The sequence below is a fragment of the Mauremys reevesii genome, linkage group 4 (assembly GCF_016161935.1).
Source record: "Mauremys reevesii isolate NIE-2019 linkage group 4, ASM1616193v1, whole genome shotgun sequence".
NCBI classification, from domain to species: Eukaryota; Metazoa; Chordata; order Testudines; family Geoemydidae; genus Mauremys; species Mauremys reevesii.
The window spans coordinates 80,868,320-80,940,408 of record NC_052626.1 but is presented as its reverse complement, the minus strand read 5'-3'; the positions used below and the strand labels follow the sequence as shown (position 1 = coordinate 80,940,408).

Below are 72,089 nucleotides of genomic sequence, written 5' to 3'. Positions count from 1 at the left end.
AGTCCATTGTCATGGGCATACATGCATTAGTGTACCCTTAGAGCTTATTAGGCACTGGTACCATGTTTCATCAGCAGTAAGCCTGGCTGAGTGCCTTCGCCATCAAACCAAGTCTGGCCTTTCTGAGCAGTACTACTGAGATCTGCTGAGCCGGCTATCTTCATGGCCGATGCACTATATGGAGAGAGTGTGCACACGCCAACTGACAACACTGCCCAAAACAAAACCCATGGCAGCAAGTCTCAGAGCCCAGGTCTAGAGTCTTAGGCTTGTGGGGCTCATACTACAGCACTAAAAATAGCAGTGTAGATAATAATCCTGCCTGGGCTCTGAAGCCCACCCCTATTGCCAGGTTTCAGAGCCCAATCTCCAGCCCGAATGGGAACCTCTATGCTGCTCTTTTCAGCACCACAGCGCAAGCCCGAGTCTGTAGAGACTTGCTGCCTCAGGGTTTTTTAGTACTCCCTCCCCTCCCAGCATAGACATGCCCCTATAAGTCAGGGAAGAATAGAGGCTACAAAAAACAGATGTTGGCATCGCACTAGAGCCTAGAGGTAGAGTTCACAATGGGACTTAAACCACAAAACTCAACATTTAGGCACCTATGGCATTGACAATAACCACACTCAGCTGCTGCATAACCCCATAAGTGCCTAAAGTCTATAGATGCATAATTTTCTGCCATTAAAGTCCCCATGGCTCCTAAATTTAAGTGGCAGGCATGCACACAGCTGCCTATGTCCTGTCACCACCCAGAAGCTCAGTGTCTAACGGATGCCTATGACCCAGCAGGATTCACAAACAAGACATTCACCTGCCTCTCTTGTCTTTGGAACCTAATACAGGAGATGTGTTCTGAGCACATCTAAACCCACACAAAACAACCAGAGGAGGTGGTGCCCTCCTGGAACCTTTAGTGCAGTGGTTAGAGCAGTCACCCAGGAAATGAGAGAGCTGGGTTCAGTATCCTCCGCCTGATGTGGAGGAAAGATTTGAATTTGGGTCTCTGTTTTTGAAGCTCTTCCACTTTTTACAAATAATTAAATATTCAGTAGAGCAGGAGGACTGGCACCTAGGCCAGAATCCTTTGTTCCTGTGAAGCTGGGCCGGGTTTGTCCCATACCAGCCCTGATGAGGTGTGAATTGCCTCTCTGTTCTTGGAGAGTTTTTGCTTGGTCTTATTTTAAGCCATGAGGATACATTTTCAGCCTCATAACTATATACATGAAATTATAACCTATAACGTTACTGTAACAATTACTATAACATCACTATAACAACCATACTCAGTGCATCATGAGCCTTCCGAAGACACCCAACATGACAACCATTGATTGGATACCACACAGTCATTCTATAAAGATGAATATGGGGGTGTAAGGTGTTCCCCTGAGGTACAGTGCATCCACAGAGGGCATCAATACTGGGATGTTAGTTGGTCGGTGATATGGTGTCTTCCACTTCATGCATAAGTGACAGGAAACCAATATGTGACCTGCAATTACAGCTTTCAGTCTTCAAGGACCCAAAAGCCTTAAGAGCAGTGGACACACACATATACTGCATACTCCAGTGCCCTCTTACACAGTAAAACTCAAAAGAATGCATTCATTAGACCTATGTACCTTCACCCCTCAGTTTACTTAAGGTAAGTGTAATCTAATGTAAAGGTTGAAGTCCTCCTGGACTATGATTTTTGTTTACTGGAGAGAATCACTAATTAAAGGAGCCAAAATTGCAGATTCATGGCTCAACCTAACAATATGCTGCACACCCTTAACTCATTCAGATCAGTAAAAGTTGGTTGTGAACTGCACCATCCTTTTGTACAGAAATCTAAAAATCTTAAACATTGTCAAATTGATTTTTTAATTGACTGATTTCAAAGACATTCCAGTATCTGAGTTCCTTTGAAATAGCATGTTCCAATTTATTTATTTACTTATGTATTTTAATTTAAGGGGTTTTCTGTTCCCTTGTGTAAGTATGTATATGCATAAAGGCCTTTTCATCCAGAGAAAAGACTGCCTGATGACATGACTGTCATGGTGAAATTGTGGGGGAAGAGTGTGCTGTCAAAGTACACTTTGGTCTAGGTGAAGGTGCTCTGGGCCCAAAGCTCCGGTATTCTGGGTCTGATCTCACCTCTTCTACTAAATGCTTTTTAATATTTCTGTACACTTCATAGTTATTATCTCTATTCCAGAAGCAACTATCATCCCCCTATTTTCCAAAGAAGGTAACTAAGAGGCTGCACGAGGTCACTTCAGATAGAGCTGGAAATAGATCCTGGTCTTTAATGGGGCAGATTGAAATGTGAACTACAATGCTTTTCAGAGTGACTGCCAAATCTATGGCTATCACACTCTGCTCCCTGACTGAGGAGCAGAATCCAGAAACCCTTCTAACCACCGTTCTCACAAATAGTCGTATAACCCACTGGCAAAGTGTGTGTCATGTCCCCTTCTAGTGGCTGGCCACATAGGACAGAAGACAGCCTTCTTCTCTCAATTGCTTCTTTAGCTCAAGTAGAAGAGGTCTGATTAACTTTTCATATATATAGTTTGAAAAAAAACCCACCAACCATTTTGCTTAGGCTCATTTGACAGTTCAAAGATAAGAAGCACCTTTCAGCAACAACGGTTTATCATTTCTAAGTTTCATGGCACAGAACACTTGAATGATAACTTGTTGGATCTGTTATTGCATGTTGATTCTCTCTATAGAAGTCCAAAAATCTATGTAATTGGAATGGGTCTTGTAGTGATCTTCCTATTTGAAATAGGAATCAGTCTTGAATGTTAGTGGAGATTAGCCTTGATTCTGGAAGCAACTTTTCCTATAGCTTCAAGAACTATTCTGTGTATTCAGGGTAACTTTCACTGTATTACATTGCTTAGCTAATCGTCATCATATAGGAGTTACATTGTTACTTCCACTGGTGCAACTCTTGTTTTTTTGTTTTAAATTAGAAGCTGGTAGCTTTGACCCTGGAGCTGGGAATTCAGTAGGAGATAAGCTTAACATCATGACAGTAGGGCTATGGGGCCCTTTTCTTATTAAGATGTAGTTTTCACTGATGATATGGTTCACTTGGATCAAGAGAGGATTTCCAAGAGAGTTGTGCATGCCAAAGGAACTTGTGGATTTCAAAGGAAGGATAGTTATATTTATAAAAAGCAGCTAGGGAAAGCCAAAGAATCAAGAGCAATCAAGTCCGTGTGATAAGTAATGAGGCAACATTGTAAAAAATGATAGAAAAGGGTAAGAAGAATGAGAAATATACAATGTAAGACCCAACCCATTTGCAATAGCAACATTTAGGGGAACCTGTAGCAACACGGCAAAGTCTGTACAGTTCACGTGGTTTGGCAGTGTTGTAAAGTTGAGTTAAAGCCTTGAGCTTTATCCCAGTTACAACACAGATCTCAGCCACATGACAAGTTTCTACCATATTGTAACTGGGTAACATAATGTGGGTGTATGTGAAATGTAGATAAGCCCTTCGGATGTATGTTGAAAATTATTTTGCTGAAATTCTGCACTGATACCCATGCAGTTAGTTTTCTAGTACAAAGCAACAACAAAAATAAAACTACTACACACTGGAGATCATAAAAGACTCTAGTGGCAGTTGGCTCAAGCAGGCCTGCTACACAGTAAAGGAGACTATTTATCAATCCATAAATTACAGCATGATCCATTTCACTAGTTGGTACAACTTCACTTTGTACCTTGAGAGAAAGGAACTAACAGACATAGCTTGACCTTGAAATTGTACATAAGCATTCCTTAGATGAGCTAACACACAGTATCTCGGTACTTAGTTAATATCCATCTGCCTTTGGTTATGACGACCCTTTACATTATTATAAAAGGTGTGGCATTGGTCATTTTAGATCATCCCTGGAATCTAATGACATATAGACGTGATTTTGGGTTCTCCTTTTCAGGAGCCTTTGGCAATTTTGAAATGGTTCATATCAGCAAATATTGTAATGCAAAGGTATTCAAGTACATTGAAAAAGAACCCCAATTGCTATTTGATACTCCACTATTGGTAAGGCTGTGTAATTAGCGTGGGGGTAGCAGATGACATTTTAGATAGAGATAGAATTTATGTGATAAATTGCTAAGTTATAATATACATTTATCATGCACCCATTGACTGCTATACCTGTCCTCTGCCCACTGCTTTCCCCTGGATTTATTCTAACATTTCAAAACTCAGTTTAAGCAGATATAAAACAAATCAACCTTTCAGATAAATGTCTCAGGGCTATGTCATGGGATTGAAAGCTAAGAACATTTTTTTCTCTGCAGATTGATTCAGCATTAGCCTTAGGAGCTGCTTGTGCCTATTTTCATATACAGGCAACTTAGGTCCACCTTATCTTTATTTTCTAGAAATTCCCTGAGTGGCAATGACAGGGCTATCCATTCAGGGATTACAATATTTTACCTACCAATTCTCTGAGTTTGCTGAAGTCTTCCTTCTTGTCATCCACTGTCTTTATTCTGCTGTTTTCCTTCCTACTATTTCTTACCATTTCATGATCACTTTCACCCAAGCTGCCTTCCACCTTCAAGTTCTCAACTAGTTCCTCCCTGTTTGTCATAAACAAATCCAGAATAGCCTCTCCCCATGTCACTTAAATATTTTGCTGGATTAAGAAGGGAGAGCTCACCACCTTGTAGAAGCCCACTGATAGAACCAACCAAGCATATGAGAGGGCTATGGCTGCCTTCCCTCCACTGCAGGTTTACCATCCTTTCAAACAGATTGCATGAGAAGCATGTTTGTGGGGAAGTGGGTAAAGAGTAAGGGGATATAAAACAGTATTTATTTCTCCATGATACTTTTTTCATTTTTCTCATAGTTCCAACCTCTCATCCTCCAATCTAGCTCTTTCTCAGCCATTCCCCTCCCATCCAGCTGACTCACTAATTCACCCATATCCCCATTCACCAATTGGCTCCATTCAACCCTGCACTCATTTCTGCCAATCCAACCATTCCCCTCCTTGCTCAGATCCTCTCTAACACTGCAGTTCTCTCCAACTCAGTAACAATCTCCCCCAACCCATTTCCCCAGACTGAGAACCCCTCCTCTTGCTTTTTTAATTTTTGCACAACTAGAAGGCAAACATTCAGTTCTGAACCCTCTCCTACTTGAGAACCCCAGCTCAGACCACCCCATATGCCTCCCTCCCAACAAAAAACTCTCCAACTCTCTCTAGCTCAGAAAATCCATCTGCTGGCTCAGAATCCTTCCCCCTTCTACTTGACACCCCTTCCAGGCTCAGGATCCCCCCCACAGCTCTGAAAGCTCTTCCTCTCACCCAAACTGAGAAAAAAAACTTACCTATTGCTGGGGGGCCTGGTATTCCCAGAGCAGGGCAATAGGGAGAGACTTTTGCTGCAGGCAGTTAACAAACATGCAGAAACCACCACAGTTTGTCTCTAGGGGGCTAATTTGAATTAACTCATTTAAATCTGCTGTGCTCTGCTCCTTCTTCTGCTGCCTGCAGTCTATTGCTGAAGAAAGGACTTCTGGTTTGCTAAAGTCTGCCTTCTTGTAGTCAACTGTCTGTATTCTGTTGTTTTCCCTCCTACCATTCCTTAGATCATGAACACTACCATTTCATGATCATTTTCAACCAAACTGCCTTCCACCCTCAAGTTCTCAACTAGTTCTTCCCTGTTTGTCAGAAACAAATCCAGAATAGCCTCTCCTTTAGTAGAAGCAGCAAAGAGTCCTGTGGCACCTTATAGACTAACAGACGTATTGGAGCATGAGCTTTTGTGGGTGAATACCCACTTTGTCAGATGTATCCGTCACATGCATCCGACGAAGTGGGTATTCACCCACAACAGCTCATGCTCCTATACGTCTGTTAGTCTATAAGGTGCCACAGTACTCTTTGCTGCTTTTACAGATCCAGACTAACACGGCTACCCCTCTGATACTCTCCTTTAGTGAGAGCTACAAGTTCCCCCAGGTAGAAACTCCCCAAACTAGTGCAAGTTCCAACCCCTCTAGCAGTCTCCTATTGGCAGCAAATAGTAATGCACCCCACAGTGCCTCAATACACAGTCTTCACAAGTGTCTATAACATAGCTTTCAGCTGTGGCATTATTAATGGTCTTAGACAATGATTGGCCTAAGCCAATTTACACAAAATGGGGGGCTCTGGCCCATACGTATAATCTCAGCTCACTTATCCCTGTGTGCTGATTGTTGAGACATGGCTGTCATGACAGGTTCCATGTTGGCTTCAAGTACTTATCAACACCCTCTCCTCTAGATCTTTTTTTTTTTTTTTGGATCCCTGCACTTGTAGCTGTTTCCCCGCTTTGCTTTCTGCATATATATAGAAACACAGCTGATTGCAGCAAATCCCTTCCTTCCTGTTCCCCACTGCTGCTCTCCCTCTAACAAGAAGTTATAATACAAAAGGGTGTAGCTTACATGTTCTTTACTGGATGTACACATGCAATAGGGTGTGGAGACATATATTTAAAAATTACAAAATGAAAGGAAGCCCTAGAAATTTCATGAATGAAAATGCAAATGTAAATATCTTTAAAAAGCATCAGCCAATATTTTTGTCAAAATTGTAGTATCTATTGGTTTTTTTTTTCATTTAAAGGGCTGGGTTTCTGTTATGCTGCTCAGAATGTATTTATTTCCCTATCAATATTCAGATTTTCAAAGTGGCATATATAAGGTAGAATTTGGCACACAATCTGATAGTTCCTAAGTTTGCTGTTCTGATTTCTATGATACTTCCTAGCCAATTTTGCTTTATTATAAATTGTAACTTACATCACGTCTTTGTTATATTGCTTTCAAACTGATGAGGACATCAAAAACCCTTGTGTCAAAGAAGCAGGAATATCAGTCCTTTATAATCCTTATTACAGATTGTGAGACCTTTACAATGTTATCACCAGTGAAAACTATCCATCTTGGAGTCTCTACTACAGGTCACAATATCTGAGACAGCAGAAAAATTACTATTTAATCCCTTTGATTTAACAAAGGTAACACTGACACAAATGTATATAGTATATTGCATTTTAATACAATTCTGCAAATAACTGAAGCTATTTCATTACAAGCAATAAAATCATAGAATCATAGAATATCAGGATTGGAAGGGACCTCAGGAGGACATCTAGTCCAACCCCCTGCTCAAAGCAAGACCAATTCCCAACTAAATCATCCCAGCCAGGGCTTTGTCAAGCCTGACCTTAAAAACCTCTAAGGAAAGAGATTCCACCACCTCCCTAGGTAATCCATTCCAGTTCTTCACCACCCTACTAGTGAAAAAGTTTTTCCTAATATCCAACCTAAACCTCCCCGACTGCAACTTGAGACCATTGCTCCTTGTTCTGTCATCTGGTACCACTGAGAACAGTCTAGATCCATCCTCTTTGGAACCCCCTTTCAGGTAGTTGAAAGCAGCTATCAAATCCCCCCTCATTCTTCTCTTCTGCTGACTAAACAATCCCAGTTCCCTCAGCCTCTCCTCATAAGTCATGTGCTCCAGCCACCTAATCATTTTTGTTGCCCTCCGCTGGACTGTCTCCAATTTTTCCACATCCTTCTTGTAGTGTGGGGCCCAAAACTGGACACAGTACTCCAGATGAGGCCTCACCAATGTCAAATAGAGGGGAATGATCACGTCCCTCGATCTGCTGGCAATGCCCTTACTTATACAGCCCAAAATGCTGTTAGCCTTCTTGGCAACAAGGGCCTTATGCATCTATAGTTTATCTCCTCTTCCCTCCTCCTCCCCCCAGTTTTGTAAAACTGCTGTGTTATGATTTCCCATGAATTCTTCAAGGAACATCTGTCCTATGGCAGTGTGATACTAAGAGAATAAAAACACCATTATTTTATCTTGAACATATTTCCATATAGTTCCACATTTGATTGCTTTCCACAAGGTATTTTTGTTAATGCTATCCCCTATTATTCACTCCTTCAGTTGGTAGATAATTTCTGTACCTGTGGCTTACCTTAGCACACTATCATTCCACTGGAACTTTACATACTTCTTTTGGCGTTAGTAGAGCAGATTTATTGTAGAGCCAACTCCTGGTCTGAGGCCCTTGGCATGTAAGTGTGATTTGATTAACTGCTTCAGACATGTAAACTATACAGCATTTTATTCACATAATGTCCATCAATTTCAGTCAAATCAGACTAAATGTTAAACTGGTGCAGTATCACTAAAGCAGCAATGATCTTGTATCCCTAGATTACAATAGTGTCCATTACTTGTGTCTTTGTTTGGGGCCACTGCACCTGTATTCCCCCTCTGTGGTCCCTTGAGTCGAGGATACCCACTGTTGGCTCCCGGCTCCTCACCACTCCTGGGCAGAGAGACCCATGTCTCTCTCTCCCTCCTGACAAGGGGTTTTTCCAGGCTGCACAGTTCCCTGACCACACTTGAAAGAGGTGACAACACTCAAGCAAGAGGTGTTAGTAACATAACTCTCCAGGGAGGTTCCTCTGGCAGCTGAATGACCCGTGAGTGGAGGCAGAGCGTTGTACTGCTGCTGCTTGAATCTCTTATGCACATGGAAGAACTTGTTTAAGAAAACAAGTTCTTTTTACTTTCATAACGGATGCAGCAAGCCCAGAGGTGCCAGGGCTAAGAACCGCCAAGCCAGAGGTGCCAGGGCTCAGCCTGGGCAAGCCCCGGCACCAATTAAGCACTGCTACACGGTGATATTTCCTAAACAGGCTAGCGTCTGCACTTTGCTTTTTCTTTGAAGGCTATGAATAGCAGTAATTGCCAACAGTAATAAATGACCACACAATCCTTTATAAGCAACCACATTTATTTTGAAGTTGAGAACATATTAAAAACAATAATCGTAACACACATGCTAATAAGCTTACAAGCGATAACCTCCCCCCCCCACCCGCACCCTTAGCTCCAATAAGGACCATGGTAGGAGTCAGTCCTTCAAATCCCACAACAGGTTTTCCTGTGGTTACAAATTCATAACAGTCTTAGATCAGAATAACCACACCCGTGAGTAGCTCAGGTGATCAGCAGACAGAGGCCCACTCCTTAGGATGTAGCTTCAAAAAGATAGGCTTTTGTATAACCATGGGTGGGAAGTTTGTCTTTACTTCCCCCTAAATATTTTCCCAGGAAGTCCACGTCACATGTATTGTCCGAAAATAAGTCTTTGTCTACCATCTTGTTTGATATAATCCTTTGACCATCCAAGCTCATAATACACAACTTTTGCAGTCCATATTTTTTTTTCTTAGATATGACAGGAACATCTCATATCTGTCACAACTTGCATCACTGTCTGGATAATTTGACATAATGCAATGAACACAGAATTGCTGAAATAATTCCTTCAGGGTAGAAATGACCAGTGTAGCCAATATTTTAGCAAATAGTCTTATTTGTGAACTAAGTAGCTTGTCTTTTTTTAAACACTGTTCCAAAAGAGAAAACAATACTATAGCTTTTCAGATGTAAATGTATCAGTTACTGCCTGAAAGTCTATTAGTTTTAGAAACTGAAAGAGTTGTTGGAAATTGATTTGCATAAAAATCACTCATCTTGTAAAGCTGACATGAAATTTCACTTTACCAAACAATTCAGGAGAATAGTGTTAATGGTGCTAGAAAGCAGAATGGCTGCATCTTTGAGCTAATGTTGATTTGGAAGAGTTACTTTCACAAGCAGCCTGGCTTTTCTTATTCCTTCCCACATGTCAAAGCTTTGCAGAGTTGTATATCGTCTGGGAAGCAGTTTGAATGTGCTGGAAAAAATAACAACCAGTATTTTATGCTTCCCTGTAATTTTTTAAACAATGAGCTCTAGCAATTTAACTACTACTACTGAGGAGCTGCTAATAGACTCAGATTAAAAACTGGACTTAACAAGTAAGGTAAGTCCCATTTTTGTTACCATTTTAATCATTAGATAGATGTGTTTTATACCAAGGTGGCATTTGTTTTCTTTCACCAAAGATTGTGAGATAACTGCTAGCCATTTTTCATTCAGATGTAAATAGCATCTTATTCTGTTAGTTTAAGGCTAGCCTCTGCTGGTGTATTACAGTATTGCAGGTAATCAACAGTTTTTGCACAAATAGTGAAGGTCAAAAATTGTATTTTTGGAGAACAAGGTGATGCTCTGTTTCTTTATTTTATACAGAGGGTGATCAGCACAATGGAAAGCAAATCATGATGTGACTATTCTACAGGTTTAACTTGTGTATAAAGAAGAATTCCACACTGGTCCAATGTCATGCTAACACATGTGACAGGCCTTAGCTCAGAAATGTAGCAGAGGACTCGTGCTTCCTGGGTTGTGACATGCAATAGTCACAGATGTGAAACACTTAGGTTTTTTTGGTAGGTGGATGGAAATAGTCTTTTGATGCATTCACTAATGCATTAGTGTCAACTACTGTGGCCCGTCAAAGGCCTCAGATGTGGCTTTTTTTTTTCTTCATGGCACTCTTTTAAGTCCTCACTATGAAGGGACTGTGTGGGGATTGTACTTCATCTGCACTCTATTGACCAATATTCTACAATGCTGCTGCTTCATCACAGAGGAAAACATGAGTGTGTGGGCACAGAATCTGTGCCTACAGGAGTCCACTGACCAAAATCTCTCACGGATGAGAGTACAGAGATTCTGGATGCTACTGTGTCTCTGAGGCTCCAATATTCAGTACTAATAGTAGTAATGGCTCTTCACCTGCTTCCTCTTCTTCCATGGAAAACACATTTGGGGAGCCTGTTTAATTTTCTAGGGCTCAGGATATCAGCCTAGGTGACTTAATAGAAACTGGAGATTGAGAATCAGTGCTTCGTCGGGGGAAGTGTTGATCACACTTCTGATTTAGTAGAAACAGCAGCTTGATTGCAGGCCTTGTAATGGAGATGAGAACTAAGAGACTCTGAAACAGAGAAATGAAATTCTTGTCCTGCTTTGCCTTGCCATTTCAGGTGAAAAACTTCACTGATATTCTTCCTGATTTTGGAGCCTGTATTCAAGCTCCATTGGACAAATGCATTTTTGTCTGCTTCAGCATTGCATGTTAGGGATGGTTTCTTTCTGGTTAACAAGGCTTTGGCTGAATATCTTCGCTTGTTTTAGAACTATCCATCTTAGCAGAATTTAATTTTAAGATCCATAAAAAAAAAGAGCCCAGGCCAGGGTTTAGATAGTCATACAATGAGAGAATGTCACGAACTGCAGGACACAGTGCAAATTAGATTGTTCATTACAAGGACTTGATTTTAGCACTTTTGTATTCTCAATGGTGTTCATGTCTATGCTAAGTGTTGTAGCTTGCTTAGCACATGATAACCTTACCTCCTAAAATTCCATAAAGGCAAAGGGCCAAGATTGCAGTTATCAGATAAAATGTTTAATTTGTGCTGTGCTCTAAATGAGCACTAGTTATTTTCTTTCAAGTGTTGACTTGATTGCACTCAAGTTTAAGAAACTTTAATAGAATTTGTATTAATTGTTCTTCTTACATAACTTAATTTGGGCACAATTTCACTTTTTTTTTTAGGGACGTGATTAGAACACACACACATGCAAACTACATCTCACATGTCTACAAAGGAAAGTTCTAATTTGTAAACTGTGACCCAAGATTAGTGCATGGATTTTACATTCACCCAGCTGGAGATTAAGCCATTCAAGGCATTCTTCTTCGAGTGATTGCTCCTATGCATTCCAGTTAGGTGTGCGCGCCGTGCGTGCACGGCATCTTGGAACTTTTTTACCCTAGCAACACCGGCGGGCCGGCTGGCGCCCCCTGGAGTGGCGCCGCTACGGCGCGTGTTATATACCCCAGCCGGCCCGTCTGCTCCTCAGTTCCTTCTTACCGCCCGTGACGGCCAGTTGGAACTGTGGAGTGCTCTTTGTCCTCCACTACCCTAGCTCTCGCTACCGGTTTTTTGTATATAGTTATCTTAGTATATATAGTTAGTTGTGATAGTTGTAGTTATAGTTAGTTTGTTAAGTTTAGTGTTAGGGTTAGGGGGGGTTTCCTCCCTTTCCTTCCCCGGTGCGGGCTCATGCCCAAGGCACCGGGCTTTAAGCCCTGCGCAATTTGCCAGAGGCCTATGCCGATCGGGGACCCACACGACGCCTGTCTTCGCTGCCTCGGCGAGGGTCATCGCACGGACAAGTGCCAAATTTGTTCCGCGTTCAAGCCGAGAACGCGTAAGGAGCGGGACAATAGACTGAAGCAGCTCCTTATGGAGGCGTCGCTGCAGCCCCCGGCACCGGCTGCGCCGGCACCGAGAGCCTCATCGGTGCAGAGTGCACCGGCTGCGCCGAGTCGCTCCGGCACCACGGCACCGCAGCCTCAGTCAGGCACTGAGAAGACCCGGCACCGATCTCTTTCGCCTGCCAGGAAGCGCAGACTGGCTAAGGCTATTGCTAAGTCCCGTGCGCAGGACTCAGCCTTGACTATTGCGCCATTGGCGCCTCCCGCGGTGGCCGTGCGCCAGGCCGGCACCGGGCTGTTGACTCCGGCGCCGCAAGGCCCGTCGAGTCCGGCACCGCCACGCTCCCCGGCACCGTCCGCGGTTGAGCCACGGCTGCCTTCGACGCCGGAGACTTTCTCTGCAGCCCGAGAGCTCATACAGCTCGTAGAGGCACCGAGCCTCCGGCCCCCGGCACTGCCGGTGTGGGCTGTAACGTCCGTCGGGAAGCCGGCAATGATGCTCCGCCCGCCCTCCGCGGACCGTCGGCACAAGCAACACTCCCGGTCCCGATCACGCTCCCGGTCCCGACGGCGGTCGCCTTCTCGATCTCGGCACTGTTCGCCGTCTCGGTACCGGTCACCATCCCGCCGCCGGTCAGAGTCCCAGTACCGTTCGTCATCCTACCTACTGCACGATCCTACCGAGGCACAGTCTACAGCCCCTGTGGCGGAGGCCGTAGTGCAGGGGCTGTAGACTTCATCTTCCCCGGATGAGGCGGTGGCCGGCGCTGCAGCCAAGGATCCACCGCCTATTGACCTGAAGGCCCATCAGGACCTGCTTCGCCGGGTGGCGACGGCCATGGATCTCCCAGTGGCGGAGGTCCAGGAGGACGAGGACCCTATCACCAATGTGGTGGGCGCGGACGCTCCCGTGCGCGTGGCGTTGCCCTTCGTCAGGACAATTCAAAAGAACGCCACTACGCTCTGGCAAACCCCTGCTTCCATTCCTCCCACGGCCTGCGGGGTTGAGTGGAAATACTCGGTTCCCCCGACAGGTTACGAGTACCTTTACACCCACCCGACCCCGGTCTCGTTAGTGGTGCAGTCGGTTAATGACCGCGAGAGACACGGTCAACCTGCCCCCGCGCCTAAATCCAAGGAGGCTCGGCGCATGGACCTGCTAGGCCGCAAGGTCTACTCGGCAGGCGGTTTGCAAATGAGAATTGCCAATCAGATGGTCCTCCTCGCCAGGTATGTCTACGACATCTTGACGTCCCTGGCGAAGTTCACGGAGCTCTTGCCTTCAGCCTCTCGCCAGGAGTTCACGGCGTTGTTGGAGGAGGGCAGAAGGTCTTCTCGGTCCTCCATCACGGCCGCCCTCGACGCTGCGGACTCCGGAGCTCGGACCTTGGCCTCCGGCGTGTCAATGCGACGCATCGCCTGGCTGCAGTCCTCTACCCTGCCGCCAGAGGTGCAGTATACTCTGCAGGACCTGCCCTTTGACACACAGGGTCTCTTTTCCGAAAAGACGGATTCTCGAATCCAGACCCTGAAGGACGGCCGTATTGCAATCCGTACTCTCGGCATGCACACGCCGGCAACGCAGCGCAGGTCCTTCCGGCAGCAGCCCTCCCGGCCCTTTTATCAGCAGCGGTATTGGCCATACAACAGCCGGCGACCGGCCCAAAATCGCCGTCGTCCCTCTGGCAACCGCCGCAACCAGGGCCAGGCCGCTTCCAAGGCCCCTCAGGGGGCTAAGCAGGCCTTTTGATGGGACGCTCGAGGACGGCCCATCTCTCTCCCTACCGGATCCTTCCCCGTTATTTTACAACCGCCTTTCCCATTTCTTTTCGGCGTGGTCCCAGTTAACAACAGACAACTGGGTGCTCCAAACGGTCCAGTCGGGATACCGCCTACAATTTGTTTCGCCCCCTCCTTCCCACCCACCCTCCCTGTCCCTCTTCAGGGACCCCTCTCACGAGCAAGTCCTCTTACAAGAGGTCCAGACTCTGTTGAGCGTGGGTGCCATAGAAGCAGTGCCTCAAGACAGGCGGGGCAGGGGATTCTACTCCCGTTATTTTCTCATCCCCAAAGCGAAAGGGGGGCTACGTCCTATCCTGGACCTTCGCGAGCTGAACAAGTACCTGCTCAAGCCCAAGTTTCGCATGGTCACCTTGGGGACCATCATTCCCTCTCTGGATCCGGGAGATTGGTTTGGCGCCCTCGACATGAAGGACGCCTACTTCCATGTCGCAATCTATCCTCCCCATCGTCGTTACCTCTGGTTTGTGGTCAACAACACCCACTACCAGTTTGCCGTGTTGCCGTTCGGACTCTCCACCGCCCCGAGGGTATTTACCAAATGCATGGCGGTAGTTGCCGCAGCCCTCCGATGTCGTCAGATACACGTCTACCCGTATCTCGACGACTGGCTGGTTCGAGGTCAGTCCCGACAACTCGTGATGGACCAGATGACAGAAATCCTGTCTCTCTTTCAGCGACTCAGTCTTCTCATCAACGCCGAGAAGTCCACTTTGATTCCGGCACAGCGAGTGGAGTTCATCGGAGCGGTCCTCGACTTCACGGTGGCCAGTGCCTGTCTCCCTCGCGCTCGACACCAGACGATGGTCTCCATCATCCGGGACCTCGTCACCTTCCCGACCACGACGGTGCGCTCCTGTCTCCGCCTCCTGGGCCACATGGCTTCGTGCACGTATGTCACCGCGTACGCACGGCTCCGCCTCCGTCCGTTCCAGTCTTGGCTGGCGTCGGTGTATCGACCGCATTGGGATCCCATCGACATGGTGGTCACGGTCACCAGGCCGACCCTCGAGTCCCTCAACTGGTGGCTCGACCCCGAGGTCCTGTGTGCCGGAGTCCCATTCCGCCCTCCTCCTCCGTCGGCCACTCTGACCACGGATGCCTCAGCACTCGGTTGGGGAGCTCACCTGGGCGACCTCCACACCCAAGGCCTGTGGTCGCCCCAGGAGCTCGCCCTGCACATCAATGTCCGCGAGCTGCACGCGATCCGCCTGGCCTGTCGCACCTTCTGCACCCACCTGCAACGCCGCTGTGTGACAGTATTCACGGACAACACCACCGCAATGTTCTACGTGAACAAGCAGGGCGGAGCTCGCTCCTCCCCGCTCTGCAAGGAAGCGATGCTCCTGTGGGATTTCTGCGTAACCCACTCAATTCACCTGGAAGCATCCTTTCTTCCGGGAGTGCAGAACACACTGGCCGACCATCTCAGCAGGTCGTTCCTCTCCCACGAGTGGTCCCTCCGTCCAGATGTCGTCCACGCAATCTTCCAGAGGTGGGGGTTTCCCCAAATAGACCTATTTGCCTCCAGGGAGAACAGGAAGTGCCACCGGTTTTGCTCATACCAGGGTCGCTCGCCAGGCTCCCTGTCGGACGCCTTCCTTTACTCCTGGACGGATCGCCTCCTCTATGCCTTCCCTCCGTTCCCGCTCGTGCACCGAGTGCTCCTGAAGCTTCGGAGGGACAGAGCCCATATCATACTCGTAGCGCCAGCCTGGCCGAGGCAGCACTGGTACACCTTGCTGCTCGAGCTCTCCGTTCGGGAACCCATTCCCCTTCCGTTGTGGCCGGACCTCATCACCCAGGACTTCGGCAGACTCCGCCATCCGAACCTGCAGTCCCTCCATCTTACAGCTTGGTACCTGAGTGGTTGACCCACGCGGAGAGGGGCTGTTCTACAGCGGTTCAGCAAGTCCTGCTTGAGAGCAGAAAGCCTTCCACTCGCTCCACTTACCTAGCGAAGTGGAAGAGATTTGCACTCTGGTGTGATCATCAAGGTCTCAATCCATTCGTGGTCCCGGTCCCTACCATCCTGGACTACCTCTGGCACCTTAAGGAGCAAGGTCTTGCGGTCTCCTCCTTGAGAGTTCACCTGGCAGCAGTGTCCGCCTTTCGTCCATCCGTGGAAGGTCGGTCCATCTTCTCGAACCAGATGGTTTTCCGCTTCCTCAAGGGCCTGGACCGCTTGTACCCGCCGGTGCGGCGTCCTACCCCCACATGGGATTTGAACCTCGTGCTCGCTAAGCTGATGGGCCCTCCGTTCGAGCCCTTAGCCACGTGCTCCCTGCTCTACCTCTCCTGGAAGACGGCCTTCCTCATTGCCATTACATCAGCGAGACGAGTTTCGGAGCTCCGCGCTCTGACGGTTAGCCCGCCGTACACCGTCTTCCATGGGGACAAGGTGCAGCTTCGCCCTCATCCGGCCTTCCTCCCAAAGGTAGTGTCAGCTTTCCATCTCAACCAGGAGATCTTCCTCCCGGTGTTCTTCCCGAAGCCACATGCCTCGCCTCGGGAGCAACAGCTGCATACCCTCGATGTCCGCAGGGCGCTCGCTTTCTACATCGAGCGGACTAAGTCCTTCCGGCGTTCGCCCCAGCTGTTCGTGGCGGTGGCTGACCGCATGAAGGGCGAACTGATATCCTCCCAGCGGATTTCCTCCTGGGTCACTGCGTGTATCCGGACCTGCTACGAGCTTGCTCGCGTGCCACCATGCCGCCTCACGGCGCACTCGACGAGGGCGCACGCCTCGTCGGCCGCCTTCCTGGCCCACGTTCCAATCCAGGACATCTGCCGAGCGGCCACCTGGTCTTCGGTCCACACCTTCACCTCCCACTACGCGTTGGTGCAGCAGTCCCGAGACGACGCAGCCTTCGGCTCCGCGGTATTACACTCTGCCACGTCTCACTCCGACCCCACCGCCTAGGTAAGGCTTGGGATTCACCTAACTGGAATGCATAGGAGCAATCACTCGAAGAAGAAAAGACGGTTACTCACTGTAGTAACTGTTGTTCTTCGAGATGTGTTGCTCCTATCCATTCCAGACCCGCCCTCCTTCCCCACTGTCGGAGTAGCCGGCAAGAAGGAACTGAGGAGCGGACGGGCCGGCTGGGGTATATAACACGCGCCATAGCGGCACCACTCCAGGGGGCGCCAGCCGGCCTGCCGGTGTTGCTAGGGTAAAAAAGTTCCGAGATGCTGTGCACGCGCGGCGCGCACACCTAACTGGAATGGATAGGAGCAACACATCTCGAAGAACAACAGTTACTACGGTGAGTAACCGTCTTTTACCGAACATGGCACGTCTGCAGGCTTGATGTGGTAATATGAATGTATTCTTACATTTGCTATAGAAGGTGATTGAATCTAATAACCTAGTGCTATAGGCTATTAATAATGAATCTATTTGGGCAATCTCAATTTAGGGCCAAATGATTTTTGTTTACTTTTGTAAATTAAATTCAGTGCATTTAATTATCATAAGAATTTGTTTTAATGCCTCTTTATTCATTGGTCTGATTCGGCAGATGAAATTACTAAAAGAATCGTCTGTATTATTATAATTCTCTATGTAATTAAATATCAATCAGTATTGTCAAAAATAAATATTAGCCAGTGTGTGCAGTTTTAAAACAGAAGTAAATTGTGAGGTATAAAGGAAGGAAATACCTATGCAATAACCTGCTGCTTAAAACTTTATGGCTTAACACTAGTTTTCACAGAGTAATGTATTTGAAAGTAATTAAAATGATTCCTTCTGGAAATGAATGTACAATGTATGTATGTTAGTACAAAATTACTTGCATTTTTAGTTGTGTAGTCTGTGGGCCTCATTCTGATTTTGATCACACTGGTATAATGCCACTGGATTCAATGGAGTTATTCCCAATATACCGCTGTGGTTCAAAGTTGCCTTGGTTGTGTCTGAAAACTGCATAATAAAGAATGTACCAGTCATGAATTGTTTGAAGAGCTGTAGCTCTGCCAGACACATTTGAGGTGAGAGCACAACTAGCAATATTAACTTGCAGCTCTCTAAGGGGCAGAACCTCAGCAGCTGTAAATTTTTATAGTCCCATTGATGTCAGTGAAGATATGACAATTTATACTAGCTGAGGCTCTTTAAGACTCTCTCTCTTCAAATTTCTAGCAGGCAGTTTCTCCTCTGTCCAAACAGCAACTCCGCTTATAAAATGTTTTACAATGTGTGTTCAGCATACCAGTTAACTATATCATCTAGCATGGCAGCACGTTCCTGACTCACTGATGAATCAATTTTAAAAAAATCTAATTGACTTGAAATTTTAGAAACTATTTGAGGGTAGACAAGCTTTCCAGTGTTTTACTCGCTCATACGTTTGTTCAGCAAGTGAGGTAAGTTCATGAAGCAGCACTCCTCTACAGTAGCAATACTGTGATACTGCTATTGAACGTGAACATAGACATACCACCCCTGATGGAGCAACAGTACTGACCAGTGTATATGCCTACATGGGGTGCACGGAGAGCCAACCACGGTGAATATGGAGCTTGAGTAAACATTATTAAGGTTAATCTTAGAACAGGAATAGTCAATAGGTGGACTGCGGGCCAAATCTCGACCACCAAACGCTTTTGAATGGACCCCGAATCTTTTTATTTACTTATCATTGTTATTTTTTTAATTATTTTCTCTGGAGTCTGAACCTTGACCAAGAAAATTTGGACCTTGACTAGAACATAATAGACTACCCCATCTTAGACCATTATTCTGTCTTTTACTTACATGTCTGTGCTATAGTGGAACGGCAAAGCATAGTGCCCTAATGGGCACCATAAATGGACTATTTCAAATGTTTGTCTCAGGCTCTTGCTACATGTGCTTGTAAGTATAATCTAGGGTTGTAGTTCAGCCATAGTCTTCAAATCATAAATTGAATTGCTTTTGCAATTGAAGGGCACCTTGGTCTACAGCGGTATCTCTGGCATGGCTTGCCTGGCTTTGTTAAACATTTGTTTCAATTGATAGAGGTTTATGGGCACTCTGTGCACCATTGGCATGAGTTACCAAAAAACAAACAAAAAACAACCAACCAAAAAACTAACAAAGCCACATATCTTACATATTAAATATTTCATTCATTGTTTACAAACTACAATAGTTGGAAAAGATACACAATCCAAAAATAGATATTTTACAGTAATTCACATTTTAAAAACACATTTACAGTAAAATTTCACATCTGTGCTTCTTACTCCATACTGCACTTCAGTGCTTCTTATCTTGCTGATTTTTCTTTGCTGGTGCTAGTCTAATGGAAATGAGGATCATACAGTACTTCTGAATAGATTCTGCCAGCGATGACTTAACAGTGCCCGACTAGAAAATGCCTGGGCTATTTCTGCCACTAGTGAAGATGTAGAAAACTCTGCTTGTATTAGCATTGGCCAAGAAGCCTGATCATAATATTTTCATTATGTGAAATATTTGTAAAATTTAGATTGTATTTTAAAATGTTCAATCTTCAGCTGCCTATTGTTTTTTGGTCCTAAAATGAGGGTTTTTTTTAAAATCTAGGTTTAATGCCCTTGTCATGGCCATGATACACAATGATGATATTCTATTTCTGCAAAGTTGCTCTCACTTGCCATGTGATGGGCAGCAGCAGTAACTGGCAGCACTCAAACTTTCTGATACCACTTTGATACCCTATCTGTCTTTCTGAAGGGCTTCTCCTGCCTACTCAAAACCTACATAGCATTTAACCAAATAAAAACAAAAGCTACTTTGAATAGCTGCAACGACAGGAATCCATTCACAGAGATACACGATTTCTGGATGAAGCTGGGAAACACAGTGAGAGGAATTTCTCGTGTGACCATTAGGGCTTGATTTTGCATCCTGTAGCAGGGGTCAAGCCCAAGAAGCACATTTCCAATGCCTGCTACAGTCAGCTGAAGCCATTCTGCATCCCCATTGACTTCCCAGGGTCCTGAGCACAGCACCAGCCTAAGTGTCATTGCAGCATTTAGCTTGCTGCTTACTTGCTGGCCAATCCTGACTAATAGGACCCACCACCCAAGTCTTTATGAACAAAAAGAAACAGTTGTTACTAGTAAAATTATATTTTGAGTTTAAAAGAAACAGACTCGTGTAAAGGGGACAGTAATGATAACACACAACACTACATTCAGGTTGCACAGAGAAACACGCAGAAGAGAGACTCATTTGAAAACAAGAAAAGAACCTAATTTATACCCTCAAAGTGCCATCTGAGGTAGTACTAAGAGGGGATGCCTGAGCCCTTGAGGTGGAAAGGGCAATATTTTTGTTAAAATATAGTACATCTATGAAGCTTTCAAAAATATCATTGAATTGTTCAGATACCACCTTCTACTCTAACAAATGTACTCATTGGTTGAAATTTGAGCAGTCAACAGCATTTGGCTACATATTAACTTAAATTAATGTGTGGCTCTATGCTGTAGACTGCTTTGAAGTTCTCAGCCATTCTCTGTAGAGATTGGGTGAATTCTTTATACAGTTTTCAACAACTATTCATTTGCATCTGTTCTAATGACGCTTGCTCCCTTTCAGGCTTGCTTTCCCCAAGCACTGGAGTTTCACTTTCATGGAGGTTCAAACTCCCATGTGAGTGTTTGTGGACAGTCAATTTTTAGTTCAAAGATAAATAGTTGCACCAAAAGTGCTTGCAGTAAGAGTTATGCCAACCCAATCAAGGAACAGAATTAATACCATGTCATCAATCACAACTAACTAACATAACACAAATAATAGTTATTCAATACTTGCAGTGAACCGTTCATAGTATGTACAGTAAAACCTGCAAAATACATTTACAGAAGTCAAATTAGTAGCTAAGTGAGGAAATCAGATCAGTGCTTAAAACCCTGTTTTTCTTATGGCTGACTGCTTTGATTGGACAGATTAATTATGTGGCTATATGGGGGGAGGGGGAATGGATGACGACTCTCAGATGGCCAGATCTTCCACCACAAAGGAGTGTAGCAGACCTGAGACTCGGGCACTTGGAACACACTCTGACAACAATGGTATTTCTCTAGATGAACCAAAATACTGGCTTTCTAGCCAAGGGAAGGAAAAAAAGACTGTATGTTCTGCAAAATATTTAACAACCTTATCTCTCTCTCTCTCTCTCACTTCTTTTAAATGTCAGCAGGAATTTCATACTGAGAGCTGATAGGCAACGACAAAAGAGAGCCCTTCTTGGCACAGGAAGAGGTGCCACAGATAAAAATAATTCATCTTAACAAAACCTTAAGCTTCATCACACGTGTTATTTTCATAAGAGCTATGCACAAGCTAATGCTGGTTACAAAGTATATAGTGGGCAGGGCCGGCTCCAGACACCAGCGACCAAGCACGTGCTTGGGGCGGCACCTTGGGGTGGGGCGGCGCTTGGTTTATTTTTTTGGTTTGGCCGGGTGGCGCTGGAGGGTTTTTTTTTTTAGTTTGTTTTTTTTTGTTTCGGCCGGGTGGTGCTCGGGGGGGTGGGGGAGTGGGTCTTGGGTGGTGCAGTGTGGCGCTCGGGGGAGCGGGGGGCTTCGGCGGCGCTCGGAGGGGAGGGGACTTGGGCGGCGCGGTGCTCAGGGGGGCGGGGACTTGGGCGGTGCAGCGCGGTACTCGGGTGGGTGGGGGCTTGGGTGGCGCAGTGCATGGGGGCCAGGGGCTTGGGCGGCGCGGTGCTTGGGAGGGTGGGGTTTGGGCGGCGCGGCGCTCGGGGGGGCAGGGTTCGGCGGCGCTCGCGGGGGGGGGGTGTTACCGCGGGGTGGCGCTCTTTTTTTTTTGCTTGGGGCGGCAAAAAAGTTAGAGCCAGCCCTGATAATGGGGAAGAGCCATCCCATTCATGTGCTGTCATGTGTTGTTCTGGACAGTCTCTCAGAAACAGTTGTCAACTCCAGACTGGCGTAGAGGAGAGATGCAGGAGAAAAAATCCTTCTCTCAAATGTCTATTGCAGTCAGACACTTCCTGTTGCAGAGTGCATAATCAGTCTGATGCATGGGACTGTTAGTTCATAGCTTGTTCTCCTGCCACCCATGGGCGTTCTTTCCAAACTTGTACACTAGCCTTCTGTCTATGCGTTCCAAAATTCCAGTTTTATAATAATACCTGCAGTGGTACAAAACAGAAGTGGTATTTACTTTAAAGGAATTGTTCCCAAGTAGTACACAATAGGAACATAACAGAGCAGTCACTCTGATGTTTTCCATCAAACAGCAATCCTTTCTTTCTGTTAAATGGATATTTTCACACCCCCAGATCAACTTGCATTATAGAGTTTAAAGCTTTCCCAGACTTCTTGAAGGGTGAAATTTGCTCCTTTTAAAACAAACATTGCATGTGTGTTTTTGCTTCTAAGATGACCACAATTCAGAATGAACTGCTAGGATTATTGCCAAAGCAGAAAGGCAGGTAGTGTCACATTACAAGCCATGGGCCAAATTCTCAGCTCATGTAAGTCAGAATAGTTCCATTGCCTTCCATGGAGTTAAGCTGATTTATACCAGGTGAAAATCTGGCCCTGTAATCTTATCTGTAACCAAAAGAGCCATGATTCTGTCTCATGACCTTTGGATAATACACTAAAAAGCTATGCAATCAATATAATTGTGTGAAATGGACTCATATAACACACCATTAGTAATGTGGTGGCATTTTCACCTATTAACGCACCGGAGAGCTCTGCTCAGTTTTTCATATGTCATTCTGTCATTTCGCTTTCTTTGTCCCCACATCTTTGCCAGGGCTTCTGACTTAACAACCCGAAAGATGCCTTGTTCTCTATCCTCCCAATCGAGAATGCCACAGTTTTCTTCTGGAGACAGGAGGAGGTCTCTTACAAATTCCCACAAGTGAGAACTCTGCAGGCCTTCAGCAGGAAAAGGACAGAAGATTAACAGACTTTCAGAGATGCAGTACTATAACAATACAAATAATCAGTACAGCAGGTTTGTCAGTGTGCTCAAGATCTTTAACCACTTGTAGCTGGCATCCATTTTGCTTACAAAATCAAGCGCATTGCTTATCTGTAAGCGGAATCAAATTACCTGTTGCAGGCTGACCTTGAAAAGGAACTAATTTTAGAATCTGCCATTTACACCTGTAAAATTTTGAATTTTTGTCCTTCAAAAAGTTGGGATGAAGTTGCATCCTTGATAGGTTTAGCCTCCAGGAATCAGTATGGATTTCCACAGAATAGTAATGGAACTCCCTAATAAAGGACAGCTGGATTTGGGGATTATTTTTAAAGCCCATCTTTAGATTAATTTCAAAAGGTTTGACATGAATTTAGTGCTGGTAAAAGGTTCTTGATTGCCAGCCGCAATCAAATTCCCCTTTATCCAGGAACATTTACAACATTGGCAGCAGGTGAGCAAACTTCCCCACACAAGTAGATGTCTCTGTGGTACTACAATTTAAGCCTGAGGCTTGCCTGAGTCCCAAATGCTCTGGAAGGGACAAGAACCTCCTAAGAAAGTGTACAAACCTGGTTACTGTGTGTGCATGCATGTGTCATGCTTAAGGAGATTCTGAGTAAGCAATGTCCCAGGAATCAGGCAAATGGTGAAGCTACAAAACCAATTACCAACCTCAAGCATTCAAAAATCTTCAGCCAGGCCTTCCAAAGTCATGAGTGGCTTCAAAAAATCATGAGGTTTTTTTTTTTAAATAATTCATTTGGGTTTGTTTATTTGCCTTCTGGATTTTGAGCCTTTAGGTTACACTCCGTTTTCGTTTTCTAGCTTTTCTCCACAACTCTGAAGGCTAGAAGCTTACTTTTTTAATAAAATGAAAGCTGAGATTCTTCTGATTCCAAGAATGCACCCATGTAATGAGACTCATGCTACAATTGTGAGAGTTGGCAACACTGCACCAACCACCACTTTATGTTTAGCTCATCTTGGGTATCGCTAAGTGATTCACTCCTTTTTGTGACAAGCATTTGAAATCATGGCTTTATATGTCTTGTAATCTTTCAAGCACAATTTCTGCATTTCAAATATATACCTACTTGTTCTCCCGTGGCTGTGACATTCTTGACTCTTGGAGCTCCCTGTTCTCAGGCATGCCTTATCATTGTCTGGAACAGAATTAGAAAATAACGTGACACGTGAAGGAGGAGGAATTAGAGTCTGGTGAAAATGTGGTCAAAAGGGCACCGTATTCACCTAGTTAAATGTCATGCAACATTGAGTCAAACTGGGGATGTGAGCTGTTGTTAAATTTAAAAAACCTTTATCATAAAGATAAACCAAAGTGAATAATTAACTTGAAGTTGAACAATTTGACAGAGACAAACACCACAAAGAAAAAAAAAGAATGAAACCATTTTACATATCATCTACAGTATGTCTGGTTTATTTGGTTCTAGGGAATTTAGGGCTGTCTTCATCAACGGCATATACATCTGTGATGTGGAACCTGGGACTTTGGAACTCAGACTACATTATGGTTGAGGGTTCATATGGCCAAAGTGCTACAGCAATAGATTAATGTGAGATTTGGCAACACCACTGCAGAGACGCAAGCCCTATCACCCAATTTGAGAAAGGGGACCTGTCATGATATTGCCGTGACATAAACAGAGCTGGTCAGAGGGCACTGAAGAAGGGATCTCAAAGGCCGATTAACACCACTAGTTCTGCAACTTCTACAAATCAGCAGATCTGTCCTGCCTTGCACACAGCTAGAGATAGCAAGTTCTTCAAGGTGAGTATTGGGGCTCTCTCTGTAGCAATGGTACTAAAACAAAGAAAACCTGGAAAGCCCCTTCACTGAATGGAGTAGCAAAGAGCTACAAAATAATCAGGTGGGAAACACTTTATGATACCTGGGGTCAGAACTTTGCATTATTGTGCAACCCACTCTTCAGTGTGTATTAGATGTCCCTTTCGAAGGGCTGATCCCCAGGGGGTTCTGAGTTTGCTGCAGCCTCCTGTGAGAGTTCTTACTCCTTTAGTTGAAGAAGAGACTCATTCTTTTAGTGCTGAAACTCTGGGATTCAGACCCTGCTGCCAGCCCAAATGGCATTAACTAGAATTACATATGAGACAGTGCCACAGCACCATCACCACGTGATGGCAGGAAAATGCACCAGTGTGCTTCCCTACCCACTTCCTGGAGTGATATTTTGGCAGCTCGGGTCATTTGTTCAGTGCACTCTGTGCTGCCTTGAAACACGTGGTCCTGTGTCAGAGGGTTTTTATACTGCCTATAGCCAGGCAGAACACAAGTAAGCCCAGCCATACCCAGGGACTCTGTAAGAGCTGAATGTGGTTCTAGAACCACAGGCCATCACTGCACTACCACCTCAGTGATAGTGCTAGGTCCTTAGGGGAAAGGGAGAAAAGGAGCCTATGTTGGGTTCCTCACCAGTCTCCCTACCCACCACAAGAGTCTGTAATTTAAAGCATTCAAGTGGAGACAACTTTTGGAGTATTTTCTCACTTGTAAAAATTCCTTGAACTGCTGCCTCAGGAAGTACTGCTAATCATAGAACACGCCACACCTTTCCTAGTGAACAGAGCTTTGCATGTACATAACAAGGTTACTTACAGTCTTTGATAGTTGGCTTGGTTTCTTCGGTGTCAGTAAAAAAGGAAATGCCTATGGGGAGGAAAACATGCAATCCAATGTTCAATTCTCTATTCACACACTGTGCAGAATGACCTTATATTGACTCTTAAGGCACAGCTAGAGCCCTTTCCCCACTATATTAGAATGCATGGATATAAACTCACAATAGAGAATATAGAAACATATACATTGCAACAAGGAAGATGAGTCTCCTGTCTATGCAAAGGCTGCTGCTAAAGATCAGCTTTCCCGCCCACTTCTCTGACCTTGTCACTACCATCTTCAGATCCCTTCCCTGGCTTCCTCTTACTTCCTGTAACAAGTTGAAGCTCCTCATCCTCGTCTTCAAGGCCCTAAACAGGTATCACCTACCTCAGCATGCTTCCCTACTCTCATTACCTCTTAATGGCCCCACTGTGCTCTTTTGGCTTGTGCCTTTATTGTCCTACACACTTGGATTAGTCCATCTTTCTTCATCAGATCTCTCCTTAAAAACCCATTTCTTCACTTCTCCTTCGACTACTTCAAGCAGAGATCCTCTCTTGTAGCAAAGTCCATACAACAGTGGCATCTCTGTACAGCAGCAGGAGTGCTCACACCATTTAATAAATGTATCACATACCAAAGACCATAGGTGCCGACTTCCCCTCTTTCCCCTGGGTGCTCGATGCCCCCCTCTGCTCCCGGCCCCACCCCCACTCCACCCTGTCCATGAGGCCCCGCCTCTTCCCACCTCTGCCCTGCCTCTATTCCAACCCCTTACCCAAATCCCCACTCTGGCCCTGCCTCTTCCCACCTTCTCCTCTGAGCATGCCAGGAAGCACTGGGAGGTAGGTGGAGGAGTGGGGATACGGCACGCTCAGGGGATGAGGAGGACGTGGGGCAGGGGGCGAGGGAAGCTTGGCTGCCAGTGGGTGCAGAGCACACACTAATTTTTCCCCAGGGGTGCTCCAGCCCCAGAGCACTCATGGAGTCGGTGCTTATGCCAAAGACCCATACAGTGAAAGAAAATTCAGGTTGCAGAATCAGGCACTCATTTTAGGAAATGCCAAAGTTACGGTTGCCTATATAACCTTAATTTGGCCTCTTTGTGCATATGCATTATGATAAGGCCTTTAATTACATAATCACATATGATTTTTTTCTACGGGACCCCAACCTAATTCAGTACGCAGGATGGACGGTGAACACTGAATAAACAGCTATTTAACATTTCTCATCATTTCTCATCACAGGCCTTATTTACTGCATACCATTCAACACCAGCATTCCCTCTAATTTTTCCCGCCCATGTGTGGAATGAATTTTGTTGTGTGTACCAATATAGAGGTGATGTGTGACACATCACCTCCATATTGGTGCACATAAAAAAATTCATGAGGTGGGGGTGGGTCCAAGGGGTTCAGAGTGTGGGCTGGGGCTCAGGGCTGGGGCAGAGGGTTAGGGTGTGGGGGAGTGAGGGCTCCAGCTGGGGGTGCGTGTTCTGGGGTGGGGCTGGGGCAGAGGGTTGAGGTGCGGGGATAGTGGTGAGGGCTCTGGCTGGGGTGCAGGCTCTGGGGTGGGGCCGGGGATGAGGGGGCTTGGGGTGCAGGCTGCCCTGGGACTGTGACAGGGAGAGAGGACTACCCCCATCTCTCTCTCCCCACAGCAACACCTGAGCTAGGTGGGAGGGGTGCCTCTCCCATGGCCTCAACCCAGCCTGGCCCGGACTTGCTGTGGCTGTGGGAGGGGTGCCCCTCCCTCGGCCCCAAACAACTGTGGCCTGGATTGCACCCAGTGCTCACTCCTCATTAGGTGACTCCCTGGCTATTGTCTGGGTGAGCCGGGGGAGCACATTGAGCTGCTGCGTGGGGCATAATGGCAAAGAGCTGCTTTCAAAGAGTGTTTGACTCATGCTGCTGCCACTGTGCCAAAGCCTTGGCAAGAGAAGGGCTTGGAAACATGCATTTTGGCTGAACGAGGCACTCCGCAGAAGCTCCGGGCCAGACTGGGTTGGGACCGTGGGAGAGATGCCTCTCCCCCAGCTGTGGCAGGACTGTGGCTGGGTTGGGTTGGGTCTGGGTCTGAGGGAGAGGAATCTCTCCCTGCCGCAGCCCTGAGCACCTGCGCGGCGCTTAATAGGCTGCTGAGCAGCCGCACAGCTTAGAGGGAACGTAGTTCAACACCAGCACTTAATACAGAATTGTTAATTTCCTCAGGGGCTTTTCCCTGGTGCTCAATGGGATGTGTATTCCTAAATCCTTTAGTGCTTTTGAAAGTCTCCTCCCAAGTGACTAGCCCAGCAGCACATAGGAATTCTGTGGCAGAGGCAGGGATAGAAGCTAGTACTCCAGAGCATCAGTCAACTGCCTAAAAACACAAGACCATTTTTTCCCCTGCAGTCCCGTCTCATTCACCACCCACATTCTAACTTCTGCAACCAGTATGACAGGGTTCCTATGGACAGCAGCCTCATTTACTGCACAACCCTGATTCATCCCCGGAGCATCAACTCCTAGCATGTCCCTTCACCAACTTGTCCCCAGTTGTTCTTCTCCCACTCAGCTGTCCCTGTCCCCCTCATGTCTGTTGCTGCCAACCTGTCACTGTCCTTCTCTGCTCCTCGCCCATTCCTTGTCTGCTCTGTCCTCTGTCTGCTCATCACCTAACTGTCACATTGGAGTCAAGCTGTTTTTCCTTCTCCTCTGGGAAGTGAATGTGAGGAACATGAAAAGCACAGGAGAGACACAAAGAACTGGAGTACTTATGGCACTTTAGAGACTAACACATTTGTCTGAGCATAAGCTTTTGTGGGCTACAGCCCACTTCACTGGATGTATACAATGGAAAATACAGTAGAGAACACTTCAATCTCCCTGGCCACTCGATTACAGACCTAAAAGTCGCAATATTACAACAAAAAAACTTCAAAAACAGACTCCAACAGAGACTGCAGAATTGGAATTAATTTGCAAATTGGACACTATTAAATTAGGCTTAAATAAAGACTGGGAGTGGATTGGCCATTACACAAAGTAAAACTATTTCCCCATGCTTATCTTCCCCACATTTACAGTTCCTCACATCTCCTTGTCAAGTGCTGGAAATGGGCCATTTTCATTACCACTACAAACAGTTCTTTTTCTCTCCTGCTGGTAATAGCTCACCTTAACTGATCACTCTCCTTAGAGTGTGTATGGTAACACCCATTGTTTCATGTTCTCTGTGTGTATATATATATATATCGTCCTGTATTTTCCACTGCATGCATCTGATGAAGTGGGCTGTAGCCCACGAAAGCTTATGCTCAAATAAATTTGTTAGTCTCTAAGGTGCCACTAGTACTCCTGTTCTTTTTGAGGATACAGACCTACACGGCTGCTACTCTGAAACAGGAGAGACAGTCTATCTCAGGGGCGGGAAAAGTTTTTGGCCTGAGGGCCCGTTAGGCTTGGCCCGGCCCCACCCCCTATTGACCCCTCCTGCTTCTCGCCCCCTGTTGGCCTCCCCCGGGACTCCTGCCCCATACAACCCCCCCGTTTCCTGTCCCCTGACAGCCCCCAAAAACCTCTGCCCCTGACTGTCCCCCACTCCTGCCCCCATTCAACTCCCCTGTTCCCTGCCCTCTGATCGCCCCGACCCCTATCCACACCCCCACACCCTGACCACCACCCTGAACTCCCCAGCCCTCTATCCAATCCCCCCGCTCCCTGCCCCCTTGCTGTGCTGCCCCAGGAGCTTGCCGCCCCGGTGCCTAGAGCATTGCACTAGCGGCGGGGCGAGCTGAGGCTGCGGGGGAGAGGGAACAGCAGGGGAGGAGCCGGGGGTGAGCCTCCTTGGCCAGGAGCTCAGGGGCTGGGCTGGAGGGTCCCGTGGGCCTGATGTGGCCCGTAGGCCGTGGTTTGCCCACCTCTGGTCTATCTGCTCTCAGTTCCTGGACCTGGAGCCACAGTGGCTCCCAGCAGTAAGGAGCAATTATAGGGAAAGGTCTGCACTGCCAACCATCCATGGCCCTCCAGGGGCTGTTCTAGCAGCCAGGAATTGCTAGAGTGAAGGTATGCTTAGGCCCTGCCCCTTTTTGCCATGGACATACCTACTGCATCAGTTGCCAGCAGCCCTATGACAACTCTACACCACTCAACAATTCTCCTAGACCAGGAAAATCCTGAAGTAGACAGGTAAGCCAGCTTTAGGAAAGCCTTGAATCACCGAGAGGCACAAAGCAGCTGGAATGCATTGCAGGATTGGGTCTAACTCTATAAATAAATTACCCAACATTTTATAATCCATCTGGAGATGGGAAAAATAGCGTGGCACTGGAGTAGACCTGCTAAGTCTCCCTGACCTGGGCAATGAAAAGTCAGCCATCTAAGTTGTCATCAGAACTGAACCCTACAGAACCATCCTATTAATCTCCTGGAATCTAAAATAAAGGCTAGCTGTAGAAGAAATTTCACTTTCCTTCAGTTAGGCCAGACCGACAATAGCTTAGAAGTTTATGAGCCTAAATTCACTTAAGCAGCAATAAATCTTTTAGGAAGCAAAAAATGAGGTGGAAAATAAGTAAAGAAATTTGATTGTATTTGAGAATAATGTCAAGTGTATTAATGAGGCACTCATATTTGTATTATACATTAAACTGATAGCATGTGCCAAACAAAACATCATGCCCACCATCAGATAAACAGTGCAACCTCTGATGTTTTGAGAGGAACATAGTAGTATATTGTGCTGGCCTATGTGAAATTAATTTGGTGGTCTCCGTCCAGTTCTATCTGAGCTAAAACACCACATTTTGCGTCCAGGACAGTCTCAGTGGAGAAGCCAAGGACTGAAGGGGCCATGGAGTCTGAACTATGGTCTTACTCCTACAGTTGAACCTGTCATGTCAGGCTTGAGTGACATTAAGGGGGCACAGTTGGGAAGCCAGTAACCTCGTTGCCCATGCTATCTGTTGGATTGCTAATTGGCTGATCATTGTAGTATCTACACACCAGAGGTGCTTCACCTCTTCTGTGAATAAATAAGGGCCTTTAATCTCAGGGCTGTCAGTCTAGAACATTCCACTAACATGAAGTTCACACAAAAGTTTAGGTTCTTTTGTTTTGCATTTAATCTCTGAAACACTAACCATGTATCTTGATGTTCTGTAAAATGAAATAAAGGTATTCGCCACAAACGCCGGCAGCATCTGTGAACTCCTCCTGGGTCATGCTGCACAGCTGCAAGCCAGTAATATTAAAGTGGGAAAAGGAGATGCAGTTGGCGTCTAGCTTGTATTGGTCACAGCAGAACTGCAGCCACTCACAGACATTGTGTTTACTCCAGTATTCCGGGTGACTAGATGTCCAGCAAGAATCGCCAACTGCAAGAGATTCAGCAGAAGAGAGAAATGAAGCTGAAATACTTACATTATGAAATTCTTTCCAGTAAGCAAGTTCCAGACAAGAGAAGTTCCAGTACCTTATTCTAGTAAGGCCATAAGCTTCCTCAATTATTCCTTTTAATACTGTCTGCTTATGTTTTGGTGCCTAGTATTACAGCCTTTTGCACCTAAGGTATTATTATTAATTATTATGTAGCACATTATTGTAGGAGGATCTCAAAAGCACATTCCTCTCAATTCGTCACACCCCAAGTGTGATACACAAGGTGAAACACAGACCCAAAGTGAGAGGCACAAAAAATATTCATGCAGGATAATTAAAATACTGTGGGATCAAATCCTTTATCATAAATAACTCTTTCACTCCTCAATTTCATGGTTATTTCTTTCTGATGTAAATAAATTGTCAACAATAAAAGGGACACCAAATTTCTCTGGTGCGTAGTACATTTTGCAATAAAAATGAGCAATGTTTCTCATAATGAGAGGCTGAGTCACTTGAGAAATGTCTCAAAGCACTCTACAAGGTTTAAACAATACCTCTGGCAGGTAGGCAAATATAAGTTTATTGCTAAGGGAAATGCTTGTTTTCACAGCTATATCCAGCAAGTTATCATCATACAATTCATCCCGAAGTACACAGTGTTAGAGTTGTGTGAACTTTTTTTTTATTTGTTATATTAGAGACTGCCACTAGATGGTGCAATGTGTACTTCCCGGCAAAGTTCTTTTTAGGGAAGCATCTCCGACAGATAAAGGAAAGAGAAAGAAAGATGCTAGTAGAGTGGGTAGACAAATTTTAGTCTAAAAATATTTCAGTCAAAAGTGTCAACATTTTTTCAAAAAATGTGAAAAAGTTTCTCAATCAGTCGGAAAAGCTTGTTGCTATTATTTTATGATAAAACTTGAAAATTATTTTTCTGTGATTTGTTTGTAGAAGAGTTTTTTTTTAAAACTAGCTCTGGTGCTGAAAGTAGGAGCAGTGTAACACAGGCATATGTTGTAGTCAACAGACATTATTACTATATAGATCACTTATACAGGGGAGCTGGGATTTGAATACTGTTTCTTTAGATGTAAACACAGATCTCTACTACTTGAGCTAACAGAGAATATCTGTAGCTAACTGTAATAGGAGGCTTTGTATCTGCAAACCAGATACTAGAGGGAAACATACATGGAAAAGGCCTTCATCTTGCAAGCGGTTCCCACTGGATGTCTGTGCAGGTGCAGCCTGTATGGAGCAACCCCTAGAATTATAGCCAAAGATACTATAATGCTCTTAAACTCTGGATGCCTGTGAAAAATGGAAACAAAATTCTGCCTCCCAGACTCATTATTTCTATTAACTTGCTAGACAAATTCTTTTCGTTATACTTACACAATTTTTTTTTGCTTATACTGGAGTCCTTGAGGATGAGTAATGATTTGCCTCAGGAGAGATTCTGGGCCAATGACAGAAACATCAGCCTTTGAGATTGTTGCTCTATTCATTTTAAAAGACCTATGCCAATGTACACCACTGGAGGCTCTGGCCCTCTCATAATCATGACTGAGCAAATACGTGACAGTAAACAGCCAGGAATGAACTACCACAGGGATGAAAATGTTATACATATCTAGGTGAGCAGTTAGATTAGATAGATACTGTTTCCTTTCTATTCAAATCTCATCTGAAAGCATCTTTTGTCTCATTTTAGATTTCCTAATTCCTCTTTCCAATCAATCAGCCAGGATTTATTATTTCATGTTCAGATTACATTTTTAACCCCATACATTTAGTTTTGGGACACAGTTTGTATGACAAATATATGCACTATACAATCAGATGGCAGTGCATGCAAACAATATGAACTGTAATTTTTTTTGTTATCAACCTAGCCGGGCAGTTTACTTCAGGGTAAATGCTGCTGTTGTTTTAGACTTAATTGCCCCAATGAAATTAATGGAATGGTTCAAAATTGTGACAATGTCTGAAATACTGATCTTGCATTCTAAATGAGTTTCTATAATATAAATAAGATCTTTTTCATGAAGTTTTAAAACTTACAGGACAAGTGTGTTCTTTCATGTATCATCCATGTACTGTAAATATCTCCATTTATTTGTGCATATAGAATTAAAATAATGCTGAACGTATTTTTCAGTGTCATAGACCCCCTGGGGATCTATCATCCCATCCAAGGGAGGCAGTCTAGAAAGGAGGAGAGGTGGGCAAAAGATGCAAAATTTGGATTTGAGTTTCGGACTCTCAAAACTTTGAGCATATTTGAATCTGAGAATTTTGTTTGGTCCTTTATAAAGAAAGGTCAGTTGTGATACACAGCTTGACACTGGATCAGATTCTATAGGCTCTGGAACTCTGTATATAGCTGTGCCAGAGGATGATTAATTCATGATGGGAGAGAAGCAGTTGTACAGCCACCATCTCCCCTCAGGCCTTTTGCTAGAGAAGGGCAGCTTGAAAGTTAGCCGTATTTCACAGGAACGCTGGCTCTGGAGGCTAGCCAGAATAGGTATAGAAACAGTGTGGGGGACTGTGAGGGCTGTCTCCAGGCCTGTTGGCAGAATTGGAACAGGGTAGCCTACCTTACTCCCAAATCAGGAGGAGGCACCAAGGCATGAATCCAGCCTATAATTTTGGTGTTGTCTTGTTTGCACTTTTGGGACTCTTGAGCTGTTTGGATTTTTTTCTGTGTATGTAGGAGATGGGGTGAGGGTCAAGGCCACAACTTCCTTCCGATGTGTTGAAGAGTTAAATGAAGTTTGCTCCTTTGGTGTATCTATTTTTAATTCCCTTAGGGTAATATGAGATAAAAGCAACTGTTCCTCTACAGTTAAAAAGTACAGTAAGTAACTTTGAAATACTTAAACAACTGGTCCTGAAATTTTGATTTGACCTGATCATGATAAATATCAGCTTTGCTGGCATTATAAAGGCCATAGCATGCTCCTTTCATGGAACAATTCTTGTCAGGATTAGCTTCTCTATTGGTCTCTAAAAGGACTGGATTCTTTTTGGAAGTCAGAAAATATTTTAAGGCCCCAAAAAGTGCTGACATATGTCATGGGCACTCAGCAGGTGCTGACATGAAGGTCTGGCATTTTCAACAGTGCTCTTCCTTTACTCCTTACACTGAAATTTAGCTTTCGGAGTAGCTCTCTCTTCTGTTGGGGTATGCACCGTACCAAAAGATTACGCAATTTGGAATACTTTTCTGGAAGAAAGATTGGCAATAGGACAGAGCGTCTACTGGAGATGTACAAGTTTCCTTTGAGTGGGAGGGAAAGGACCAGATATGTTTTCCTTGCTGTATAGTGAAATTCTAAGTGAAAACTATCCAGGTGAGATAAGGTGGGGAGCAAATAGATCACTCAGCAGCCAGCGCAGGAGCATTTCAGAAGTGTGTCTAGAACTAGAGCGGCGCTGGAACAATTTTTATAGTGGAGGTGCTGAGAACCATTGAACCAAACTGTAAACCCTGTATATAATGGAAACCCCTTCAAGCCAAGGGGTGCTGCAGCACCACCCCCCCACTCCCATTCCTGCAGCCCTAGTTTCAGCACCCATGACTACAGGTCTCTAGGGGAGAGGGAAAGTTGAAAGCAGAGATAAGTGGGAGCCACAGAGTTCAAATCATGACTTGGACCTTTCCAAAGTTGTGGAGTGTTACTTGCCTCAAGGCTGGATTTAGGTTACATTAACTATCCCATGGCACTTTTTTGCCAGATTGAGTATTTTAATCCTGGTGTGCTCGTTACATTCCAACACAGCGGAATTAAATTCTGTGGATTTACCCCTTGCAATCTAGAAGAGTTATTTGAAATCAGAGTTTGGATTCATGTCCCACTTCTAAGGCTGCATGTACAATGGCAAAAAGCCTCACGATTTCCAAAGGAAAAAGCTCTCTCCATGGTAACAAGGATCAAAGCTTTAGTGTAGATAGGACTCAAGCATGCACAGGGATTTTTACCACTGACTTCTATAACCTGGCTCTGTATTCAAGGCAGTATGGGATGCCTGACCAGATTTTCCCAGAATGCATTGGTTCATGCACAGCTGTACTGACAAACCAACAAGATATACATGTTAGTGCAGGGGAAAATGCTGTTGAATTGACATGAACCATACCAGCAGATGAATGTAGCAGAGCCTGGTTATATATAACGTGTTTATCTGTAGAGTAGATCAATTCTATAGCCCTTTTCCATAGACCAGTTCCACACTGTAAGAGAAAGTGAGCGAGAATCTTACAAGACATAATTCTGTTTACAGACAAGTGTTTTATTCCTAGCATTGTTCTAACTGTGATGTAGACAGAAGTGAGACCAGAGCTACACTTTGCACTCAGTCATCTCAGAAATTCTGCCTGTCTCATTATAGGCTCCTGCAGTTTTGTCAAGTCTTCTCCACTATTTCATGTGAGGAGGAACTCACCTCACACTTGCACATTCAAAGTCCTTTGGTACTTTCCCCCAAAAAGTGTAGGTATCTTGACTCATCTTGGCCAGATAACAGCCTGGGGAAAACCTTATTCTGTTAGCCTAAATGCCTCTTGTGCTTCAAATCAATGAAGTATTTGTCTTCTTTTTCTATCCTATGTCTACTTGTATAGCATTGCTAGCACTGATATAATATAAATATGTGTGAAATTTGTTCCTGGGCTACTGGAGGAGAAAAAAAAAGTGAAAACAATGTAGTGGGTTCTATAAGAATGTTTTAAATCAGCTCATGGGAAAAATTATTGCAGCCCTAAAGGATGCTAGAAATGTGTAGAAGCATCCAACATTGAGCAATCCTAGGGAGAAAAAGTTGAAGGGGAGATGCAGCTGCAGACAGGGTCAAATGAAGGCCACATACATACCCAGCCCAACCCTCTTAGTATGCAATCTCAGGTAGAAACACAGCACAGTGGTAAAGATGTCAAGCTTATGAAACATTTCAATTACTTTAAAGTAGACAGTTTAATATCCTTTCAGTATCTATGTACTGACCTTTAGCTAGATGGAGTCAGAACTGCACAACTACATGTCAGAGGCCGTATATTGCTAACAGCTAATGAAGATGCTCAGAGCTGGTAGAACATTTTCCAATGGAATGATTTTCCATTGGGAAATGCAGATTCATTGAAATTGACACATTCTTAATTTTGTTTAGAAAAAAACTGAAAGATATCTTGATCAGGTTGAAATTTATAATATAAAATTTGAAAAGTCAAAATTGAAACAAAACATTGATTTACCTGAAATGATTCTCCTCCGCTTTGCCCCCCAAGATTTTGTTCACAGGAAACTTAGAAATTCTTTGTTTTTGCTTTGATTCAGAATGGAAACAAATTTCAGAATCAGAGCAGTTCCCACAAACAGTAACTTCTATTTCCTGCATAGCACTTGAGATTCTTCTTTAGATGAAGCATTAGGGACCTGTGGCCCTTTGCAGCAGATTCTATTTCTAATCACATGGAAAATTCTGAATGGCCAAGGTTTGCACCACAGAAACAAGCATGATGATGATCACAAACTTGTTATGGTTTAAGCTCTTTGAAAAGTGCTGTTCTCCAATACTTAAACTGTCTCATGAGGGGACAAGGTCTGTTCTGTAAGAACACCAACTTTGTAATTTGAAGGCATAAAAGTAGTTTTATGGGAAAAAATATTGCATGAAAACCTGAGTCAGATCCAAGTTTCAACACAAGCCTGGCTCAGTAACATCAGTGAAATTATGCTGTATTTTTTAGAGCCTATTGAATGATTTAGCCTGAGGGAGGAGAGGAAAAAAAATTCCAGCCATTTAGGAACTGAATCAAACTCTTATGGAAGGAAAAGAATTTCTAATGGGAAATGCTAACTGAACCTCTATATCAGGGATCTGGCCTGAAAGCATGGCATTGGGAGTGAGTTCCTTAAAACTAACTATACTCCCCAGATGAATCTTGTGGCCTGGCGAAGTATAGGATTTCCATAAGCACAGTGCGGGGGAATTGTACACTAAACATTCAGGAGTAATCAGCAACTAGTCCAGTGGGGGCATTATTGAGTTAATATTGATGTATTACTACAATCCATAGAGATCTGGGCTGGTTTTTAAAATCCCAAACCTTACATGTTAACTATGTATTTAACTGGTCATTGCTACTATGGATAATACATTTATATAAAGCTGCAGAAAATTCAAAGAGATGTCACTCCATCAAACTAAATTACTATTCCATAGTACGGATAACATGCATTGATACGCAAAGGGACTTCAAAACAAGTGCTGTGTTTCAAGTGGACAGAGCAAAAGATTGGGAGCCAGGCATACAAGGATCTATTCCTGATTCTGCTTTTGACTCCCTCTGTAACGTAGGGGGACTATCACTGAAATGTTGTGAGTCTCAGTTTGCCTTCTTGCAAAACGAAGGTGATAATGCCCAATAGAGAAACTTAATTAATTGATAGCTGAAAAGTGCTGGAATTCTTTTGGGGGTCACTAGGGTGAGATTCAGGAGATCTAGGTTCAATTCCTGCCACAGACTTGCTGGGTGACCTGGAGTAAATCACTTGATTTCTCTGACTCACTTTTCCATCTGCAAAATGGGGAGAATGCTTCCCTATTCCACAGGGATGTTGTGATGAGGAATCCACTAAATGTTTGTGAGGGCTCCGTACACTATAGTGATGTAAGCAACACAAGTCTCTTGTAGATACATGATTTTTAGCTGAAAGGTACTATAGAATTGCAAACTATTATTGTTGCTGTTCGTATGCCTATCTTGCACACAGTCAGCTTGTGTGCCTGAACAGAGCAGTAATGCTTGAATTAGAAATAAACGTGGCAATAGGCTCAGCAGTGAGCACAACATGCACAGGCCATTTCCCATCAGAGCCGATTGTAACACTGTTAAATTCAGTCCGGTTTTGGGCACATATTAACTGAACAACCCTTTTCAAACTGAGCCTATGTACACACCTGTGTGATGATCAAAGGAGGGATAATAGTCCTCAGTTGTCCCAAACAATTCTGTCCAAGACATCAGGGGCTCGCAGATCATTGTGTTTGGCAGAAAGGTGCTGTGAGTGACTGAGTCCAACATCCCCCTAAAATATTAAGATAATAGTCAAAGCATGGCAAGAAAATATCAAGGACCTAAGTTATAAGGGCACATCCATAACTGCTTTAATGTGGAATGGCATGTATCTGTGAAAAGTACCCTTGGGTTCATGCTGCATCCACTCAAAGTTCCATTGAAGTGAATGGTTGAGCTCTTGAAAATTTCAGGGGCAGCAGTGAAGGGGTTAATGAGCTCAACAAGAACATTATCGGTTTAAAAGGATCTGCAAGCAGATTTATGACTAAACATGAATGTGGGTGGTATGAAGTTTTCCCATAGATTCTTGTGTGTGACATGTGTAAAAGCCAAGGGAAGAACAGACCTATAGGACAGTACCAGACGTATGGTCAGGGTGAATATCATTAGTTATTCAGATCATTTTTTTATTTATCGAACAAGTCCCTTGACAAACAAATTGTCAAAACATAATCCTGGACCCGAGGCGCTTACAGTGTAAATCAGATACAAGCGCAGACATCAGACAGTCCATGGTTTATGGACAATATGCAGTATCTGAAAATCAATCACAAACTGGAGTTCAGTTTGTTTCTCGAGCATGGTCACAGCTGGAATTCAAGCAGAAACTTGTTTAATAAGAATAGAAAACTTCACTGTGTGACACTTTCCTCTCAAACTGGTCTATGGAATTGTTGAAAATAATACAATTCTATTGTGAAACAATAAAAGGAGAGAGAAATTAAGAGATCTAGGCAAGGGAGAAAAGCTACATTTTCAGATGAGATTTTAATGAGCCATAGTCTGTGAAGTAGAGGGATTCAGGGGGACCATTTCCAGAGGACAGATGGGCAAACACGCGCACACACAGTTTTCTGTAGGTAAGGCTTGTGAGACCCCACCCCTGAGCTCCCATGTGAACTTTAACTGTAATTGATTCAGTTTTAGTGGTCTGGAAACAAGCAACAAAACGGAATGAAAATCACTGTGGCTCAGTTCTGCTTTTCCATCTGCAAGAGACTGAGACTGTCACTGTTCCAATGTCTAGTAATAGCTCCATGGTTGTGCTGCAGTGAATATACAAATGCAAAGTAAATTGCCACAGATTTGACACAATTGGCTCTTATCTCTTCAATGTTTAGTTTCTTCTGCCTTCCATAACTAACTCTAGATCTGGTCATTCCTAGCAGAAAGAAACCTGAGTAAGCTAACATGATCATATATAGTCTTAAAGATTAACATTTAGTATAATGCAAAAAATTAAAAAAAATAAAGAAAATGGCAAGCTGTGTGCAGTAGGCATAGGGACCCAGATCCATGCTGTGCCAGTTGTACTGCAGTATTGGCCATCTGCTCCATTTGACATAGTTCATTAGTGAACCATGGTAATCTTTGTGCAGAATGGGGGTGGGAGTCAAGGCATTGATGACTGTGGTTAGATGATTGTAATGCTCTAGCAGCTCATCAGCATCTTGGCCTGTAAGATAGGAGATTTGTTTACTTAGCATGCTCTGAAAACTGTCACTTCTTTCTCTAGTGGAATTGAGAGAGAGCCACAATCTTTACCTGGATGGAATGGGAGCAGACCAAGCGAATGGGAACATTTAGGATGTCCCCAAAATTCTCTTTCATACTGAAGGTCGGGTCCAATGTGTGTACATGTTCCAGAAACAACACGGACCCAATGCACTGTTCTAATGTGAATGGAACACATGAACATTCGAACACTGTGGATCACTTGAGCTGCTATATTGCCACATTGTTTCTAGTGGACCTAGTGTGACGCTAGTGTTACATGTACAAATGTATGTTGCTAATGAACACCACAACTGAAAATAAATATCAAACTATAGTATTAATGCAATCCAGACATTTCAGGATTTTATAGGAGCAGAGCTGGTAATGCCACGGCTCCATAATAAATAAAAATAATGAGACCCTTAGTATTTAATATTAGATTGTACCAAGAGTCAGTTATGTGCTTTCTCCATCAATAGTAGGCTGCCATACACTGAAATAGGTGCCCTATACTACACTTGTTCAGACACAGGTTAGAAGGGCAGAGCAACAACGTGTTTATTACTTCATGGATGATGCAGGATCTAACATTAAACAAAACCCTCCCCTAATTCTTCTGCAGTCAAAGCAATTAAACTCCTATATTTGCATCAGATCATGGAGGATTCATATTGCAGGGAGTTATTGCAGGGAGTTATGGCAGGTTAGATGCAATGTGGCAACCACACAGAAATGGAGGTTAGTACCAAGATAGAGACTTCATAGAGAAATGGAGAAGAAAACAGGAAGAACTAAGTCACCAATGCCCCCAATTCTTCTTCCACCATAGAACACTGATAGGACCATGTAAGCATATCCCACATTAACAAATAATCCCCGTCCAGTGCCTCATAGAAGGGGAAACTTCACCACTAACCCTGCTAATATGCACAAGGGGAATGTCCTCCCCAGCACTATATTTTGCAGTCAGTTTAACCATGTGTATTACAGCAATAATTGTAATAATTAAGCTTCTAAATATGGCAGCCATTGGCAAACATACACCAGCATGAGCAAAATAAGCAAGAAATACACTAAGAAGTGAATCCCATTTCAGGTAGAAGCAACTCTGATGTCTCCTATGTTAATGGAAGCACATTGATCCAACATACCATATAAGCTGTTGGAAAATGCAGATGTCTGGGACCACCTCATGCCTGATTCCTGTACAAGAGTGAATTATTGCTTCCCACATGGGAAAATGTTTTGGGTGAAATCTGGGCACTATTGAAGTAAAAAGGAATTTTTCCATTGACTTCAACAGAGATAGTCTTACACCCTTTGTCTCTGTCAACAGGCAAGAGGTGGCAGGACAACAACAAACAAACAAACAAAAACCAAACAAAAACCACCTGCAAGTTTCAACGCTGTTTCTAAAAGTACTTTTTACTAGAAATACATATAATCTATGGGGGCGGAAGAAACACATCCTCTTTGAGTGCACATAATTCTGCAGTTGATTTTTTAAAAACTATATATTTTTAGTGCTAACATTTGGAAATTTGTCACTACTTACATAAGGGAATGAATTTGCCTTGAAGGGATCTAATCATTCCTTCACCTGGAAGAAGTTTTTGCTAGGCAAGTAAAATATGTTTATGGTTTTTACAACCTCATTATCATTATGATGGGTGAATAGATTTCATGCCATGACTAAGATGTTTTCATGAGGATTTTCCAAGGCTGAAAAGATACATTTAGGGTAACACCACCATGTTAGAAGTGAAGATGGGCCTGATCCAGAAACAAACCCATCAGATTATGGAGAAGTTCAGATCTGAACAAAATCTGATCTGTAAGGCTTGGTTTGAACAGAGCTTATTTCTCCAAACTGCAAAACTCTAGATCTGAAGCAGCTTTAGCTCCAGTTTGATATTTGGCTTGCAGCTATAGTGACAAGGTTGCTACCATTAAAGGGCTTAGCAATATACCATAATAGATGACAAACCTAATTTACAAATGAGAAATTCCCATTTTAGAGAGGTACCTGATTTACACCATCAGTCCCATATACAACTGTATATTTTATAGCTAAATATATTTATTCTCAAGGTCACTAAGAGGACTAATTTATTTTCAAATATTCTAGGCAAACAGAATATTATTGATTTAGGTCATGTCAATTAATTTTGCAGCATTACCCCGGTACTGTTTATAAACACATGCTATATCTGCTTCCATGTACTCTTAAGGAAAAAAGGGAAGGGGCAGTCATTTGTTTAAACAGGAGATCTTTTCAATGTTAGTTTTGCTCCAGCTGATGCAGGGTTGCAAGAAGCACTTAATTTCCTTTTGGTTTAATGAGACAGGTCTGGATTGGTCATTTGTTAAAACATATTTGTTGAGGTTCAATTCCTGGGTAGGAGACAGGCATGTCTCGATCAATAATTTATTACATTGAAATTAAATGGGTTGGTCAGAACAATTGTTTTGAAGCTCAAACACAAATGGCATCAGGGAGGTGACTGATAAATCAGCCCAGCACACATGCTACTTTGGCAGCTGGAAATCTGGTTTACAAATATTGACATCAATAAACAAACTGAGCTTACGTGCAGATGGGTGCTTATTCCTGTCGCAATATTTAGGTCCAAAAGGAGGTCTCAGAAGCAAGAGGAAAGAGGCGGCTTTCCTGCAGCAACGCACAGCACTGTGGAAGTAAAGCCACCTGCAGTGCTGTGATATATGGAACTTCTTACAGACAGGTTCGTTTGGTTTTTCAGGTTCTTATACACACCCCCTTTGACGACAGTGATAATACAGAGTGTGACACAGCTGAGGGAAGGGAGGAGAAACGTTCTTAAGTGCAGAACGTTTACCTTTATACTGTATTGTTTATTCTCCTCTTAAAGTTGTTGACTTAAGTAACCGTGAATCTTGGGCAACATTAAAAAGTCAGGTCTGCATATTTGCCTCAGTGTGGGAGACTTTCCTGCTCTGACTTCTTTTGGAATCTTGGCACTTAAAAGGGCTATCACATTTCAGTTATAAGCCTCAAAAAGTACAGAAGTTAAGTAGCATTATCCCCATTTTACAAATGAAGAAGTTGAGGAGCAGAGAGATGAAATGATTTGCCTGAAGTCATCTATCAATTCACCAACAGTGTTGTGAATAGAACGCTGATCACCTGACTCCAAGCCATTCCCCATCCACTAAGCTATGCTGCCTCCCAACAAAAATAGCTGCTGAGGTCCGCTGCAAAAGTGGCTGCATTTTCATAGTGGATAATTGATTGTAAAGTGTTTTGGGATCCTTCAAAATAAAAGGCTTTGTTGTTAGGAGTGAGAACAGAGACATTGACAATGAAGGATGAATTGGACAAAGAGGAGCAGAGCCCACATAAAAGGATAGTTGTAGTGTAATTTAAATTAGTTAAAACTTGGACCAAGCTGGATCAACATACTTTAATTCCTCAGAACTCTAATCTTGTTCTCTTGGCAGTGTGTGCGCAGAAGGTAGAGATAAAGATTTAAGCACATATGTCATGTCAAATCTCCTGTTTCCCCTAGGAGAGACATCTTCCTACTAGTGAAAATGCCAATCTTGTTCTTTACCTTCCTTGGATGTGGTTTGAATTAACCTCTTCTGGCTCCAAAATGTTCGATGGTTGGTGTTGTCATTCAGTGAGAAATGAAAGTAGTACTGTGTGTAATGAACGTATCAGTCAGATCTTATGAACAGAAAGATTCAATTTGTATGACACATATGAAGAGGTTCAGATGTTTATGGCCACCAGGAGGGAAAGTTGGCAGAAAAAGATCTGGATGGATGACACTGTATCTCGGGTGGATCAAAATTCGTTCACAGAGGTTAGCAAAGGAGTGTAGAGAATGGACTACCCTGCTAGCAAACCTCCAATAATGAAGATGCCATATTAGAAAATATAAGTACAAGCTTGCAAGACTGCTTTCAGATAGGCTTCTGCTTTTCTTCTATGCTGTTTTCCTTTCCTATATTTAAGGCACTTATCTGGCCCTCATTAGTGTAGTATTTGAGTGCCTCACAATTGTATTGTATTGATCCTCACAACACCCCTGTGTGGTAAGGAAGTGCTATTATTCCCATTTCACAGATGGGGAAAGAGGCAGAGAGAGACTAAAGGTACATCTATGATTTGAGAGTGATTCTCAGCTTGACGAGATGCAATTGTGCTAGCTCACTAAAAATAGAACATAGCTGCTGGGGTGCAACAGGCTAGCCACCCTGAGGGCAGGGCTGAGATCTCAGATGGGTATGGACTCAGGGTGGCTAGCTCATCCTGTTGGGGGTACATTATTTTCAGTGCATTAACTTGATCAGAGTGAGTATGAGTCTGTCTCCTTGAGCTGCAATCACCTACAACTATGGACACAGCCTAAGTAATTTGTCACATGGGAAGTCTAGCAGAACAGAGACAGGATTTGAACCATGGGGTCCCAAGTCCCAGGCCAGTGCTCTAACCACTGTGCCATCCTTCCTGTCTGGACTGTCCCTCTTTTTTTCTGTCCTTATCCAGTATGTTCTCCGTCACTCTCTCTCTCTCTCTCTTTCTCACTTCCCCCCCATTTCATTCTCCCCTGGTTTCTTCTCTGTCTCTCTACTTCTCTACTCACCACACTCCCCCCATTCTCTGTTTATTTCCTTCTCTACCTCCATCCTTCCTTTTACTGGTCTCTTTCATAATTAAAGAAAGCAGAACGGCTGGTGCAAACTTGCTTCTTTTTTTTTTGAAGCATTTGATCATTTTAATGGAAAAACCAAAATGCATACAACAGTGAAAACACCATCAGAAATAAGCACTTGATGGAAACCTATAAGGTACACAGGTGCCTAAGACTAGCTCCAAATACATGCATTAAAAATTCTGCAAATGACTGCAAATTGGTTTGAGCAGTAGCCAGTCACCTCCCATAATTCAGCATGTTGCTTGCCTGCACCATGAATTTTGAACTGATGGGGCAGCATAAGGATTTTGGGACGAGACCACTTCAACAAGAAATTCTTATTAGCCTTGTAAACCTCAGATTGTATGAATAACGAATGATAACTGTTGTACCTAACAACAGAATGGATTTGACAGGCCATGTAACAGAATGTGACTGATGCAGGCCCAGAAAGACAGGTCACAGAAACAGAGCTAGAGTCCTTTCTCAGAACTCAAATTTGTTTAAGAAATCTGTATTCACAAAAAAGACGGACGAAACTCTTGCTTAAAAGGCAGTTTTGTAGTTCCTGCACCTCAGAGGTCAGGAACAGACCCCATTTGCTGTTACTAGGCACACAGATGCAGCAGTGATAGGTGCTGTGTGAACTTCATCATGCACATTCCTGCCTGGACCGTAGTGCTCAGACCTCTGTGGATAAACTAAATCAAAATCTCTTCAGTCATATAGCCAAATCCTGATGTTTTTCTTCAGGTTTTAGTCTGTGTTTACACAAGCAGAAACACCCCCTGACATGCGCTGAGAAATCCCTCTATAACGGGATCTTTGCCAGAGAAAGGACTGAGTAAGAAGCTGAAAGCCAGATCCTTAGTTGGTAGAAATCGGTATAGCTCTAAGACATGGCTTTGAATTGGGACCTTGAGGTTTAGCCCATGTTGATTGTGACACAAGACTGATTGGAATCTCAAAACTAGAGGAAAGAATCTTTTAATGTATTAACCCATAGCACCATCTTCCTTTTTTAAAGAACCCACCACCCATAAAGCTTTGTGCTCTAGGAAGAAGTGTCATGTGATACAGGTGAGTACGAATGGATACCAATGATTCCCACACTGGGTTATTTCTGATTCAAATTCAGCTCAGATTTCAACTGACCAAAACTAACTTCGTCCACAATCCGTTAAACCAGATTCATTTGATATTCTCTCAGTTTATGACCCATTAATATTTTTTATCTCTTGTGATCATCTGAGTGGCTCCAAGGAAGCAATGAGATACATTATATAGGCTGGAAAATGTGGTGGTGAAGCAATCATGATAATGGATACTGTAAATACGAGATGAGGTTTGTCTGTCAGCTAGAGCAGTACAAAACCCAGAGTAACTATTTCTCTCACGCCGTACTGGTCGGCAGATGTGGATAGGCAAAAGGTGTAAGAGGGCTGCACCATCACAACGAATGGTGCAACTGGGCACACTTCCTGTACACCAAGGAGATCCGAAAGTTCTTGTCTCTCCCTTGGGCCAAGTCTCACAAAGCAACTGCTCCCAATGAGTCCTACATTATTTGCAGTAGAAACAGCTGGTGTTTTGCAGTCAGAACACTAAACAATCACCAAGCGAATGGGCCTGAAGCTGTATTTGACTGAGGGCTTCCTAACCTGCCTCATGTTTTCCCTCTTCCTTAGATTAGTTATGCAAGACTAATTTTAGTATCTTTTTCATAGGCAAGTATCTGCATGGAACTAGTTCCAGTAAAAGGAAGGATCAGCGTCCCTATGCCCATTTCAAATGATGGTGCAGCAGTTGGATTATGTAACAACATGATTGTCAGTTAATCAGTAAAGGCAAGCCCTGTATAAGAAATATCAGTTCAGTATGGACTTGTAATTAACCTACACATTGGGTGAGCTTTTTCATATCACTTTGAAATACCATATCACTTAGTTGGTGGGAAACATTTCCCCCCATATTCTCTTCTCTCCTGTGCACCAAAATCTCCCCACTTTGCAGAGAGCTGGCCTAAGGATTTTGGGGACATCTAGCAGGGAGTTTTTTTGATATAAACACTAAATGTAACCAAATTTGGTATTGAGCTAGTTCAACCCTTATCATTTACAGGAAAACCCTCTGAACTATGAAATACTGAATTAAAAAAACCAATAGATTTAAGAAGATGCATAAGACACACTCCACCACACTCACACCAAGCGTGCACATGCACACACACACACACACACACACTCTCTATCACAAGAACACAACCATCACCCATTTCATAGGAACTATTTTTCTATAGTCAGAATAAACAGCAATGGTCACAAAATCTACATGGTTAAATACTCTCAGCTATTACTGTTGGGTGATTAAGTTTTGGATTTCTAGTACACTTGGGGTAGCACAGATGTAGTGCTCAGACATTTTAGATCACTTTGGATGAATTTGTTCTAGGGACAGGAGGAGTGGAAATACAGTGCAGATGCAGGGACGGATCCTGGGCCCTTCTCATTGTTCCTTTGAACCAATCCTTAGCTGGGGTAGGAATGGCAGAGACCTAGAGGGCATTGATGGAGTGGCTCTTTAGGAGCTGTTATCTGCAGGAGCTAATGAGAGCAACCCCATGGCTTCATAAGGTGCATTGCTGTGGAGAAGCAGATGCAGTGGATTTTTAAAACAGCAATAGACCTCAGCATCCTCCCCTTAACAATCAACTGATTAATAATCCTGCCAGTGATTCAATTCATCTACCTTCAGCAATTGGCAAGTCAGGTGTACAGGTTAAAAACAAATCCAAGCAACAAACTTCCATTAACTGCCAGAAGTTTTGAATACTGTCCTGAAAACATTCAAGTCCTGCACATTATTTTCTTAGTCATCAAATCCCAAATAAGGACTAGACTACTGAATAGAGACAGCCCAGGAGCAATAACAAGATTAATAAGGTGTTTAAACAAGGCTGACAACATGTATGGAAGTCTTACAAGCTCTCCTTTGGAAACTGACATATCACTTCCTTAGCATCCTATGGCTCAAGGATGACCCTCTTTTTAATGGAGTGATGCCAGAGAACTACTGACACAGTGACATCACTTGCTGTCGTTCTTGATTATCACTGTGATGATCATTCTGTATTTGCATATTTCTGTGCACTGCATTTCCTGTGCTGAGGGTCTCTCCCAAGAGGCAAATGGCAGGCACTTTCACCACTTTAGAAAAGCATCTCTAGGGATCTACAGATCTGTATGCTATGAATCAGGTTTGCAAAGGGGCCTCAAGGGGGTCTCCAAAATTTGAGCTGTAGTTTTGCATCCCAACTTTTTTTTGAACATGCAAAAGATCAAATCTCTATGCACACATGGCATTTGGATGTGAAATCAAGTACACACCTAGGACTTGATTCTAATTGCATTGACAACTTGTAAACTGGAGTCAGTGGGATTGGATTCTCCCAAGTTTACTTTGCGCTGCTCAGGCTTACCTGGTACAAAGTGATCCTAAAACAGAAGATTCCCACTGGTGAGTTTCCTGGAACCACCCTGCCTCTGGCATAGCGGGAGGAACAGACATGGGCAGGGGATGGGTGAGAAAGGCTCTGGTATGCTTGAATTTCCAGTGGTGTGAAGTCCCTACAGAGCCCTTATATAAGTAGCATAAATTAAGCTTACCGCCATACACCTTTACTTTGCACCAGACTGTGTGGTTAAGAATCATGGAGCTGTGGTTGGCTCCCTGCCATCTTCCTATCTCTACTGTGCCAGAACTGAGATCGGCCACAGTACAGAATCAAATCCAATGAAGTTCAACTGGTGTGAGATCAGCATCAGGCCCCCAGAGAAAACACACACAAATGCTGGCTAGTCACATAAATTTGCAGCTCTGTATGTGCTAAAACTTGGAATACACAAACAGATCCACAATTTCAAATGGTAGTACATCAAAGTGCACTATGAACTTTCAGTATGCTATAGCAGAGTCCACATGGGAGTTTGCTGAAGCTAGTGCACTGTAGAGTCACACCATGGCTTGCTGCGCACTAACATTCCATGTAGACAAGACCTTACACAATATTCAGTTTTTGAAAGAAAGAAAACCCAAGGAGCATCTCTGACCTTCAGAGGTAAGGTGGGAATTCCCCTATGAACTTCAGCTTGGAGGGGTTAGATAACAACAATAGTTTAAGTATCAGAAGGGTAGTCATGTTAGTCTGTATCCACAAAAACAATGAGGAGTCTGGTGGCACCTTAAAGACTAGCAGATTTATTTGGGCATAAGCTTTCGTGGGTTAAAAAACCCACTTCTTCAGATGCCTGGAGTGAAAATTACAGATGCAGCCATAAATATGAAGATTTAATATATATGATTAATATAACTTATATTTAAAAAAATTAAAAATCATATATATTAAATCTTCATATTTATGGCTGCATCTATAATTTTCACTCCAGGCATCTGAAGAAGTGGGTTTTTTACTCACGAAAGCTTATGCCCAAATAAATCTGTTAGTCTTTAAGGTGCCACCGGACTCCTCGTTGTTTTTAATGATAGTTTAGATATATCAGTCTGAAGCAGCCTAATTTCAGTTGCAGGTAATCCCAAGCAGTAAAATGGGATTTTACTGCTGGCTAATGAGCTAAGGTTGATTAGTATTATTATTTCCCAGTTTGACAGCTGGCGAAAGGGAATCACAGAGGTCCGTTGACTTGCCTAAGGATACCCAGCAAGTCAGTGGCAAGGGAGAGCCAGCAATACAATCTGGTAGGTCTGTGGTTCCTTGTCCTCTGTTGTAACCTCATTGACTAGCCTACATTGATACCCTCTCCTCCCTCCCATGCCCCCCAATAGCTGGAAATAAAGCATTAGGCAGTCTTTTGAGATAGTTAATCCATGTGTGGGCAATGACTAATCAAAGTCTGGATTCTATTCTTGGCTCCACCAGAGTCCAGTGTGATCTTGGGTCACTTAACCAAACTTTTCCTTTGACTCCTTTGTACAGTGGAGTCAATAATACTTCCCTGCTTCAAAGGGTCTGGAGCGGCTGTTAATGTCTGAGAAGCTTGTTGAGACCTTTGGATGGTCGGTAGCTTATGATTGTAAAATATCACAATATCTTTCACTGGCTTCCCTGACAAATGTTGAAGTGTGTTTCTATACTGTCTTCTGTGCGAAAACAGATGGGTTAATGCAGCACAAAGCTCTTCTCTATATTTTTCCACAAGAACCACTCTAGCATAAGACCAGATGTAAACCTAGTAGAGTATCCCTGAGGCTTCCGAGGAAGGGAAACCCCCCAGAACGCACCTGGCCAATTATGAAATGCAGCTCACAGGGGAAAAGTTTCTTCTTGACCCCTGCAGGCAATCAGCTGATGCCATGAAGTGTGAGATTCGAGTACCCATATCATTATCTTAGTTTGCATAATTACAAAAGGTTATTTATGTGAGTGCCGTCTTTAAAACTTGCTGCCACACTTGTCTTAGTGATAACCTCCCATAGCAGTGAATTCCACAGCTTGACTGTACCTTGTGGAGAGAAATATTTCCTTTTATGGGCTCATCTCAATAGGTCAACTTTACTCTGAAGACATCTCTTAAAAGACATGACACCTTCTTAAGATGGCAGTAAAAAAATTAACCCAATTTCCCCTTTGCTTTCTGTATTCGATAGATGCTGGTTATTAGCCACTTCTTGGTTGTCATTTTCCAGAAGTTACAGATAAGTGAAAGACCATTTTCTAGTGCATGTACTGCACTTGTCCTTACAACAAATAAAGCAAAATCAAAACCAAAATTGTTATACTGACAATCAAGGCTGAGTATGTCATGCAAAGTAAGACAGCACACGGTTTTAAAAACACAACTTGTCCAACATGGCTTCTCCAACCAGATGCCTCCTTGCCATCATGTTGACGCTGGTGGCCTAGGTTTGTGCGGCTTTCATAGTCCTCCAAATTGCCATCACTATTTTTTAGAATGTGCAAAACAACAGGTTGCAACACCAAACTTCTCAGCCACTTGCAATTGCTTAGTACTGGACTCATGTAGAGCTCCAGGACTTGAATTTTATTGGCGAGAGACAGGGCCACGCGTTTAGAAGCCATGACACAGCAGAAATGCTCAGTATGTTATGAATGCTGCAGTGATGTGCATGCACATTCGTGTCCTGCCTCAGACTCTGAGACAGCAAATTCATTACAAGTGGAACCTCCCTTCTAAGGAAGTTGTTAATTAGCGGCATGAGAGTTGCTTATATCAAAATTCTGTTAACATTAAAGTCAATGGGACAGGACTGGTTCTCAGGAGAGTGTTGCTAATAACTGAAGATACAGTGGTTGCTGGTTATTAGCAATCCTGATAAAGAATCTCATTTAGATTCAGTCTAAGTCAATAGATAGTTACAGAGCATGAGAATTTGCCGTGATTATAACTCACGCAGTTCAAACACCAGTTACCACTATTGCTCTGCTCTAATATTCAGAACACAATGTTAAACAGAACCATTTGGATCACAGTAAGTCTCCTTCCTTTGTTTTCTGTCAAGAACGATCTCCTATAGCTGACTATAACAGGGGAGAAGAAAGCCATAAAGAGGAACAAGCAAGAGAAAGAGAAATAAGGGTTTCCAGCTGCAATATCAAGAGTTCTGGAAAGAAATGGTATGCTTGTCTTTTGTTTTAAGCCATGATCAGACACAATGGGCCATATTCTCTGTTGTGTTCAGTTTCCATTGCCTGGAAAAGGGGTGGAGGGTTTGACAGGGAGCAATTTCTAGCTTTGTGATGATCTGCCCAGGCCCAGCCCTGCGTGCAGATAGATCCATCCCGTAACTGATCTAAACATGTACCAGCAGGTAAAGGACCCATTCACCAACTGGGGATTGTCAGAATGAAATGCACTCTGGCCATGCTCCTGTGCTGGTGGCTGCAGGGAGGGTGATATAGTAGCCAGCTCTGTGCCCCCTGGGGATTCTCTCATACCAGGGAATTGCCTGGCAGGGGATTTGTGCCCAGCCTTTGCTCTCTTTGCACTGCCTGAGCGACACAGGGGGAGCAGAGACCCCACCCCAAAAAGCACAAGTTCTGCTCTCTTTTACTCTTTGTAAATCTGGAGTAACTCCATTTAAGTCAGCGGAGTCACTCTGGATTTACATGGGTGTGAGATGGAATTTGGCCTGTTTGTTCTGTGGTTGGTTGGAGCACGGCCTCAGCACCAGTGCTGTCTGTGCAGGGCAGTTTTCTTTCTGATGCCCTCAATGAGTAGCAGAAAGCTCAGCATCTGAAGAATGTGTCTCTGAAGCATGGGAGCTGACCCTTTAAAAGCACACTGGGAATGTTAACATTGTTTGCCTGCACCAACAAGCTTCCCTCCCACAGATCACACATTAGAAGGGTCACTCAAACCACAGTGATCTACCAAAGTTTGCTCAGGCATTTAGACTTTGAATAAGTTCCCCAACAACCATTAACTGGAATTATATCAACTATTAGCTCATGAGCATTTAGTCTCAATGCCAGTCTGCAAGAGCCAAAACTGGCCAAACACACATGTTGTTCATCCACATTTGTTTTCCACCTGAATGTTCATCTGAGGCTGTGGGAAACAACCTGAAAAGCTGTAACAGAACCCCAGGGCTCATCACTGCTCACCTAGCCACAGCTTTATATAGGTCAATGCGATTGTCAGATCAGAAACTCTAGCGTAAAGTATGAACAAATGGGTGAGACAGTGCCAAATTTGGAGGGATTAAACGATTAAGTGAAAGATGAAACTTTAAAGAGTTGGAGTCTCTGTTTCTTAATCCCTTGAAATTCAAAGGGACAAAAAAGTAACCTCTTCATTGCTATGCACCTGTGCATGCCTTTGCCTCTTCCTGTAAAGGCATCCTTTGTCTTTTCTAGGGGGCTAGAAAGATGGGCATCCATGGACCTCAGAACAGTGTTCTCTGGCAGAATGTTTCCTTTCTTCTATGTGTGCATTTATGAGGAGGGAGAGTTGCCCAAGATCACTGGGTCTCTCTAAGCCTCAACTAACTTACTTCTGTTCACCTCTCCAAGGCACCAACTCAGAGTGAGGAATGGTTGATGAGATTCTCAGTTTATTGTGGATGACTAACTCCCTCCAAGATGGTGTGGCTGCTCTACAGGGGTGGAGACTGAAGGTCATGGGTGAAATTCTCGCTCCATTGATTTTACCACTCAACCTCAGTGGAACGAGATTTTGACCCAAGTCTTCAGTGCTGGTTCTGTGCGACAGGCAGAACAGGCAGTCACAGAGGATGGCAAAACGTTTAGCAATTATGGACAAAATTCACTGCTGTGCATAGGGTCAGCACAAGGACCATGTGCCATCTACATCCAACATAACTCCCTAAAGAGTGTGTCTGAAGTGGTGCATAGGTCAGCGCTGGGACATGTGAGTGAAGTGACGTATGAACAGTGCACATTGGCCTCTTTGCAGAAAGCAGCAAAACTCCTAGATCCAACACTGCAAATTGCTGAATTAATCCCTTTCAAACCCCAGCTGGCCAGATGAATAGAGATTCACCCTCAACCTGAGCTTTCCTCATGGCAGTTTACCAAGCTATCAGGATCTTTTGGACCATCATGTGGAGTGGCTCAAAGTATGGGATAGGGCCTGGTGAAAGGAACTAGGAATCAGGAGACCTGTGTTTTATTTTCTGCTCTGCTGTTGACTTTCTGTGGGGTAAAGACACTTAACCTCTCTGCTTCAGTTTAATCAGCTGAAAAATAGTTATAACAGCACTTACCCATCACTCAGAAGTGCTCTTAGTCTATTAATGTTTGGAAAGGGCTTTGGAAGTCTGTATTATTTTAGCATGTAGAGCTCTTCCTTAGAATGACCTTGTGAGCTGTCAAACCAGCAGCCCTGGGGAGCGAGCCTTTTGCTCCATGGAATTCCAGCAAGAAAGACGACTTTTTGTGTCTGTGTCTCAAATACTTTGGGCGGCAAAGAAAGCTTCATGCCGCCAGCGTGTTGGCTCAAACAATGATTCTGGCTGCTAAGGAATTAAGCATAAAGGATTAGCAGGCAAATACCAAGTTATTTATATGAATGAAGAACAGTACTTAACCCCTTGTGCATCCCCCCACAGAGGGCATAGCATGTGCAGCGACAAGGGCATGCAGCTATGGCCATTGGAATTTCCACTGTTCATCATGGGACTGCATTCATTTTGAAGGGACATATCTTATTGGACGGTGGTCTCACAATGGGGAGTGCAAGTTTTGTGTGTGGGGGAGACAGAGGGTATGAGAAAGATTGTGTGGGAGAGACTGTGTAAAAGTGAATGAATCAGAGACTGTGTGAAAGAGTGCAGTGTTCACACAAAGAGGCAAAAAGAAGAAAGTGACTGTCTGGCCATCTCATTATTTAACAAAAACAATGTTTTGGAAAGACTCACCATGCTCCTGAGTAGGACTCTGGAATAACTGAAATGGAGACACCTCCCAGAGTTAGCCAACCTAGAGTTTAGAAAGAAGCAGAGGATTTGGGGACAGGACTTGTGTTTTGGCTTGCTTACATAAAAACAAAATAGATAAATGCTCATTTTCTATCTCCTATTGACTTTGGGGTTAGTTAAAGCCTGACCCTCCCAACCAGGGGAAAACCCATCCCTAAAATAACCCAACCCTCATATATTCAGTGTTATTATAGTCAGGAAAATGTAGAGAGGTGACTGGCTTTCTCCCTTTCAGAAGAAGTGTTTTCACTTTACAAGTCAGAAGATGATTTTTTCTAATGGCCCACTTTGCAAACTCATTTTTGTCTCTTGCAACTGGAGCTTCCCTGATAGGCCAATTGATGATGCAGGAGGCAGAACAGAATCCAGCTCATCCTCACAGAGCTGAGTTTGCTCTTCAGGGATAATCAGGCACCAGATTTCATTAGTTATACAGGGAGCAGGTGTATGGAGGGAAGTGCTGCCATTTTTACAGTGACTTTCCAGAAGGTAACCGCAGTTTAACACAAGACCTTACATGTGGAGCCTTGATGGTGTGTCTCTGATTGGTTTGGAAGAGGCACTGTGCAGGAGGGATTAGGAAAGCAATTTTTTTTAAACCTCAGGCACTTTGATGTTAAATAAATTCCTGGTTAAACATCTTTTTCTTTTTCTTCCTTACCAGGGTTTCTTTGTTTCTTGAGAAAACAGTCAGATTACTTATGTAGAGGGGCACAGGGAGCACAACAGGGTTCACTCATCAGCACTTCATTCTACTGCATTGCCACTAACACCTGGGATACACTTTACCAAATTTCTCCTTGTGAAACTGGCTTAGATGTCTTTAAAAAACCCCATCTTTATCCATTTACATTTATTACATAAATCCCATCCCAAACTGCTTCAGTTTTTTTTTAAATTAATACATTTGAGAGATCATTTCCCTGAAATGCAGCCAGTTCTGGTGTGAAATGCAGCAGCTGTTTAACGGTGCAAAACACCACTACATAACAGGTTAAGACAGGAAGTGAAACAGGAGTCAGTTGGCTGCTCTTGCAAAAAGGGCCGTTTGATCTTTAATTACCACAATGAATACAGATATTTCAGCTCATCTGAAAGACAGCGCCTCAAGCAGCAGAGAGCCTTCTAAAGACACCTTCAGGCATTCAGACAGTACTGTCCCAGCTATTATATCACCAGCACCACTTCCTAGCAGGAAGTCTTTCATCCAGTTGTGCACCAAGCCTGACCAGGCTTATTTTAGGTGAGCTGGATGGACCACAACACAAAGTGATATGATTGCAGAGCACAAACAATTAAAATGAAGACAGATTAAGACCTATCCAAGGTAAAGGAAATATTGAAGGTTTTTATATGGCCCCATTGTTGTAGTATCTGAGCACCTTGCCATTTTTAATGTGTTTATCCTCAACACCCTGGTGAGATAGGCCTTCCCTATGATCACCTTTCTATAGATGACAAACTCATCCAAGGTCACACAGGAAGCTGTGGCAGAGTAGGGAATTGCATCCAGGTCTCACAAGTCCCAGGCTAGCTCCCCAGCCATCCAAGTAACCGTCCCCTATGCTGGTTGTGTGGACCTCACCTGGGAATGCTCCGTGGTGCATGCCCACTGTTCCTATTTTCATCTGTTTTCCTTGATACTGGTTCCAAAAGCATCTCCAGCCCAATGCTGAAGGAAGTTAAAAGGCATGCCCCTATTTCACTTCCAACCCATCATTATAGCTTTCAGATATTGACAGGTATGAACATGCTTGGACTGTTCCAGATGCCAAGTCAGATAGCAATTTGTCAGGGGTCAACAACACTTGCTTATATTTATGTCTCTCTTCATTTTTGTGACAGAGGAACCTGGCCTTGAGATGAGGTTCCCAGGAGTGGATGGCTGTAGGGATGGATTGGGAAACTTGCTCTAGTACATTTATAAAAACACCCAATATCTGTCTGTTCTTATTTCCTCTTGGAGCTTATCATGTCCCTTTCAGAGCTCCCCTTTCTTCTTGTATCATGCCTTGGAATTTGAAGATATGTCGGAACACGTCATATTGTCTACAGCAGGAGTGGGATTCATGGTGTTGGTATATACAGGGGCGGCTCCAGGCACCAGCACGCCAAGCACGTGCCTGGGGAGGCAAGCCACAGGGGGTGCTCTGCCGGTTGCCGTGAGGGCGGCAGGCAGGTTGCCTTTGGTGGCATGCCTGCGGAGGGTCCGCTGGTCCCGCGGCTTTGGCGGACCTCCCGCAGGCGTGCCACCGAATCCGCGGGACTGGGGACTTCCCGCAGGCAAGCTGCCGAAGGCAGCCTGCCTGCCGTGCTTGGAGCGGCAAAATGCCTAGAGCTGCCCCTGGGTATATAGTTGCCATAGGTTGCTTTTGCAGTCATCAGCAGTGTCAGTTTCACAGCCACAAGAACCATTCCATCATTTCTTTCTTCACAGTTTCATCAGCCACAAGTATCATTCTATTATTTCTTGCTTCATGAAACCCCCTGAACTTTTTCCTTTTAGGAAAGTGCCTAGCACTTATGGACTTCTCTTAAGCTATATCTGCTCTAAACACAGGAACAATTGCATAGTTAATAGAATATGTATATAGTAAATTTCATCCTGAAGAGCCCTGCAGTACTTACACTGACTGGAAACCAGAGCACTGCACATGCATAGTTTTAAGAATGCAAATAATCCCACTGACTTAATTGGATCTAGTCACATTCTTCAAATTACCTACATGGCTAAGTGCTTTTCTAGAGGGCTGCAAGTATCCAGGTCAGCCATACACCACAAATGCAGTTCTTTTTTGAGCTGAATAGCAGCAGCAGCCAATCTGTTACTGTATGGGAAATATAATACAGCAATTCTTAGGAGGAAATGTGATGAATAACTTTAACTAGACCAAATTAGAAAAGCCCATTAAAAAAAATCGGAATTTAGAGATTGAGGATATTTACCAATTTACATAGGAGTCTGAATTAGCAGAAAAGGGGACTATAAATTGTATTTATAGAGCTCAAGTCACCATAGTATCTAGGTGCTGTGCCCTAGAGAATACTTTCTAGTTTTGGACATGCTTTTATTCCATTTCTATCAATAGAGTATAAGATAGCTTTTGTTTAGTCCACAAAAATGTGATTTTGCTCCAAATTCTGCTAATCAGAAACAATCAATTACACCCAACAACAACAATTAATTCGGCAAACTAGGACTTGCACCGGATACATGAATTTGTTTTACAACCAGTCCTATCATCTCAAAAAAAAAATCAGAATTAAGGGGATGATCTTGTGAAGAGCTGTGAATCTCGTGCTTGGTACTGAGCAGGCTCAACTCCCTGTGGGTTAAGGGCACTCAGGACAGCAGATGATTAGACTCTCTATAAATATTCCTAAAATTAAGGTAATAGTCAAAGCTCCTCTAGTCTATGGAACAGCTACAGAATCTCCAGCCAAGCAAGTCACATAACTGATGCTGATGTCACATATTCTGATCAGCAAGGTCGAAGCCATTTTACAGAGTGAATATCAGATTGTTTAAACAATCAGATACCTTTGGAAATGAAGGGAGCCAAGGTATTTTTAAAAGAAAACTTTTTTAAACAAACAAAAAACCACAGCTCTTCTCAACTAAGAGCATGGAGCCTTTTTTGGGGGAGGTTGTTGTTTTACATGAGATCAGCTCTGAAACCAGCAAACCAAATGAAATATGATGAAAAAATACTGGATGGATAAATTGGTGCCTAGGCACTACTGTGAAGAAGGAGAAAGATTAGCTAAGAAACCCTCAAGATAAATCGTTATTATAGGGCAGCAATAGCACCTTCCCTTCTGAAATGTATGCTCGAGTGACTTCCAGGGGACAAGCTGAGGACAGCTCTTGTCTGCCCTCTCAGCTCCCTCTGCTTCAGGTGAAGTGCTGCACATCTGAGACACCATGACCCAGATTCTTGTTCTCCGTGGGTGCAGGTTTTGATCCATGAGTCCAGCTCTGAGATAGATTTTACATGATTGATAAAGCACTTCGGGTGCCTTGTTGCCATTTGGCACACAAGGAATGGCAAAGACAGGCTCTGGTCTTATATACTACCCGCAAACACAATAGAAAATGTGACAGCAGAGTGTAGCTCACTATCTACCTGTCCCGTATGGTCATTGGTTGATGGACAGCCACCTCTTTAAATCCCTAGTGATGGGTTAAGGTTTCTATTTTTATTATTATACTACTACCAGTAACTGTCTTTCTTAGAGGTAGAGCTGGTTAATTTTTCCAACTGAACATTTTTCTGTTGGAAAATGCCCTTTCATCAAAATTTAAATGTTGATTTTAACAAAATTTAATCAGGACTGGCATTTCTGGTCAAAACCAGCCCCCAAGAGATTCTAGACTGGTGGTTAGGGCACAGGCCATGGGAGATTCAGGTTCAAGTCCCTACTCTGTTTGGTTGGAGAGATCTGGGATACAAACTGCTCTAAGGCAGAGCAGGCACTTGAATCTTGTCCCAGGCTATGCAGAGTCTCTCCTGAAGAAGCTCCAATGATCTTGTTTTCATTCTACCTCAGAATAAAAATAAAATTTCATGCCCTCAAAAAATTTAGCAAAATGAAGTTGTTTTCTGGTCAACCTTTCTCAGGTGCTTTTGTAAGCATTATTCTGAGTACAGACGGGAGTGGACCTGGGTGGGGTTCAGCTATCCCTTTACCTTAGGAGTACTGGAACTCTAAATCCAAGTCTTGACCCACATTTTGCAAAGAGTCAGTCCCCATCTTTATAACAGGTTAAACCAATACATTGGTCCCACCAGAGCCAAACACCCAAGCTCTAGTGTGTTCAAAATCCAGATCTGGGTCTGAATTTTGTGGCTTCAGCCCATGACTTATGAGAACAAGGATCCATAGCTACATGATGTGACAGGAGGGATAATGTCAAATACTGTGTAATTAGTGTAAGAATGTCGTAAAAAGACACCTGCATACTCCGCTCATTGGATTGTTTTACTTAGCTGAGCAGGAAGTTTGGGAATGGACAGAGGTCTTGATTCTATTAGGGAACACTAGAAATGTAAAAGGAGTACTTCCACATGGAATAACGTGGAGAAAAGAGAATAGGTAGGTTCAACATTTCAGAATTGCGAGTATGCATGTAGGCACACAAAAATTCATGGCGATTGCATGTGTCATTACTGGTATTGTGCACCCAGCTGCCAGAATGGTGAATATTAATGGTAGGATGTCTAAGATGGCCTATATTTATTACAATTGTGTGCGCAATTGTGGTAATTGTATTTGAATATTAGATGTGTTCTTGTTCATGCAGTTCTGAAAATCTGGGCCTGACATTTAATAGTGACTGCCTTCCATTCAGGACAGACTTTACAAACTTTGTACCAGTATATCTTAAATACATTGACATTCCATGCTTAGTGAAAGAGGATTAACCCTGCCCTCTGATAACTACTGTTTAGACAGCCTGATCTCTCTCTCATTCACCAAAAACTGAAATATAGTCACGTTGGCGTAAAGTGACGCCTACAATCAACTTGCCAGATGCTCAGCTATTATAAATCTGCATAGCTCATTTAAAACTCACTGGAGATGCACAGATTTACATCAGCCAAAGATCTGGCCTGCAACCTCATTTATGGAAACTAGTTGGTGACTCAGCAACTCTGCTCTTGATGTTGCGATTTCTGAATTTCTGCAGCTGCTGCTGTGGGGGGTCATTGCCCATACAGGTGCTCCCAGGATTTTCACTGCTACACCGACCTAGATGAGGTAAGTCATCTTCACTGTCCAAAACCCAGTGCTCCTGTCTGTGTCATTAAACAGTGCCTAGTTCCCCAGTGATGGGATCACTGGGATTGACCAACCTTTTGAGGCATTGCCCATTGTGCTTGGATCGTCTGAATGCAAATTCCATATGGCATATAAAGTTATGCAACTAGAAAGTTGCTTCATCACTGATAAGACCCAAACTCCTGACATACTTGTGTTGTTGTTGTTACAGGAATGCAGTATGAAACACTAGAGTAAGGTCTGTTCCTTGCACAACAGTCAGGCTGGCTACTATGTTTTTGGCTTTTTTTCCTGTTTTAAAACTACAACATTTTCACAATATTACTTGTAAGCTGCAAGAAGAATTAAGGTCTATGGTGCCAAGTCAGGTGCTTGAAATGAAATGATTTATGAAGTTTAAGGGCAGTAGGGAGGCAGTGTTGAAAACTCAATGAACTTCACCGATTAAGGTAGAGCACTCCAGTATTCTTGAGGTTGCATTTTAGAGTGGTAGTCAAGCCAGTAGTTAAAGCATGACGGGGCAGGGTAGTAGTAGTACAGAACAGGATAGTGAGTACCTTTTCCCTCTAGTCAATACCAACTTTGTTTTCTTTACACTAGCAATACAATCAGTTTTTCTTTAAAAAAGTGTCCTATCTGAGAATCTTATTTTATCTGGCCATTTAAATTAAACCCATTAGCTAACCCCAGACCCTCCACTACTATACTGCAAACTTTACTCATTTGTGCAATTCCTTCTGATTAGTTGCACTAGTCAGGGATTATTATTTCCTTATTTCAGTGTTAGTCTGTATCAGCAAAAAGAACAGGAGTACTTGTGGCACCATAGAGACTAACAAATTTATTTGGGCATAAGCTTTCGCGGGCTACAGCCCACTTCATTGGATGCATGCAGTGGAAAATACTGTAGGAAGATATATATATATATATATATATATATATATACACACATACATACACACAGAGAACATGAAAAAATGGGTGTTGCCATACCAACTCTAAGGAGACTAATCAATTAAAGTGGGCTATTATCAGCAGGAGGAAAAAAAACTTTTGTAGTGATAATCAGGATGGCCCATTTCAAACAGTTGACAAGAATGTGTAAGTAACAGTAGGGGAAAATTAGCATGGGGAAATAGGAACTTCAAAAAACTTCTAAAACAGATTCCAACGAGAAAATGCAGAACTGGAATTAATTTGCAAACTGGACATCATTAAATTAAAGCTTGAATAAAGACTGGGAGTGGATGGGTCCCTACACAAAGCAAAAACTATTTCCCCATGCTAATTTTTCCCCTACTGTTACTCACACCTTCTTGAAATGGGCCATCCTGATTATCACTACAAAAGTTTTTTTTCCTGCTAATAGCCCACCTTAATTGATTAGTCTCATTAGAGTTGGTATGGCAACACCCATTTTTTCATGTTCTCTGTGTATATATATATATCTTCCTACTTTATTTTCCACTGCATGCATCCAATGAAGTGGGTTTTAGCCCATCAAAGCTTATGCCCAAATAAATTTGTTAGTCTCTAAGGTGCCACAAGTACTCCTAGTTCTTATTACCTTATTGAAAGCAAGGTTGCAAGCCTGGTTCCAGTGAACTCTATGAAGGATATGTACTGCTTTTGATTTTGTACCATTGTCCACTAGATGGTGCTCTTTCCTTTACCCTAGAATTGCCTCTTTTTATACAAGAGATTTGAAGCCTCCATATCTGTGTAACCTCTTGTTCATATGTATGCATTGTATGATCAAGCAGGGCATACCATACGGAGTGACTGTACTAGACCTGGTATTTGTTGGACAGACTGCTTTCCTAATTCTTTGGTGTATCATGCAAGACTGGCCTGCCGCATCGTTAGAGTCCAGAATTTACTCAGGGTGCCATGCCGCACTGTAAAAGTATGATATTGCTGCTGAACATTATAACATTGTATCATTACATCACAATACAATATGGGATTGTCACACAGCCATGAGACATCATGGCACAATTCGGGAAAAGTTTTCAGAGAGCAAGGCCGCCCAGAGGATTCAGGGGACCTGGGGTCTTTGGCGATGGGGGCGGCGGGTCCCGGGGCAGAAGGACCCCCTGCCGTGGGTCTTTGGGGCACCTCGGCAGCGGGTTCCAGGGCGGAAGGATCCCCCATTGCCAAATTGCCACCGAAGACCTGGAGCAGAAGAAGCTCCAGGGCCCCGGGCCCCGCGAGAGTTTTCCGGGGCCCCCGAAGCGAGTGAAGGACCCCACTCCAGGGCCCCCGAAAAACTCTCATGGGGGCCCCTGTGGGGCCTGGGGCAAATTGCTCCACTTGTCCCCCCCTCTGGGCGGCCCTGTCAGAGAGAAGAAAAGTGGTGTTCCCCATGCACTCCTCTGCACCAGACTAAATGCCACAGTCTTATAGGTCACATATTTGTCAGCCATAGAAATATTGCATGAAATGCCTCCACTGAAGTGTTTTAACTCTTCTGGGACCGTGGACTGGTGCCCACTGGCTATAACAGTGATTCTCAACCTGCAGCCCATGGGCCAATCAGCTCAATAAGCACACAGCTGCACATCCTCAGTGCCATAGAGATAGTATATATATTGTGTGGATGTGGCTCATGTTATACATTGAGGGCTGCATATGAGGCCCAGAATGGTAAATAGGTTGAGAACCACTGGGCTAGAACCACATCACAATGGAGAAAATGTTGCAAGGACAATGAGTCAAACCGAAACAAAGTTGGAGTCATATAGAAAATACGTTTGATGTTGCGGCAAACAACCCTGCCCCTCATTACTCCCAGAGCAGGTGTTTCATTCCACCAGGGCCAGTGCAAGGATATTTTGCGCCCTAGGCGAAACTTCCACCTTGCACCCCCTGTTTGACGTAAACATTGATTAAGAAACCAAGATGACTTTTCCTTAAAATTAAGCAATGTTGGTTGTAATGGGAAGTACAACCTTTTTAGTCACGTATACTTCCTTCCTTCATTCTTTCATATCAAAATCTACCACATTTTATTCTACCTTTAGAATATCCCATTATCGTTATTAATAAAATTAATAAAATTAGAATGGCGGATACTCCGTCATACAACAACAACTGACAATATCAATATGACAAATTTCAACAACCTACACACGCATATTGGCACATGATAAACATATACACTCAAATACTTAACATACATACACAATTGACACAAAGTATTAGCAAAATGATGCAGCAGCAATTGCCAGAGTCTTAGATTGGAAACAACTCAACAAAAATAGTTAGCCTCAGTCAACAACCTCCGAAAACTAGTAAACTTAGTATTATAAACAGCCTGCCAGAATGGGTAATGGCTGTCATCATTGCCACTTCGTATCCTAGTGAAGCAGAACGCTTGTGCCTGCAATGCAGAGCTGGCGTAGGTAGGGTTACCATATTTGGACACACAATGTGATTGTCGGAGAGGGAGGATTTGGCCCATGAAACAATCACTGTATTAAGATGTGGCCTGTGAAAAAGTTTGAGAAACCTTGACTTAAATTTCTTTGGTGACATGATGTAATATTCAGTTCTGCCAACCTCAAACATTCAGAACTCATGAGTGGGGCCCCCACAAAACCACTCGATATCTGACCTATCAGTCCTCATCCTCAAAGGAAACCTGCAAAACACTTTTCAAAATATGAGCCTGGGAGCTTGAATTCAAAACGTTGCTAGACATTAAAAATCATGATCTTCATAAAGATACTGGATTTATGGTTAATTACAAAAACCTGCAACCCACTAATCTCCCCTTTTGTCCTGGAATTACAAGGGAGTTAATGGGCTACTTCACCTTGAATGGTCCCCTTGAATATGTGCTAATTACTTGTGCTAAACTATCTGTTAGATCTAGTGTTTAGCTGTGACACTGTTAGTACCTTTACAGACCTGAAGAAGAACTCTGTGTACAGGGCCGGCTCTAGACCCCAGCGCGCCAAGCGCATGCTTGGGGTGGCGTCCCGTGGGAGGGCGGCAGGTGGCTCCGGTGGACCTCCTGCAGGCATGCCTGCGGAGGGTCCCCTGGTCCCGCGGCTTCGGTGGAGCATCCGCAGGCACGCCTGCGGGAGGTCCACCAGAGCCGCGGGACCAGCAGACCCTCCGCAGGCACGTCTGCAGGAGGTCCACCGGAGCCATGGGACCGGCGACTGCCAGAGCGCCCCCCGCGGCGTGCTGCCCTGCTTGGGGCGGCGCAAATCCTAGAGCCGCCCCTGTCTGTGTAGCTCAAAAACTTGTCCCTCTCACTAACAGAAGTTGGTCCAATAAAAGGTATCACCTCATCCACTTTGTCTCTTTTAAATAATGTGACAGCACAAGGAATTGTATAAAATCATATGTCCCTGTAGCTAAACCCCCTCACCCAGGTCCTTTTCAAGTGTTCATAGTAATAAGTTCAATAACAGATTTGCAGACCTTTGATATCTCAACTTAAAAATGACCTGACAACTTCCCAATAACTGCTGAAAAGTGCTTTTTTGAAATGTTCTTTATAAAATAGGCCCCTCCCGTATGATTTCATATTGTAAAGTTTGTCTTTAAGTTTAAACTAATATTTACTGAAACTTCTGTTTCTATTTGACATTGACTCCGCTTATGCATAATATGTGTTTCTTACTTTACTAATCACTTCCTTATGTGGGAAGTGTGAAACCAACAGTCTTGACATGATTTTCCTAGTTTTGTGGCTGTGTTTTATAAGCAGTTGAATTACTTTTTAAAATGTTAGTTACATTAATTTCTTTGCATGCTGTGGCTTTCTGAACAGTTTAAAGAGCAGGATACATCATTGCAGCTGGAATTGTTTTCTTGATTTAAACGCTGCAAATAAAAAAAGTTGGGGCATATTTTTGAAAGTTAGGTTAATACAAATATCAAGTATTTAATCACATAACTTTTTAGATAGGTTTTCTCATAGATATACCAGATTAATCCATACAGGGAAATACAACTAGAAAGTCCAAGGTTTTTTTGAGCTGTGGAGGCTTGGCCCTTGCAACATGAGGGAAAGGGGACCCCGAGTGGCTGCAACTTACAACTCCCAGGTTCAGGTCATTGGCCGTAGGGGTCGGTGCCACAAAGGTTTCCTGCCAAACCAGCCAGACGGCGATGGTCAGGAACATTTCACAGGAAATCCCACTCTGCCTGGTGGCCACGGTCCACAGAAGCATCCCTCCTAGTCCTGCGCCGCATCCCGCTGCCGCTCCCAGGGCAGGAGCCAACACTGGGCTCTGGTGCGCTGCGGGGGACAGAGGCGGCGGGCAGCATCCGAGCATGCAGCCGCCTCCTCTGGCCTCCAACTTTCCCGGCTCCCTGAACCGGGGGGCCTGAAGCAACTTCCCACCCCACCCCCAGCTCCGGCTGCTGCTGCGTGGGGGAAGCACCCGGCCGGGGGTGCACGGGCTGGAGAGGGTGGGAGCTGGAACAGTTGGAGCCCAGGGAGGAGGCGGCTGCATGCTCGGGTGCTGCCTGCCGCCTCTGTGCCCCAGCAGGTCGCTGGAGCCCAGTGTTGGCTCCTGCCCTGGGAGCAGCAGCAGGATTAGGAGGGATGCTGCTGTGCACCGTGTAAAAAATTTTTTTGGGGCACCGCTTTTTGGCACCCCCAAATCTTGGCACCTTAGGCGGTCACCTAGTTGGCCTAGTGGTTACACTGGCCCTGCATTCCACAGGAAATTCTGCTCCCGTTTAGGGTAAGCCTTAAGGTTATGGGCATGGGTACAGACGTGAAGTAACCCAGAGTCACAGTGCTTTAGCCCAGCTAAGGTGGCTCACTTCAGAGATCTTGCTTGTACTAGATGGACAATTGGGGAGGGAAAAAATGAGCACAAGTAGGATGGGCAGCTCCACCTCCACATTTCAACACAAAAGGAAAGAGAATAATTAATCCCTTATATGCCATGTCCCATCCCTTCAGCCTTCTGCTCACTGCCACATATTTGAGGTGTGGAATTCCTGCACCCACAACAGCCTGCAAACTGGTCTATGTTAAACATCTCTAGGACCATAAAGATTCCCTAATGGGGAACATATGCCTGATGCCTAGAAAATATCTGCAAGAATTTGCAGCAGTTACATGAATTGACTTCTGAGTTAGCTGATGTATCACATTATATGACTGCAGGGACACTCAGTCCCCATCTGCTCTGAACTCTATATAGTCCAAATTGCCTACTCTTCCTGGGGTTTGGTTTTTATTGGTAACTCAAACGGCAAAACGTACAACTCAATCCACCTAGAAGGTGGCTCCAACTTCTTTTATATCCTTGTTGGAGTTAACATGCATGTGCCAAACTGATTCAGCAGGAGTTATCCTGCACTTTCATGCAGAGGTTCAAGCAAGTGAAGAAAGGACTTGACAGTGGAGCCCTGCATCCCTATGTAGGATCCTAGGTCCAGATCCCACAAAGCTACTTAGGTGCCTAAACCCCAGAGTTAACTTAAACCTGACACTCAGGGGCGGCTCTAGGAATTTGGCTGCCCCAAGCAGGGCGGCACGCCGCAGGGGGCGCGCTGCCGGTCGTCGGTCCTGCGGCTCCGGGGGACCTCTTGCAGACGTGCCTGCGGAGGGCGCGGCTCCGGTGGAGCATCCACAGGCACGCCTGCGGGAGGTCCACCCGAGCCGCGGGACCAGCGAACCCTCCGCAGTCGTGCCTGTGGGAGGTCCGCTGGTCCCGCGGCTCCGGTGGACCTCCCGCAGGCATGACTGCGGAAGGTCCGCCAGAGCCGCCTGCCGCCCTGCCAGCAAAATGCTGCCCCAAGCGCACGCTTGGCGCGCTGGGGTCTGGAGCCGGCCCTGCTGACACTTAAGCACTGACATCCAATTTTGGTTCCAGTGGAATCCTCAAAACTCCCATTGATGCCTGTAGGCACCTAAACTTACTCAGTGCCTAAGTTTTCAGTCAGAGTTCCCTAGATGCCTACATTTCTGCTTCTGGGCATGCACACTACTGCCCATCTCCCACCAAGTCCCAGAGCAATTCACAAATCAGAGAAGACAGGCATTTGGCCACCTACATCAGGTGCAGGGCTCAATCTGTTAGGCATGCTCAGAGGGCTCCTGCTGGATCAGGACCCTTTCAAAATCCACCTGGAGAAAGAACTGCTCATCTTATAACTTGCAGCCCAGTGGTGAGAGCATCTCCTGAGGATGTGGGAGACCCAGGTTCAATTCCTCTCTTTGCCTCAGGGGGAGATGGGAGACTCCTGTTCAAATCCTACCTCTCAGGAAAGTGCTCTAATTACTGAGCTATGGAGCTGGGGTACCCTCAGTCTCTCCTGAGGAAGCTGTTCCACCATGTATAAGTGATTAGAATAGTGGAACTGGCCTAGGGTCTCCCCACTCACAGAGTCTCTCCACCTCTTTCCCCATGACTATTTGAGTATTTATTCACAGTGGAACAGTCATTGGGCCAGAGATAGAATGACTCTGCAGTCCAATGGTTAGGACACTGACATGGGAGACCTCAGGTCCTGCACCAACCACTTTTTAGCCACAGTGGAACAGTTGCAACAGGAGAGATGTCAGGACACCCCCTCTCCCACCATTAAAATATCATATAGCTCAGTGGTTAGAGCACTGTCCTGAAAGGTAGGAGACCCCTATTCAAATCCTCCCCACCACAAGCAGAGGGTGGTATTGAAAGTGAGTCTCCCATATCCTAGGGAAGTGCTCTAACTACTCAGCTAAAAGTTGAAGGTGGGCAGTTCCTATGGGTCCTCCAGAGATTTTGCATGGAGCAAGGCAGGTGCCTCACTCATTCTCACTGAAAGACCTGAGGAGCCTAAGCTGCCTGACTCCAGGCGGTGGGTTCCCATTCATAGATTGCTATCAGAGCTAGATACTTCCGTGCTTTCCTGCAGCCTGGACTTATCTCCAAAAGGGGGAGGGGGCATAGGACACACCACTGTTGTTGGAATCTCCCATTAGCTAGCTGAGGTGGATTGAAGCCTGACATCCCGGCTTTTGTGGAGTGTTATCTCTCCCCATTAATCAGGTTACAGTGTTGTGCCTGTGACTTACTAAGCACTTAAAAGTTAAGCGCCATGATGCAGCATTGCAATGCCTATGTGCCTTTGTGGATCCTAGAGCTTGCCATCCTGTTACTATGCCTGTCTCTTTTTGCCCCACCACCCCCACGAACATGAAACAGTTCTGCGGTGATCTGGAAGCCTGCTTTCACCATCTCCGACTCAAAGAATACTTTCAAGATAACACTAAACAGTGCACTGATACACAGATGCCCCCCACCAACAACACAAGAAGAAGAACTCCACATGGACTCCTCCTGAGGGTCAAAAACGACAGTCTGGACTTATACATAGAATGCTTCCGCTGATGTGCAGAGGCAGAAATTCTGGAAAAACAACATTGCTTGCCTCATAACCTAAGTCGTGCAGAATGCAATGCCATCCACAGCCTCAGAAACCATCCTGACATTATAATCAAAGAGGCTGATAAAGGAGGTGCTGTTGTCATCATGAACAGGTCTGACTACCAAAAGGAGGCTGCCAGACAACTCTCCAATATCAAATTCTACAGGCCACTTTCCTCAGATCCCACTGAGGAATATACTAAGAAACTGCACCATCTACTCAGGACACTCCCTACACTAATACAGGAACAAATCAACATACCCTTAGAGCCCCGACCGGGGTTATTCTATCTACTACCCAAGATCCACAAACCCGGAAATCCTGGACGCCCCGTCATCTCTGGAATTGGCACTCTCACTGAAGCACTGTCCGGATATGCGGACTCTTTACTCAGACCCTACGCCACCAGCACTCCCAGCTATCTCCATGACACCACTGATTTCCTGAGAAAACTACAATGCATTGGTGATCTTCCAGAAAGCACCATCCTAGCCACCATGGATGTGGAGGCTCTCTACACAAACATCCTACACACAGATGGAATACAAACTGTCAGGAACAGTATCCCTGATGATGCCACAGCACAACTGGTTGCTGAGCTCTGTGACTTTATCCTCATGCACTATTATTTCAAATTTGGTGACAATATATACCTCCAGACCAGTGTGGGCACCTGCATAGCCCCACAATATGCCAACATTTTTATGGGTGACCTGGAACAACGCTTCCTCAGCTCTTGTCCACTCACACCCCTTCTCTACCTATGCTACATTGATGACATCTTCATCATCTGGACCCATGGGAAGGAGACTCTGGAAGAATTCCACCACGATTTCAACAGCTTCCACCCCACCATCAACCTCAGCCTGGACCAATCTACAGGGAAGATCCACTTCCTAGACACCACGGTACAAATAAGTGACGGTCACATTAACACCACCCTATACTGAAAACCTACTGACCGCTATGTCTACCTTCATGCCTCCAGCTTCCATCCCAGACACATCACATGATCCATCATCTACAGCCAAGCGCTGAGGTATAACCACATTTGCTCCAACCCTTCAGACAGAGACCAACACCTACAAGATCTTCACCAAGCATTCTCAAAACTACGATACCCACATGAGGAAATAAGGAAACAAATCAACAGAGCCAGACGTGTACCCAGAAGCCTCCTACTGCAAGACAAGCCCAAGAAAGAAACCAACAGAACTCCACTGGACATCACCTACAGTCCTCAGCTAAAACCTCTCCAACGCATCATCAGGGATCTACAACCCATCCTGGACAACGATCTCTCGCTTTCACAGGCCTTGGGAGGCAGGCCAGTCCTCGCCCACAGACAACCCGCCAACCTTAAGCATATTCTCACCAGCAACCACGCACCGCACCATAGTAACGCTAACTCAGGAACCAATCCATGCAACAAACCTCGATGCCAACTCTGCCCACATATCTACACCAGCGACACCATCACAGGACTGAAACAGATCAGCCACAACATCACCGGTTCATTCACCTGCACATCCACCAATGTAATATATGCCATCATATGCCAGCAATGCCCCTCTGCTATGTACATTGGCCAAACTGGACAATCCCTACGTAAAAGGATAAATGGACATAAGTCAGATATTAGGAATGGCAATATACAAAAACCTGTAGAAGAACACTTCAACCTCCCTGGACACACAATAGCAGATTTAAAGGCGGCCATCCTGCAGCAAAAAAACTTCAGGACCAGACTCCAGAGAGAAACTGCTGAACTTCAGTTCATTTGCAATTTGACACCATCAGCTCAGGATTAAACAAAGACTGTAAATGGCTAGCTAACTACAAAAGCAGTTTCTCCTCCCTTGGTGTTCACACCTCAACTGCTAGAAGAGGGCCTCATCCTCCCTGACTGAACTAACCTCGTTATCTCTAGACTGATTCTTGTCTGCATATTTATACCTGCCTCTGGAAATTTCCACCACATGCGTCTGACGAAGTGGGTATTCACCCATGAAAGCTCATGCTCCAATACTTCTGTTAGTCTATAAGGTGCCACAGGACTCTTTGTCGCTTTTGACAGATCCAGACTAACACGGCTACCCCTCTGATACTTTATGCCATAATAATGTATTAGTAACAATAATCTGAATAGATACATATAGCGCTTCTTAGGTGAGGCTCTTTACAAAAGTGATGATCTCATTTCACAGATCCAGAACTGAGGCACAGAGCAATTAAATGACTCACACAACACACCACAGTGAGTCCATGGCAGAGTTGAAAACAGAAGCCAGGTCTCCTGGTTGCTGTTTCCCAATACACCTCAGAGGGCAGTATAATAACGAGATTACAAATAGACCACAGGGAAAAGATAGCTTAGTGAAAAATGCTACTAAACAAAAGGACTGTAGGTGTATTTAAAGAAGGGCAAGGTACACTATGGTTTATCCCTGCAGGGAAAGGTAATCTGAGGCCAGAATGCACAAAGAATCTTACCCCAAATGATAAAATCTGCACAGAAGAGGACAAAAAGCAGCAATCACAACTGGAAACAAACCAAACTCTTCAAAGAGTGCATCAAGATTCCCAGTGTTGCCAAACTCAAGTGCTCATAAATCACAGACCAGGCTGCCCAAGGAAAAAAAACAAACAAAACCCCACAAGACTTTAAAAGGTTTATTTAAAACTAAATACATTTTGTATTCTTTTTATTTGCCTTCTGGCTTTTGACACTTTAGTTCATACTCAGGTCATGTCTTTGAGCTTTTCTTTGCAACTATGAGGGCTAGAAACTTATTTTAAAAAAAGCCGAGAGTCTCACATAATCAAATGACACAAGAAATTGGGGCTCTAAGAAAAACACCAACTATCCTGAAACTTGCATTGAAATAATGAGCTGGCAACGCTCTGGCATAGTGCAGTGATTTGCTGGCGGGGGTGGGGTGGGGCTGAAACTTTTTCAATTATAAGATGGGGTCATGGTATGTGAATGCTTGAGAATCAATGACTTAGACCTAGATAAAGCCTGCCCTGCAGCATTATGGCACAAACCCTGCAAAACTTCTGTTGAGAGAACCACAAGTCCAGGAAGGAAGGAAATCTGCACTCTGACTTCAGAGACACAAATGGAGCCTTATGAAGTGCTCTAAACTAGTATTTAAAAGCAGGAGATATCTAGTAATGCAGTAAACTACCTACCAGCAGAGAAATATCAAAGGACCTCCATGTTAAAGGGATGTGCCATGCCAATACCCCTTTGTGGCTCAGGTGTGGTACCTCAGGTTACCCTATTCTAATGGGGTCATCAGTAAGTTCCCTATCAAGGATTCCAGTAAGGCAAAGCCAAAAGAATATATCAAAATAAACATACCCTCTTTAAGACGGCCTTAGGAAGAGAGGAGTCTTAACAAAGCTCATAAAGCCCTTACCTCAGAGCCCTGGCTCAGAGCTCCCAAATTTAGAGTTAGGAAACAAATTATCTAGCCCCCAGTTGGGTAAGCAACAGACATGACTTTAAATCCTCCTCTCCTGATCAGGGGCCTCTTCTTGCTTAAACAGCCCAGCCTCAGGGTGGGATCAGGGGATCCATGATTGCATCCAGCCTTGCTTGAGCTGTAAGGTGAGGAATGTTCTTTACCCCATTTTAAATAAGGGAAAGTCAAGACAGAATCCAGCACTTCCAATCCAGGAATTCTACCCCAAACATTCTCTTGCTGAGGCTTTTTAGTTTCTAACTATAAATATTGATCCTGTCAGATGCTGAGCACCTTCAGGTCCCGTTTATTTTACTAGGAGCTCAGCACCTTGCAGGCTCAGGTGTAGTGTATTCAATGGGAGCTAAGGACCATCAGCATCTTACGAGAAAGATTCAGTATTTTGTGAGATTGGGCCCAATGACAAGAACTGGATTTGGGAAGAACTCATTGATGAGCAGCGGAGTGTCATGAACAGCTACCTGAACAAACCTCCACACATGGGAATAAAGAAAACAACCTCAAAGATTATGAGAGCTGCTTTGGATTAGTGCCCATAGGCTCAATGCTGCTCTGAGCTTTGCTTTTAATTATCTCATGTTTTATTCAGTGATGCATCAAATCAGTTATGCCTCTGAAATGTGTGCTTCATGCTCACTGAACTACAGTACCAACATACGTTGATCAAAATAGCCATTGCCTTCTATTGAGAG

The 72,089-nt window shown here is 44.1% G+C and overlaps 1 protein-coding gene across 5 annotated transcripts; it reads right to left on the bottom strand.

Annotated features, from left to right (window-relative positions):
* Window positions 1-21,844: 21,844 nt before the first annotated feature.
* On the bottom strand, window positions 21,845-71,479 carry ELF5 (E74 like ETS transcription factor 5). 5 transcript variants are annotated; one of them, XM_039537351.1, is made up of 9 exons: window positions 71,332-71,479; window positions 53,672-53,732; window positions 53,018-53,269; window positions 37,958-38,085; window positions 30,751-30,984; window positions 25,620-25,670; window positions 24,076-24,144; window positions 22,737-22,932; window positions 21,845-22,172 (listed from the first exon to the last, which is right to left on the bottom strand). In XM_039537351.1, exons 4-9 carry the CDS (start codon window positions 38,079-38,081, stop codon window positions 22,076-22,078), a joined length of 771 nt encoding a protein of 256 aa, XP_039393285.1. In that variant the 5' UTR covers window positions 38,082-38,085; window positions 53,018-53,269; window positions 53,672-53,732; window positions 71,332-71,479; the 3' UTR covers window positions 21,845-22,075. The 5 variants fall into 5 exon arrangements, with proteins under 5 accessions (XP_039393285.1, XP_039393284.1, XP_039393286.1 ...); XM_039537350.1 differs by lacking the exon at window positions 53,018-53,269; XM_039537352.1 differs by lacking the exons at window positions 53,018-53,269; window positions 53,672-53,732.
* Between the last annotated feature and the right edge of the window lie 610 nt (window positions 71,480-72,089).

Coding starts and splice junctions, on each gene's coding strand:
- ELF5 (XM_039537351.1), bottom strand. CDS start 38,081: ATGTTGGACTCAGTCACTCACAGCACCTTTCTGCCAAACACAATGATC. Junction 25,671..30,750: donor ACAGAACATCAAGATACATG/GTTAGTGTTTCA, acceptor TCCTCCCCATAG/GCATTTCCTTTTTTACTGAC. Junction 22,933..24,075: donor TCACAGCCACGGGAGAACAA/GTAGGTATATAT, acceptor TTCCTGCTGAAG/GCCTGCAGAGTTCTCACTTG.